A 72,089-nucleotide genomic window follows, 5' to 3' on the forward strand; every position below is an offset into this window, starting at 1 on the left:
TCAGGATCACACCTACCCCATTTCTCTTACTATCCATACCATAAAATCCTGCTCCTATACTACGAGCCTTGCTACCCTTCCACCTGGTCTCCTGTACACACAGTATATCCACCTTCCTTCTGTCCATCATATCAGCCAGATCTCTACCTTTCCCTGTCATAGTGCCAACATTCAGAGTTCCTATTCTCAGTCCTACACTCTTACCTTTCCTCTTCTCTCTCTGTCTGCACACTCTCCTCCCTCCTCTACTTCTTCGACCAACAGTAGCCCAATTTCCACCAGCACCCTGTAGGTCAATGGCGCTGATGGCGGTCGTTGTTAACCTGGTTTTACACTAAATCATACTTTGCCTTGTGATTCTCCAGCTAGAGCGCTAACAGACTTTAGCCAATTTTTACCGATTTAAATGACACTGTAATAGTTGGACTAATCATATCTACAGTTTATCATATTCTCAAGCTCTAGAGAACCTGCCTATTTGTTGTAATTATTACAAAATTAATTGGTAAATATAATATAAATATAATGTTTAGCCTAATGTTAGTTAAGCTGCTAGCGAACTTGGCTGTTGGTTTAAATGACACTAAAATCCTGAACCAAGTTGATGAGCTTGAACAAGGAGAATTTCATTTATTTCTACAATATAATATTCATTATTAAAAAGTGAAAAATTAAAAAGTGACTTTTAACAACCCTGACTACTGGTTTTACACTAAATCATGTTTAGACTACTGATTAATCAGCTCTCCTAAAGAGCTTGGTTACAGGTGTATGTTATCTACCTAGAGAACTTCACTAATCATTTTATTTACACAATATCATAGTGAGTATAAAGCTAGTTAGCTTGATGAACTCAGTTTTAATAATTACACAGTATAATATTTGTATAGATTTGGGTGGTGGACAGGGGCAGGAGGTTTTAGAGAGTTACATCTCTTCTTTCTTAGCTGCCATCTTTCAGAAAGAGGGGTGACTGACATCGGCCTGAAGGTGCCCGCTCTCCGTGAGGCATTCGCTGTGAGTAAAACCTTTCTTCAGCTGCTGTTATTGCGCAGGTAAAGTCCACTCTTCTTTAATGTATATTGTGTGCTGTCTTATATTCAGACTCTGCTTGCCAGCATCCACAACCAGGACTTCTTGTTCGTGGTGGGAAAAAGGATTGTCATGCGACTGGCAGCAGCTAACAACCAGGTGACTTCAGAATGATGAAAGACTGTTTGATTTTTGTGATGAAAATCCTTTCAGTTACTCAGTCATAGCCAAAGTTAGTTACAGAGATTTTTTTGTTTGTTTGAACAGGATGTAGTTGGTGTGCTGTTGGCCTACGAGGCCCTGATTCGATTCCTGAGGACGTCTTCCAATCAGGAATCGATTAAAGCAGAGCTCAGCTCCTGTGTAAGCTAACAAACGCCTGTGTGAAATGGCAGATGTTTAAACATAACCAATTTTGCTAATAAAGAAAACAGGAGTCCAATATGTAAAGCTAATTTATTTTTGTAATTTTTCTGCTCTGTGCAGGATCACCACTACAACTTCCTGGATGTTTTTTATGAGCTGATTCTCTTCGGCTGCTTTATAAATGGCTCAAAACCTCAGCCAGTAAGTGTCTTATCAGGAGATTTCTAAGCAATGTTTGAGTTTCAGAACATGGTCTATTTGATCCCCTTTTCCTTTTTTCCATATTTTTAAAACCTGATAAGACATGGCATTAATGAAGCTTGTCTTTCTTTCCAAAAGTTCAAGGGAGGATTCTTGGAGCGCCTGCTTGCGCTCTTCAGCATGTGGGACGTGGACGTGTGGGAGCCTGCAGCAGAGCTGTACTTCACAGTGCTTATTGTAAGTGTTGAATATCTTCTGATGCCACGATACACAAATTCTCGGGATTGTATCTTAAACTCAGTGACACTATGTTGGATGTGTGTGTCATTTGTCAATAAGATTACCTTACAGAGCTTGTTGAAGTACTGTTCACTCAGCCTCTGGAGCTGACCAGTGACCCAGCAGCCTTAGCCACCACAGTTCAGCGACTCCTCAAGCTGCACGTCCAGCTGATGATGGACATTTTGGAGGAGCTCTGAGCAATGTCTTTCCCCTTACCCACTTCATCTTTTCTTCCACTTCATTTCATGTTCTTTTCTCTCACTTCTTTTTCCTACATTGCTCAGACTCCACATGTAAGTATGAATTAATTTTATTTCTATTTTTGATTAAATTAATATTTTAAAAATCTCTTCTCCTTTTTTACAGGGTTTGTACAGTGAACCCCAGGACCTGAAGAAGGGCTTAGCCCTTAAGATCATTCTTCCCTTATTAATCTATCCCTTTTTAATCAGTCCCTCTGTTCCTATCCCTCTCCCCCTATTCCCATAAGTTATTATTATAGATAATATATAGATAAATAGAATTGTTTATGAATAAACTTATTTGTATAATGATTATATACTTTACCATTTTATGATATTACCTTCATCTCGATTTATCACTTCAATGTGGAGATCCTTTCTTTTCTGCCATTGTGTTTCTGTCTTTCTGTTATATACGTAATGTCATATACACATATGCTATAATGTTATTTGTTATTTTTCCACGTTTTAGTAAACCATTTAAAAGTTGTGAAATTCTTTAAAAATGATCTGTATATGAGTGAAACATTCTGTTTGTGTTTAAAGGAAAATTTTATACATATACTGATGACTAAAAATAATCAGAATGAGGCTCTAATAGGAACAAATATAAATATTTATTTAAGTAATCATAGTCATGTAAATAATAGGATAAAGCCTTCAACCCTCCCTCTGCTTAGTGCCAAGCTGTTCCCCACCCCTTCTACATGAGGTATCATGCTGACCAGAGTAGGGGTCAGTCTACTGATCATGATTTTTGACTCAGTGGTAAACACAAGTCTCTTTCTGTTCCCATCCTTTCCTGTCTTCTCCACAGCCATGTAAGTTAAATGCTCTATCTCTCTCTCACTCTCCCTCATTGCCAAAGCAGAAAAATATATACTACAAAGTATAATTCATCACCTGCTACATTAATCACACAAAATACATTGAAATGTGAATTAAATTAAATTAAATTATAGGTTTGTGTGATTTTGTGTTCAAAATGTTTGACATTGATTTTCACAGATCTAATTGGTACTGCAGCCGCACCCTCATTGCCTGACACCCCAACTTCCTGGCCTGCCCTTTAGATACACCTCTACTGTTTAGTTTGTGTAATACTTTATAATCTGTGTAATACTCTGTAATCTGTGCAGATTGATTAGTTGGCATGTCATGCTAAGGAGGAGTCTTCATCTTACAGTGCAGTCCAAACCCTGAATAAATAAAACCAGGGGCAACAATCACTTCTGTATTATGTGGAAGAAACTCTTACTCAGATCATGAAAAGGAAATGTTTGTGACATGTAATCCATGTAAGTATCCATGTTTAACGTAATAGATATTCTCCAGCCAGCAGTTACTGCTCATTGAAATTAAAACAGAATCCGGAGTGGGTGGAATAATCAACCCATTTGCTCATATTTCTTAAACCACATCCATAACCAAACCAATAATTCCATCTAAAACTCTATCTATCCATCTATCTATCCATCCATCCATCTATCTATCCATCTATCCATCCATCTATCTATCCATCTATCTATCTTATTCCTTAGAATTCACCTCATCTAAAGGCAAAAGAAAAGTAATTCCCAAATGAATTGTGTATCTGTAAAAAGGTATAAGTCTTTCCTTTCCCTTTCTATACATCTTATACTAAATTAACTCAAAAGCTCTCAGATAAACACTTTTTCACTTTCTGCAATTTTCATTACAGCAGGTCTGAGGTCTTGAGGAACCATCCCACCCCCGTACCACAGTGTTGCTGTAATTATAAAAAATCTAATAATGTTTTCTATTACATTTTCTTCACTTTCAAGGGCATTTGCTCACAGCAAATGTATCCCCAAATCAAACTTAAATATAGTGCTTGGCTTCAACAGCTTTACTTTTGGCAGCAGAACGTCCAGCTGAACGATGATGGTCCATTTAACAAGCATACCTGAATGCAACATGTCTTCTAGTCTTTCAGCAGGAACTGAATTGTTAACTTTAGTAGTTGTGAATGTTGCAACCTTAAAATATACAAGCCTGACATTAAAATAAATAATGAGTTCATTAAAATAAAAGTAAAAAATGATCAGGCAGTTACAGAACCATATGTGTTTAACCCTCAGACAGATATAATGGACTCATTACATTGAGAAGGATACCAAAGAGCTGTACCACTCCCTCACTCATGCTGTTTAGGAGCCAAGGGAAGCACCAATTCTGTTTTTGGTGCTAGCCATGGACCTGATGCAGCAAACCCTTTTTGCTTTAGAAAGAGCTGAGTCCGGACTAAAATATGTTGCAGAGCTCCAAATCATGTCCCTGGTCTCCAGGGTGACACTATATGAGCTGACACAAAGTCATACTTGCAAGACCCAAAGGTTAAGGATGAAGTCCTGTTAGAGAAAGTGACTGAACACAGTAAAACACACAAGCATGATACACTGATGGACAAGGTGGACCAAGGCATCAAAGCTATATCTATCTATCTATCTCTCTCTCTCTCTCTCTCTCTCTCTCTCTCATTATATATATATATATATATGATATGCTATGGTGCTATGTGGTATAGAAGTGTACTATAGTGTTATATAGTATAGTGTAGTATAGTGTGGTAAAGTATAGCATAGAATATTATATCGTAATATAGTGCAGTATCTATTTTATTTTATTTTATTCATATTTTATATTTATAAACAAGATCTGCTATGAACCCTCTGGTTTTGGTAGAAGTAAATGTTGCTGAGACAAAAGTGTTCAGCAATGATAGATTAAAATGCTTAAAAAAACGATTAAAAAAGTTTTCATCATTATTATTTAAGTATAGTTTAGTGTTATATTGTATTGTAGTGTAGCAGTGAAGTATAGTATACTTTAATACAGTATAATAGTGGGTGTAGTATGGAATAGTGTAGTATGGTATTTTGACATAGTGTTCTAGTATATTTCTGAAATATTTATTATGCGTTAAAAGTCATTGTATATTTCTTTTATTGCTAAATTGATCTTAATTCATTTTATTTCGGCTTTGCGTATATGTTTGATTGGGGGACTACAGTAATGCTGATAAAGAAACCGCCTGCTGTAACACAAAAATTCCCTTATGGGATCAATAAAGTCCGTCCGTCCGTCTATCCATCCATCCATCTATACTCACACGAGTATCTGTCTGTCTATCCATCTATCCTCACTAGTATCTGTCCGTCTATCCGTTATTTTATTTTTATTAGATTATAAGATTTATTAGATGATTATAGTAGTAGATTTAAATGTTCTTGGAAATAAATAAACATACACAAAGTTGATTTTGAAAATTTAATGAAAATACAAATGAGGTAAAATAAAATCAGGTCTAATATTATTTACAATAATGTCAGTGTAAGTGATTATTATTTACAATAATGTCAGTGAATAATGAAGTGAATTATAATAAAGGTTTAATATTAATAATAAGAATAAGAATAATACGAATAAGAATTAAAAATATAATAATAACAATAATATAACAATATAAGAATAAGAAGAGGAATAAAAAAATAACAATAATAGTAATAATAAAAAGAAGAAGAAGAAGAAGAAGAATGATGGGGTTTATAAATTCTTCCTCTTATTCTTCTTCTTTCTCTTCTTGTTTCCATCTCTAAAAGTCCTCTTGAGGACAGAAGTCAGAAATTCATTTTATTTCCTGTGTTCACTGTGATGTGATGTAATGATCCATTTAAATATAAATCAATATCAGAAACATAATCATACACTATCTTTAACATGTAATATTTAGCATGCAGAATATTGTTATTGTTGTGTGTTTGCTTTTTGTTGTGTTTCGGACCTGAAGTGGAGCCGGAACTCTGATTTCTGAGACACTTGTGTCAACAGCTGTGTCCTTACGGACAGCTGTCTCCACGGCTTCCAGAGTTTCCTCTGGGGCAGCTGTCTCAGTAGCTTCCACCCTGTCATCTGAGGCCGTTGTCTCCACTGCTTCCACATGTCCCTCTGAGACCGGTGTCTCCACTACTTCCACAGTTTCCACCAAGGAAGCTGTCTCCACAGCTTCCACAGTTCCCTCTGAGGCAGCTGTCTTCACAGCTTCCTCAGAGTCCTCTGGGCCAGCTGTTTGAACAGCTTCCACATTGTCTACTGGGGCAGGGGACTCGGCGGGACGGACATTCTGTGAGGCAGCAGTGTTGACAATGTCCTCTGAAGCAGATGCCTCGGCGGTTTGGACAGTGTCCTTTGCACAAGGTGTCTCAACAGCCGGGGTGCTCCTTTCAAACCAGGGAGGCAGCACTGGTTGGAGCAGTTTTGGTGGTACATTGTGCAGTGTTGCACAATGCTCGGTGCTCTCTGCAGGCACTTTCTGTGGATGGTGTGGCCAATCTTCTTGATAAATTTTCTATTGCCCTGGTGTCGGGAATTGGGGCGTGCCTCCACTTTGGGCTCCTCTGCCTTGCGTGCCTCCACCTTGGGCTCCTCGGCCCTGTGTACCTCCACCTTGGGTTCCTCGGCCCTGCGCACCTCCACCTTGCGCTCCTCCCAAGACCTGAAGTACTCGATGGTGCTGTAACACAACAGAGAAGCTGCACTTAGAATCTAAACCCTGCTGTTAAAAGTTATGTCCTCAGCAGCGGAATTACCACCAGATGTTGACTGAAATACCCTCATAAGACCAAACATATCTCTGTTTCGACAATATAAAGAGTTCAATGCAATTAGTTTAAAAAGGAATGTAAAAAATCCTGATATTTGAACCCTGGCTGGTAAAAAGACACTAATTTACACGTGACTTACACTTGCCGGTCGTTCAGGAGTTTTCCGTTCAGCCGTTCGATGGCCAGCGCCGCCGCCTCCGCTGACTCGTACTGAAAGTACCCATAACCTTTTGATTCCACAACCTTCAGGAGAAACGCAGCGTGTCAACACACAACAACACACTAATCATGAAACTCAGATATTCAGCTATTCAGATATATATATTCATATATAACAGCTCAAAGCTCGAACCTTGCATGACACGATCCTCCTGAACACAGAGAAAGTGTCAAACAGGGAGGTGCAGTCAATGGACCAATCAAGGTTCCTGATGAATATGTTCCCTCCCTTGATGGGCTTGGCGGTGGGTTCCCAGTTAGACCACATGACACGCATGGGTCTCTCCAGGACCAAAATTGAACATATCGATGGCTCTCTCAGCTGAAGGAACAGAAATAAGCCATTCATTTTTAATTAAAGTCTATTATAGTCTATATATAACTCATCCAAATATCTTTTCATATCTTTTTAGTACCATTTAAAACATGACCATATCCATATAGTAAAACTATAAAATACTACAGAAGTTACACATGTAGCCTTAAATCTGCTGCAAAAACAGGTAAGAAACAGTGTAGAAAAAAGAAAAGGTTTGTTTTACCGTCATCTCGATAGCGAAAGTTGATGTACGCGTATCCGAGAAGAGAGCCGGTCTTCCTGTCCCTGCAAATGTGGACAGATTGGACGTGTCCTGCAGGTCTAAATCTATTAGAAAGTATCACCTCTGATACTTCAGGGTGAAGATCTTTCACAAACAGTGCAGCCATTGTATAAAAATGGCCGTTAAAAGTGGTAAAATGCTGCTAAATGGTGTAAAATCGCTGCTACACAAGGGTCACTGTTTCTCTGTCGATAGCTAAAGGTGGTCTGAGGTTGGTTGCTATGTACGTCATCAGGTGATGTTCAGAACAGAATTCGGAATTCTACATGATGCCAGTTGGTCACATGACCTCATGACATCATGTAAGCAGTTAACATTAAACAGTTAAGTTCCAAACCCCAATAATGAATCCAATTCAAAATGGCTTTTAATATTAATATAGAAACACTGTATAGGCCTGGACTGGAAAGAGGCTGAGCTGCAATTAATCCCCAAAAAAAATTCACTGACTACATTTTCAATGCATAGATATTAACCTAACGTAAACACTACTCTTTCAAGCTGCATTTAAACTTTTGCATTTAATATATATATATATATATATAAATAGAGAGACAGAGAGAGAGAGAGAGAGAGGGAGAGATTTATTTTATTTTTTTAAATTCATGATTGGCTATGGAACATGAATGGATATGGAACAGGATAATACATGAGACCATTCAGCAACGAATCTTTATAATCTTTATAATTGCGCTACCACCGTTTTGTCACAGCGGCGAGAGACTGCTGGTTTTGTTCCGGAAATTATTCATTTACTAATTAAGCACTGAGCGGGAACATGCACTAGGAGAATATTTAGAACAAAAGGCCACCCTGGCAGCAGTGGGATTTGAACCCACACCTCCGAAGAGTTGAAATGTGGATTGGCTGTCCATATCCTCCACCTCCTGTTGAGGTGGCTTGTTCATATGAACTTACAGCATGTGTGTCCAACCAGCATGGGAATGCAGCCCAAGGTTGTGAAACACTTATGCCGAGTTCACACTGCACGATTTTCAAAGTAGTCGGATCACTGTTGTTTTCACGCTGCACGACTGTCTGGGGGAGCATTCAGTTGCTGCTGTGTGGCACACAGCGGTAAACGGGAAGCACACGCACGACAAGGGTGGGACTCGACCCCACGCGTGCAGAGCACAACGGATTAGCAGTCCATCGCCTTAACCTCTCAGCCACCTCATCGGGTGGCAGCGCTTCCAAGGAGCCTTGTCAAAAGCAGGGGTTTTCTAATGGCATGCAGGCTAGGAGGCTACCTTGCCAATGATTTGTAGGCAGGTATTGAGGCATGCGGTCACGTAAACTGAAGGGTGCAGGCTAAGTGTTCAACAAGAACCTAAGAGTTCTGTAGCATACTAGTTTTTTGCTCTCGCCTCAGACCAGGGGGCTTTCACATCTTTATCCTGCGCTATTTCCACGTTTTGCCGTTTTCAAGTCTGAGGCATAAGTTGCAGAACTGTGCTGGGGGACTACACTACCTCCAGCTGCCGAAACCCGGGATCGAACCAGGGACCTTTAGATCTTCAGTCTAACACTCTCCCAACTGAGCTATTTCAGCACCTCTGCCAGGGCTCTCCTGTACGTGTGAGTGATCAGGTTTTTGTCGGCACGACTGCACACCACGTCCAGACCGGAGAGGCAAACTTCTTTTGAAAGCGGTAGAAAGCGGTACCCTTTTCCTTAAGGGCATAGACAGAAGGCATGGTTGCCTTACACCACTCAAATCCCACGCTACCCGAGGGCGCCGGTGGGGTTACGCATGCGTGGTAAGAAGATGACCGAGTCATTCGGCCAGACAAGGAGGAAGCCTGGCACGGGCACTACAAATGGTCTGCCGTGCGACTAACACGCCTTCCACTTCACCAGCTCTACAGGAGACATCTAACCATTCCCAAGGAAGGAGGGAGCTCGGCCTTGGCTCGCGGCCGGTCACTGACCTTGAATGGTCTCGGCTTAAGGCCCCGTGGTCAACTGCCACCCCTGTAGCCATGGGCGGAAGGAACGCTTCTGCTTAAAGAAGAATAAGAAATGTGTTTGAATCCACATTTTCTAAAGGTGGCTATATTATTATTACTATTATTTTTTAAATTATTTTTTAACCAGTCTGCTCTGATAAAAATATTCAGCCTGATCTACCTAATAAAAATAATTATGTAGTTCAAGTAAGACTAGTCTTTGTATTTATTACTTAATTTTCTATATGTAAGAAATACTTCTTGCTCTAAATTTCTGCATTTCCTTAGTCATTGTTTTGGGTTTGATCTACTTAACTTTGAAAGTTTTAAAAGTGTATTTTTATTGAAACTTAAAACTAATTTTTTTTAAAGCTTCCATATTACTTAACTTTGAGTGGACCCTACTTTGTTTTTCTAAATGTACTAGTCACATTTGAAAGTTACATTTACTCCCATTTTCTGGTCAGGAACTAGGCATTTCCTATGCATTACAGGTAAAATATGAATTGTGTAATTATGCATTTTGAAATGCAACTTCACCCAGCACAAGAATAAAAGGAAGGAGATTTTTTATTATATGCACACACTCATGAACAGTCAGTTCTTCCAAAATGCACTTGGTCCTGAATTTACACAACATGAAATAAAGTAAATACCAGATTTAACAAAACAACAACAACCACAGAGTAGTGCGACATGCATTGGGAGAACCTGAGAAAATGCTGTTTAACATGAACAACTGTAAAACAGGGAGCTTACTGTGACTACCTTCACTGACATCTGTATGGCTTTTAGGTTTGCAAGCTGACCTTGAGACTATGTACCTTAGAGGAAATGTTTTGTTCACATCCTGATTTTAGCACAGGGTTCTCAATCGTGGAGATCAAGGACCCCTGCCCTGCCCACTACAGATGACATAAACCAGGAGTCTTCAGTGAATCAGAAGCATGAAGACACCATCTGAGTCTCACTTCCACCATGAGAGTGAAGTGGGGAAAGACAACGTGAACAGGTATACAGAGCACTGATTAAATACAGTATATATTTATGACTCAGGTTTAGGATCTAGATGATAATATGTGTGGATGGGAGTATTCTACCTAATCTGGGGCATGAAGAGCTAATTGTGAGTGTTAGAGGAGCTAAACACGCAGCGCTAGCATGAGCATGTGAACTGAGTGCGCCATAGATTGGAAGGAAAACGGAACATCCACCAAAATATCCCCTTCTCAAATTTCAGACTCATCACCTATGTCAACTTACTTCACATCCAGTACAGTAGGTGGCGATAATGATCCTAAGGAGTTATTCGCCATTAAACAAGAAGAAGAAGAAGCAGCTCGACTCTCTGCTTGTCCGTCCATCAGTACCCAAAAGTAATAAAAGAAAAATATATATATTTAGCTGCACCCCGAAACTGGAATGCCCGCAAACCACACATCAAGATAATAATTGAACTAACAAGTCAACACCAACAGAAAGTTTCAGTCAGCAGGACCAAGCTAGCTATTGGCATTAGCGATTAGCATTAGCTGCTAGAGCTAACGCGATTGGCGCGTAGAATATGTCATTTATTCATTAGCAATGTTACAAAAAGGCATCAAAGCGCGTGACATTAGACATCATTCTCACAAACTCCCGACTGGTTTTCATGACAAGTATCTAGACGACAATTTTATAATATATATAATAATTATAATAATATTAATCCTCAATATTCTTGAATGGAGGCTTGTGCTCTAGTCATCTCTTAATTTTGCAAATTTATCAAAATTTGCATTAGTCCACCCTCACAGGTTTTTTTATTAACATTTCACATGCTGAAAGTCTGAATTTGTCAAATGTCAGATTCATTCAATCACCGCAAAACAAAAGACTTGAAGAAACCAACTCGGGTAAAACAACAAATTCTGTGACCACATTAATAATCTGGGATTTTTCTTCAACTGCATTTTTTCCTATTTAAAATATAGAAAGTAAACAGTAGTTAATTTAAGATTCTGTACTCTTTCTAGGTGTCTATTTAAAGGTCAGATTTTCCTCATGTCTGATCTTTTTTACTGAAGCATGTGTTCAAGTGACACACTGATGCATTTGATCTAAAATGACTTGTAAGGTTTTGCATAAACTTGTGGTGTCCATGCAGCTCACATGCACACACTCATTTAAAGCAAAAAAGGCAACATGCTAAATGCTAGAAACTCAGAAAGCATAAATTTCAAAGATTTGACTTCAAGTTGTTGTCAAATAATATAATCTGTAAAACAAATTAATGTATTAAATAAAAAAAATGGCATTTGGACCCCACTATATATATTATGGCTTTAGCAAGGCTATAAAGTGACCACCTTTTATATATTTCTTTTCTGTTTTGTACATCCCTTATTTTGAAGGCTAGTGTATTAATTTAAGTGTGTTCATTTTTGACAGAAATGGCCTCAATGTGTCTTAAAATGTCCTTGTTTTGTCTGTGCAGGCAACATTTATAACTGATTCCAGGTGTTTTGAGGAAATGCATCTCAAGCTCTGACATACTGCTGTGGCTAAAATTGATTTTTAAGACACTAATGTACATGGAAGTTGCTGGACAAAGCTCAGTCTGATGGTGTGCTTTTAGATCATTTGTGGCATATCTTGCTTCTTGTCATAGATAAATGTGAACTGTCTGAAAATGGAAAAATCGTGTTGGCAGTAGGACTAAAAGGCAACTGTAAGCAAACATTTTGATCAGTGGAGTTGAAATAAAGCTTATCTAACAGTTAGAACAGCTGTCCTGTGTTGTAATTATTTTATTGTTCATATTCTTATTATTAACATGAGTTAATCATAGTGGACTTTATACTGGACAATGGCAGCACACAGAGCGCTTACTCTAAATAAATTATGTTTATTAATATTTTTGTATGATATGGTGATGGAGTTCTAATTGAAACACTACAAACTAAAATATTTATGCTGTATTATTGGAGTACATGCTCACAAAATAAACAGCACACAGGTGATATTTCAGGAGTTTGGTGTCTGTAAACAGCTGTCTGTAGTTTTAACTCAGATCAGATCAAATCACTTTATTGTCACATCACAATCCACACATGTAGAAGTGAGTGAAATTCTTGAGTACAGCTCCAGACATTGCAGTAGAATATGTAATGTACAAATTTAAATACTTCTATATATAGTCTGTAATCAGCCTGTACAGTCTAAATTGCAATCTAAACATATACTTGGATAAACAGTATGGTAATGACATATGATACATTATTATAGAGTATACACAGTAGACATGGCACAGTATATTACAGTGTGATCATGTATAACAGTGCAGTGTGTGTTACAGTGTGATCATGTATAACAGTGCAGTGTGTGTTACAGTGTGATCATGTATAACAGTGCAGTGTGTGTTACAGTGTGATCATGTATAACTGTGCAGTGTGTGTTAGTGTGATCATGTATAACAGTGCAGTGTGTGTTACAGTGTGATCATGTATAACAGTGCAGTGTGTGTTACAGTGTGATCATGTATAACAGTGCAGTGTGTGTTACAGTGTGATCATGTATAACAGTGCAGTGTGTGTTACAGTGTGATCATGTATAACAGTGCAGTGTGTGTTACAGTGTGATCATGTATAACAGTGCAGTGTGTGTTACAGTGTGATCATGTATAACAGTGCAGTGTGTGTTACAGTGTGATCATGTATAACAGTGCAGTGTGTTACAGTGTGATCATGTATAACAGTGCAGTGTGTGTTACAGTGTGATCATGTATAACAGTGCAGTGTGTGTTACAGTGTGATCATGTATAACAGTGCAGTGTGTGTTACAGTGTGATCATGTATAACAGTGCAGTGTGTGTTACAGTGTGATCATGTATAACTGTGCAGTGTGTGTTAGTGTGATCATGTATAACAGTGCAGTGTGTGTTACAGTGTGATCATGTATAACAGTGCAGTGTGTGTTACAGTGTGATCATGTATAACAGTGCAGTGTGTTACAGTGTGATCATGTATAACAGTGCAGTGTGTGTTACAGTGTGATCATGTATAACAGTGCAGTGTGTGTTACAGTGTGATCATGTATAACAGTGCAGTGTGTGTTAGTGTGATCATGTATAACAGTGCAGTGTGTGTGTTACAGTGTGATCATGTATAACAGTGCAGTGTGTGTTACAGTGTGATCATGTATAACAGTGCAGTGTGTGTTAGTGTGATCATGTATAACAGTGCAGTGTGTTACAGTGTGATCATGTATAACAGTGCAGTGTGTGTTAGTGTGATCATGTATAACAGTGCAGTGTGTGTTACAGTGTGATCATGTATAACAGTGCAGTGTGTTACAGTGTGATCATGTATAACAGTGCAGTGTGTTACAGTGTGATCATGTATAACAGTGCAGTGTGTGTTACAGTGTGATCATGTATAACAGTGCAGTGTGTGTTACAGTGTGATCATGTATAACAGTGCAGTGTGTGTTACAGTGTGATCATGTATAACAGTGCAGTGTGTGTTACAGTGTGATCATGTATAACAGTGCACAGGTATAAATGTGATTCACAGGATGAATGTCATGTCATATGCACAGACAGTGTACAATGCACAGTGTGTTCACAGCCTGTGCATATGATTGCAACAGAGCATAGAAATAGAAATCACATTCATTTAACTAAGTTTGTGTGTAATAATCGGGAGACTTCACTGGAAGCGGGGACCAAACCCAGATCTCTGTGGTAGTCGTGAACTCCTGCACACAGTGTAACAGACCCACATGCTGAACAATTAAAGCGTTGCTTTATTAACATGAATCAAACGAAACCAACACAAGACACGGGACAAATAGAACATGATTAACAAAATACAAGGAGAACATGGAAACCTAGTTTTAGAATTTTTGTGTTCACTCTGAGAAAATTCCTGAGTCGCGCTAAATTCAGGGAAGAGATGCTAAAGAACTACGCAGAGACAGTGATTAAATAGCAGAACTCTTCGAAATTTAATGAGATGAACAGGGAGTATTTATACAGAAGAAAGGTATAATCTTCATTATTATCTATAGGTAAACAAAAGACGTTAGCAGAATCAGACGTGGTGGTTGACGTGTTCACTGGCAATTTTGCGAGTTTACTACGACAAGGCCTATCTAAGATACAGAAGACTGTCACTGAGTGTCTGTGTTCAGCACATGTTGTCCAAACAGAACAGAAAGAACTTCTAGGACAAAACAAAGAATATCATGGTATTAAGATGAGGTCATGAACAAATGGTGACACACCCTCAGCCAAGGGCCGCAGTCAGCCCAAGACAGAGCGTGCCGAGATACAGAATATATCAATGCCCTCTTAGGTCCAAACAGGACCTGTGCACGTTCCTAGGGAGCATCAAAACAGTCTTACTGCCAACTGGGCCATCCCACAGCCCCAACCTCACACTAATTACCCTTTAAGGCCACGCATGACAGAGGTTAGAGTGTGGTCCTGTCCAGCAGAAAGCAAGATGTACTTCATTGTACTGATTGGAACTGCTACATACGTATCGTGTTAACTAGGGCATCTACAGATTTATTTGACTGCAAACAAACAGTAGCATTTACATTTACAAGATTTATCAGATACTTTTATCCACAGCAACTCACATTTACACAGCTGAGCAGTTAAGGGGTAAAGGGCTTTCAAGTGAGCAAAAGGGTGAAGCAAGTGAGCACAAGGCTGAAGGCAGGAAGTGATGAAGGAGTCTTCTTATAGGTTGCATGGAGTCAGCTGACCAGGCAGGGCGTGGCACCAAGTAGACTGGGGGAACCGATTAGGCTTCTTCCTAGACAGAAGACACAAACATCTCCCTAAACAAAAGAAAACACAGACGTAATACCAAGAGTAGGGAGGAAACCAGAGTAAACCCACACAAGCACAGGGAGAACATGCAAACTCCACACAGAATGACCCCTGCCTGTTTAAACCCAGGATGTGAATCCAGGATCTTCTTGTTGTGAGGTAACAGTGCTAACCACTAGGCCACCGTACTGCCCCCAGCTTTCACCTTTGCTTTTTGCATTGGTAATTGAACCCTTAGCAATTGCCATTCATACTGAACAATTGGGAGAGCTGGTACAGTTCACAAAATCTCAGAATGATTTTGCTCGCTGGTCAGCTCTCCCCATTTCTCTGGCTGGTCGTTTAAACTCAGTAAAGATGAACATTTTGCCTAGATTTCTGTATTTATTTCAGTGTGTTCCAATTTTTATATCTAAAACTTTCTTTAAGACTTCAAACCAACACATCTCATCTTTTATTTGGAACAAATGACCAGCCCAGAATCAGAAACTGGGCGACAAATATACAATCTACACTGTTCTGGTTTCAGAGTCATTTCGGACTCTGTGATTGGGTCCCAGATTGAGTCAGTGTTGAAGAGGGTTCTTGCTCCCCTGTCTCACCATCCTGACCAGCTGCACTACTGTGTGGTCCTCTTACTGCCATCTCACGTTTTCCTAACAGTAATTCCATTGTCCAGCAATTATTTCTACAGTTGTCAATGATATCTACATTGATAATATTTTTCCTAGCTTTTCTAACACAAAAATTCCCCCTTCCATTCATGTTTTTAGATATTTTCAGTTCCAAAACTTTGTTAAAAACTCATTTCCCAACTTTTCGGATCTTCCACAAAAATCCCATCTAGATCAAATTCTTGAAGTACTTTCAGATAAAGGTTGTTTCCAACACATTAACATATATTTTGCACTTTTTTTTAATATTTGGTATTATAAATCTCATTTATATAAAATTATACCTCATTTTTGAGTACTTTTTACAGCGGGTCAAATTGACCCAAAGATAACAGGAGGGTTAAATGATTGGAGTTTGCCAAATACTTTGATTTAACTGTTTTTAGAGAAACAATAATCAGAAAGAAGACATTCTTAAAAAAGAGAGATTTGATTTGAAACCTGAACTGCTATCAGGACCATGCTGAACACCTTCTGACCAATCCAAATCAAGTATAAATTTTAATGTCAATACTGCACATAATTATCAAATAAAAGTCTATCCAGCTGTTATGCAAAAATCTGTAATAATGTTTCTCTTAAGCGTTTTAATTAAAATCCATATTGTGGTGTAATTTATACACATTGATTTGTCCATCATGACTTTTGGACGCTTTATTATGTCCATTTTATGATGAAAAATGAATATAAACTGATATCTACTGGTTTCCTGTCAGGGTTGTGGACTGCTTTCTGGCCACTAGAGACCCCCACTGCCTTTTTGTTGGTGTCCAGTCTGTCATTATGTCTAATAGGTGTCCCCTGTGCTTTGTTTAGGTTTGTGTATTTAAGTCACAGGGACCTTCAAAGATGATGAAAATACTCAGATCTGTGCCTCAGCAGAATCTTGCCTCTTAGGTCTACAAGCTATGACGTGTTTTTGCTATGACTGTTAATGATGTTTTAGAAAAATCTCAAGTGTGATCAGTGGAAATCACATGTACCTAAGCTATATTTTTAGCACCACATGTTTAGCTTGGTTTATCACCAGTCTTCTATCATGTCTTCTTTTACATTTAGTTCAATCTACAAGCAACAACAACACTTTATTCACCTTCAGAGTTTAAGATACTGGGAACAGGAAAGTCACTCACACAATACATCATTTCACACCTCATATCAACCATATAGCTTGTAGGCAACCAGTTTAAAAAAATAGTAAACATTTTGCATTTAGGTCTATAAAAATTAAAATGGATCAGTTGGTCATAACCCTATTTGTCTTTATATACAATTCTCCTGATGTGAAGGAAAACTCACACGAACCAGTGAGTTAAATGCTTAGCTAGCCAGGCTGCAAATATAAACATGCAAAATAATAAGACACAGACCGCACAACATTTCAGTCACAACCTTACAAGGAGCATATTCTCAGCAGCTACTAATGAACTAATAGAGGTGTAGATGACATTTATAGGTACTGATATTCATACCTCTGGAGGAAACAAGGCACTGCTCATCATCTGGCCGGTTGTAACCCCTAATAACACAGTGGGATGTTTGTACATAGCAGGGACTGGGAGGAGGAATGAAGAGAAACGTGAAACAGTTACAAAACATATACTTATAAGTTACACTCATACAGTATGTGAAAAACTATACTTTTTTGTTATGGTGTTTTTTGGAGAATTTATTTAATTTCAGAATAAGGGAGTAACCTATTAAAAAACAAGGAAACGAACGGTTTTGAATACTTTCTACAATATATCAATGTCCCATTTTATATACATATTACAGATGCAGCTCCACAATACATGTTTTTGCCCATTCAAGATCGGATGCTTCCCAGATGGGGAGAGTAAGCATGAGATTTGTGTGGAGTTCTTTTCACATTTCTCCTCTCTCTCTTCTGTCTTCACAGTAACCTTTGTACTCATTCACTCTAACACTAATTTAGGGACACAAATAGCAGAGACCATGGATATGACTAAGCAAGCCTATTATGTCAAACCATAATAAAACAACTCACCTTGAAGAAGCCTGTTTGAAGTTACATTACCCTCCATTAGAATTTAGCTTGCATTTAGAAGGATGTACTGTTATGGCTAGCTCAGCAGTGAGAGACCTGGGTGTAATATTAGACAGTTAGACAGCAACTTGTCCTTTGAAAATCATATTTCCACTATTACTAAAACAGCCTTCCACCTTAGAAATATTGTCAAGCTTAGGAACATTTTGTCTGTATCTGATGCAGAAAAGCTAGTTCATGCATTCATGACCTCCAGACTGGACTATTGTAATGCATTACTAGGTGGTTGTCCTGCATCTTCAATAAACAAGTTTGAAGAATGCAGCTGCCAGAGTTCTTACCAGATCAAGAAAATATGATCATAAAACCCCAATATTATTATCCCTGCACTGGCTACCTGTTAAGTCTAGAATTGATTACAAACTAGCACTACTTACATACAAGGCTCTAAATGGTTTAGCTCCCACGTATCTAACCAGTCTTCTGACATGCTACAATCCACCACGCTCTTCAAGATCACAAAACTCTGGACTTCTGGTAGTTCCCAGAATATTAAAGTCTACAAAAGAAGGTAGAGCGTTTTCGTATTCAGCTCCCAAATTTTGGAGTAGTCTTCCTGACAGTGTTTGGGGCTCAGACACATTCTCCCAATTTAAAAGTAGATTAAAGACATATCTCTTTAGCCTGGCATACACATAACACACCCAATAACCTTGTACTCCAGTACATCTGATCAAATGCACATTATCATCTAGTCCTGCTAATATTACGAATGCTAATTCCTTTCCACCTGTTCCTTTTTTTACCCATCCCGAGGCATCTGGAGATTGTGCCAGCTCCAGTAGACAGAGGCCAACCCTGCGAGGATCCTGAGGCATCCAGAGATGGACCAACCTCAGCTGGATTCTGCTTCGTGAGGATTTGGGTATATCAAAGCAATGCTGCCAGCCCTATGTGGACTTTGAGGACGACAACAACCTCCTAATTAATACACACACTAACATTCTACATCACACTGTAGACTGTACATAACTGCAGAAAGGACATTGTTCATATCACACTCTTCGGTGATTAGAATAATTTATAATCACACTCTCCGGTGTCACCCAAATGAGGATGGGTTCCCTTTAGATTCTGGTTCCTCCCAAGGTTTCTTCCTCATACCATCTAAGGGAGTTTTTCCTTGCCACATGTCTCCACAGTCTTACTCACTAGGGATGATTTTGTCTAACATCTAGGACTTTTTACACTATGTTTTTTGTTTCTTATGTTCTATAAATCTGCTTTGAGACAATGTTCATTGTTAAAAGTGCTATACAAAAAAAATGAATTGAATTGAACTGAATAGAATATGAACACAGCCAGTCCATGATTTGTACCACTCAAAGGACACATTCATGAAGATTATGAAGAAGGGAAGCATCTTCCCTTCTAGCTGGTCACCAGATTTCCATGTAAGCCAGTCCTTTGCATGCAATGTTTTGACTTTGGCTCTCAGACAGTGTGGTGTAAATATATAATGGCCTTTTTTCTTGTCAAATAAGGATGTGGAGACACACTGGTGGATCAGAGAAATATAATATCTGCATTGTATTATTTATTTATTTATTTGATCTGTTTTGAAGTAGTATTATAACAAGCGATAAATTATAGAGCCATTAATTGAAATAATTATTCATCCCTTACTTGTGAATCAAGCACGTGACTTAAATACACAAACCTAAACAAAGCACAGGTGACACCTATTAGACATAATGACAGACTGGAAACCAACAAAAAGGCAGTGGGGGTCTCTAGTGGCCAGAAAACAGTCCACAACCCTGACAGGAAACTAGTAGATATTTTTCCTGTATATTTCAGTCTAGTTGTGTTGATATTTAACATGATCAGAAAATGACAGATGATTTTCAAAGTCTTTTGCTGTTTCATTATAAAATGGACATAATAAAGCCTCCAAAAGTCATGATGGACAAATCAATGTGTATAAATTACACCAAAATATGGATTTTAATTAAAACGCTTAAGAGAAACATTATTACAGACTTTTGCATAACAGCTGGATAGACTTTTATTTGATAATTATATGCAGTATTGACATTAAAATTTATACTTGATTTGGATTGGTCAGAAGGTGTTCAGCATGGTCCTGATAACAGTTCAGGTTTCAAATCAAATCTCTCTTTTTTAAGAATGACCTCTGTCTGATTATTGTTTCTCCAATCTCCAAAAACTCCAATCATTTAACCCTCCTGTTATCTTCGGGTCAATTTGATCCACTGTAAAAAGTACTCAAGTACTTTTTTTTTAAGTGCAAAATATATGTTAATGTGTTGGAAACAACCTTTATCTAAAGGTACTTCAAGAATTTGATCTAGATGGGATTTTTTGTGGAAGATTCGAAAAGTTGGGAAATTAGTTTTTAACAAAGTTTTGGAACTGAAAATATCTAAAAGCATGAACGGAAAGGGGAATTTTTGTGTTAGAAAAGCTAGGAAAAATATTATCAATGTAGATATAATGAACAACTGTACAAATAATTGCCGGACAATGGAATTACTGTTAGGAAAACATGAGATGGCAATTTGGTTTTAAAAGTATTTCCCCGCAGATTCTGGCTGGTCATTTGTTCCAAATATAAGATGAGATGTGTTGTTTTAAAGTCTTAAAGAAAGTTTTAGATATAAAAATCGGAACACACTAAAATAAATACAGAAATCTAGGCAAAATGTTCATCTTTACTGAGTTTAAACGATCAGCCAGAGAAATGGGGAGAGCTGACCAGCGAGCAAAATCATTCTGAGATTTTGTGAACTGTACCAGCTCTCCCAATTGTTCAGTATGAATGGCAATTGCTAAGGGTTCAATTACCAATGCAAAAAGCAAAGGTGAAAGTGGGCAGCCCTGTCTTGTGCCACGTTTCAAGGGGAAATAAGAGGAAGATACTCCATTTGTCCAAACTGAGGAGACTGGGAAGGAATATAAAATTTTAATCCAGGAAATGAATGTGTTGCCAAAACCAAATTTCTGTAGCACATAAAAAAATGTAATCCCATTCTACATGATCTACATGATCATGTTTGTGTCAGTTTCTTCCTCCTCCCTGCTCTCCAAAACATGCAATCAGGTGAACTGGCTACATGCAATCATGTTCACTTCAAGAGAGAGAAAAGAGAGGTTTAAAATCATTTCTATAATCTACTATTTAAAACAGTCCAGGCTGGTGGAGGTGGTGCAACGGTGTGGGAAATGTTTTTATGGCACATTGGGCCTGCTGGGCTGCTTAAATGCCACAGCCTCAGAAAGTTATTAGTGTATTAGTGCCGATCTTTAAGAATAAGGGTGACGTGCAGAGTTGCAGCAACTATAGGGGGATAAAGTTGATGAGCCATACAATGAAGCTATGGGAAAGAGTAGTGGAAGCTAGGTTAAGGAAGGTAGTGGAAATTTGTGAGCAGCAGTATGGCTTCATGCCCAGAAAGAGCACAACAGATGCAATTTTTGCTCTGAGAATGTTGATGGAGAAGTATAGGGATGGTCAGAGAGAGTTGCACTGTGTGTTTGTAGACTTGGAGAAAGCGTATGACAGGGTGCCAAGAGAAGAGCTGTGGTACTGTATGAGGAAGTCAGGAGTAGCAGAGAAGTATGTCAGAGTGGTGCAGGACATGTATGAGAGGAGCAGGACAGTGGTGAGGTGTGCTGTAGGGCAGACAGAGGATTTCAAAGTGGAGGTGGGACTGCATCAGGGATCGGCTCTGAGCCCCTTCCTGTTTGCTATGGTGATGGACCAGTTATCAGAGGAGGTCAGACGGAGTCTCCTTGGACAATGATGTTTGCAGATGACATTGTGATCTCTAGTGAGAGCAGGGAGCAGGTGGAGGAAAACCTGGAGAGGTGGAGGTTTGCGCTGGAGAGAAGAGGAATGAAACTTGGTCGTAGTAAGACTGAGTACATGTGTGTGAATGAAAGGGAGGGAAGTGGAACAGTAAGATTACAGGGTGAAGAGGTGAAGAAGGTACAGGAGTTTAGGTACTTGGGGTCAACAGTCCAGAGTAATGGAGAGTGTGGGATAGAGGTAAAGAAGCGAGTGCAGGCAGGTTGGAATGGGTGGAGAAAGGTGTCGGGAGTTCTGTGTGATAGAAAAATTTCAGCAAGAATCAAGGGGAAGGTGTAGAGGACAGTGGTGAGACCGGCCATGCTGTACGGTTTAGAGACAGTATCACTGAGACAGAGACAGGAGTCAGAGCTGGAGGTAGCAGAGCTGAAGATGTTGAGGTTCTCTTTGGGAGTGACAAAGTTGGACAGGATTAGGAATGAGTACATCAGAGGGACAGCTCATGTTGGAGGTTTGGGGGACAAAGTTAGTGAGGACAGATTAAGATGGTTTGGACATGTTCAGAGGAGGGAGAGTGAGTATATTGGTAGGAGAATGTTGGACATGGAGCTGCCAGGCAGGAGGAAAAGAGGAAGGCCAAAGAGGAGGTATATGGATGTAATAAATGAGGATATGAAGCTAGTGGGTGCAAGTGTTGGGGATGCAGAAGATAGGGATAGGTGGAGAGAGATGATTGGCTGTGGCGACCCCTGAAGGGAAAAGCCTGTCATCATAATACACACAAATAATCTAATCTCATCTCATCTCATCTCATCTCATCTGTTGTGCATTAATCACTAAAGTTAAAAGTAAAAGGTAATGTAAGAATGGAGTATTTAAAACCTTTTATATTCTTATACACAAATGCCTGACAAGATTTCGTATCTTGCAGTGCCTTCTGCTGCCCTCTCCATACCACCTGAGTTCTTTCAGAGAGAACTTGCATCTACCAAGCAACAGGTGGAGGAGAAAAGACTGCAGAAACGTAAGAGGCCTGAAGCTCACCATCAGCTGAGAAGATCATCAGCGTCTCTCTTCCCTCTATTATGGACATGTACTCCACATGCTGCATCCGTAAAGCAAACAGCATTGTGGACGACCCCACACACCCCTCACACACACTCTTCACCCTTCTGCCATCCGGAAAGAGGTACTGAAGCATTCAGACCCACACAACCAGACTGTTGAACAACACACACACACACATATTTCTTGTTCACATGTACACGTCACTTTAATATTTGTATCTCTTTGCACTCACGGTCAAACACTATTCTTTTGCGTCAGCGTTATGTGTCTTGTTTGTCTGCACTGTCTTGTCTTGTCATCCTGTGCACTTATGTTGTATGTTTAGTTTCTAAAGAATGCATCTTGTAGTATAGTTGTATACTTGTAGTGTAGGACCTCTGGTTCAGGAGGAACGTTGTTTCATTTCACCGTGTACTGCATCAGCTATATATGGTAATAAAGCTTCTTTGACTTTTGACCATGTCGGACGCCCGTGTAGGTTTTGTAAGATGGAACTAAAGCAGGGTCCGAACAGTCCACATATACACTACCAGTCAAAAGTTTGGACACTCCTTCTAATTCCATGGTCTTTCCTGATGTTTATTTCTTTCTACATTGTAAAACAATGCTGAAGGTGGCCGAAATCCACAATAATGTCCTTTGAACAGTTGCTATTGAGATATGTCTGCTACTGATGCTCTGTAAAGCCTTCATAACGGCTCTAATCTGAGGTGCTGTTAATTGGTGATTTCTGAGGCTGGTAACTCTAAATGAACTTCTCCTCTGCAGCAGAGGTAAGTTTTGGTCTTGCTTTACTGGGATGGTCTTCATGTAAGCCAGTTTCATCATGGTGCTTGATGGGTTTTGCAAATGCACTTGACAATACTGTTCTTGCAAGAACTATTCCAGAACACCTGACCTTCGTGTCTTAAAATAACAACTGACTGTTTTTTGTTGTCGTTACATATGGATTACTTAAGTCCATGTGTGTTATTTCATAGTTTTGAAATCTCCAGTATTGTTCTAGAATGTAGAAAATAAATCCCTAAACAAAAAACATTGAATTAAAAGGTGTGTCCAAACTTTTGACTGGTAGTGTACACAGACTTTTCTATATATTTTCAGATAGAATTTGTATTTATTTTTAGATATATTTTGTATATATTTTGTCTTTATTTTAATGTGTATAAAATTAATTAGTGTTTAAAGTTTGCAATAATATGTATATATGTGTGTGCAGTCTCTGGTGTGTGTTTTTTCACATTTTTTGTGACTTTTGTTTCGATTGCTCTTTAGTGTTAAAAATGTCAAATAAATAAATTGATTGATAAACACTGATTTCTTTGTTGTTGTGTCTCTATTTACAGAATTCATTATATATTATTCATAAATGTGTGTTTACATAAACTCTTTCATGAACTGCATGCTGTCTTTGTGCTTATAGTTCACAAAGCCGTATGCAGCATTTTTTTGTAGCATTGCAGCAATTTTCACTCAGTTAAAAAATTTCATTCATTTGCACTGAGTGGGATTCGAACCCCGTTCCTGACAAACGTTTTAATAAATTTAAATTGGCTGTGACATGAATTTACCACCTGGGACAGCAGCAGAAAAGCTTCAATTTCCAGTTTTCCAAGCTTCCAGTTTTGTAATAATTCAAGAGTGTGTATGTTACACAGACAATCTCTAAATAATTTAAAAGCCCAATTTGTTGTTCAATATTGTTTTAGGCTTTATATTGCAAAAGTTAAATGGTAATGACTATTAGGCTCTGTGGCGTTATAGTTTGCTTGAGTTTTCACTGATTTTATTTAAATTCATTTTGGGATAGTTATTTCCTTTGCTATAAATCTTTATGAATAAAAATAAACAATAAACAACAATTCAAGAGTCTGTACATTGTTATAATATGCTATGTTACAAAGGTGTAGGTTACACAGGCAATCTATATTATTAAATAACTGCATATGGATTAAAAACAACACTCAGATTTATGCATGAATTTATACATTTCTATTTTCTACACTGCAGGGTTAGCTGATGTTTATTCAGATAAATAATACAAAGAATAAATAAACAGTAAGTTGATGAATAAAATAAAATAAAAAGTAAGTAGATAAACAAGAGAAAGAAAGAAAGAAAGAAAGAAAGAAAGAAAGAAAGAAAGAAAGAAAGAAAGAAAGAAAGAAAGAAAGAAAGAATGATTTTCCCTAATGAAGTTTAAAGCATTAACCAACTCTTTATTAAAACATTTAGTGTTATGGAAAAGAACCATAATGACAGATATTCACACATTTATAGTCTGTAGGAAATAAAAAGCTATAATGCATCACATGAAAGTAAAAGTAAAAAAACTGTAAGGACGGTTGAGAATGAACTCATTTCTGTATCCAATAAAGCGGTCATGTCACGGTACAAAAACGAAAGACTCGAACCCGAAGACTCGAAAGGTGAACTAATCTTTTCTGTTTACTGATCTTATGCGATGTTGCGCATGCGCGGTGAACACAAAATGAACAAATCACTCCCCGAGACGACTCGATGTTCTCGAGTCATGGGAAAGATTCGTTCAAAATGAACGACACATCGCTAGTCTTAAGCAAGTGAGAAGATGGGCGATTCCACACAGCTACATGTAATCCATATCAATGTATACGTTAGTTAGATGCCCTTATTGTCCAAGGAATCAGGTATAATATGTCTAAAATGGTTGTTAAATGACCCCAGATGTTTTGTGTAGGTGTGGAGGACATGGTGCTTTCTAGAGGAGCAGAGTGCTGGGGTTGTGCTTACAGAGACTGAGTGGATGCTGTGACCACAGGCACAGTTTAGGACACACACTGACCCAAACTCCCCATCCTGAGACTTTGGAAGAGATCTGTATTTATTAGTTTTAAACTATGTGCAGCAAATTGTGGAAAAAATGTGTTTTAATTACGTTTATAGCATCATTTTGCAATGCATTTAACCCTAAATCCTTCTGCAGCTTTTATGGTGGCATGCAACTCCATAATGATGTTGATCTGTCTCTAACACACAGACATAAATAAAGAGTCTAGAAATCATTTCTAATTTAAAGAGTTGTTTTGAGCTTGACTCTGACAAGAAGCCATTGTTAATATGAATAAACAGCTCTCTCTCTCTCTCTCTCTCTCTCTCTCTCTCTGGCCTTAATATGAAACAGTAACACTCACCGCTTTAATAAAACTTTATTTTCTTTCTTTCTTTTTTTCAACATAGGACAGAACTAGCAGTAACAGCCCTTGACACAGAATTACAAAAACTTAAAAAAAACTTATTATAAATGATAAAACTACTGCAATGGGCAGAAACAGAAGTGCAGAGTCAAATACTTTAAAAACATTATGCAAAAAAAACAAACCAACAACTGTATTTTATATATCAAACATGTAGATCTTGTATAAGCAAGAACACTGCTGTAATGGCAGCCCTGAACATTCAGACTAAAGCTTTTATCTTTCCTGGTTTCTGGAATGGCCATGTCCTGATTAGTGCATGTGTCCGTCTCTGATCCTGCAGCCCCTGACCCTGTATCTGACTGACCTGACCCTGTATCTGAGCCTGAATCTGACTGACCAGACCCTGTATCTGACTGACCTCAGCCTGTATCTGATCCTGTATCTGACTGACCTGAGCGTGTATCTGACGCTGTATCTGACTGACCTGAGCCTGTATCTGACCCTGTATCTGACTGACCTGAGCCTGTATTTGACCCTGTATCTGGCTGACCTGAACCTGTGGACATGGTGATACAGGACTCTGATTAAGAGTCTGGGTTAATACAGAGATCAGAGTAAACACAAAGTGAATGACATTACTTTAAAGCTCTACATTTCATCATGATGAAACTGAACACATGAGCTTAGTGCTGTTAGCGCACTACTCTACTGTTTGAGCAACAATAATGTTATGCTATGATGCTAATGATTGTACAATGATACACTTGTCCAGTTCATTAAAATACTCTTTAGCATAATAACAGGAAGTTTGACACGATACTACAATAGACACACATTTAAGAAACGGATTAATTAAATCTTCTCACTTGATTAAGACAGGTTCAAACACTAACCGGCAGAGTAGCGCGTCAGCGACGTCACTTTACTGATAGGCTGTGATAGGGCAGTAGGTTGAGCAGTGGACCAATGGGGACTTTTATCCCGCCCCCTAATCTGCATAAAATTCTACGCGTGATTTTTGGAATAACAAACACTAGCATGCTGGAAAGAACAAACTAGCATCCTTGTGATTCACGTGTTTTATTTATTTTTACGAGTACGATATTTATGGTGCGGATTTGACGCTATATAAAACATTCAGGGCTGGATTAAAGTCTTTCCGGTCTCGAGACCTATTGATAAGGATTAGCCCTAGCCACGCCCCTGGTTACCATGGAAATGTTCTGACGTTACAGAATCAGAACAGTGACGTGGGACTGCTGAAGGGTTGATCATTTCTACTTTGGAGACGGTTCACACTTTCAGACTGAGGTAAGAGAGATTTTTTGTGTCTTCAAACTGACAAGTGTTTAAAATTCTAATTTAATGATCTAAATGAAAACATTATCCATTTAGTCAAAGTAGCTCTTAAAGGAAAACAGGTTGGAGAGTCCTGTTCTATAAAGTTCTGCTGTTGTTGTGTAGATTTGTAGCAGTTCAGTGAAGATGATGGCAACAAAGGTGATGAGAAAACACGTTAAGGTTTTTGTTCTAGTTCTCCTTTTTTATTATCGTCCTTTTAACACGTAGTTTCTCCCTAATACTAATTTAGCTAACATTAGCTAGTTCAGGCCAGCTACACACGAGCTAGTAGCAGAGACTGCGCCTTGTGCACTAGAAATGTACAGATTTCTGCTTCCTAAAGATACTGTGACAGACACTAATGTTAGTGGATCGATCCCTGATTCTCGTCCGGCACCAAGACCGTGCTTCTGCTCCCCATGTAGGGTTTTAGTCCTGCATATGCCATGAGAAAGACGGTGTATTTCTGACAGAGGGGTTACTGACCGGACAGCGGCACGAGCGCGAGACCGTGAGCTGCAAAAGCACGTGCCGTGTCCGGTGTGCACATGCATGACATTTAGCAAGAGTTTGTCCAAAAAAGCTGGAGATTAATGATCTGATCAAATCTATTAGTTCAGAAAGCTCCTGTATTGATTGGGTGTACTTCTGTCATGTTGTTGTAGTTTGTACATTTAGACTTCACAACCTTTAGTTCTGATCAGTTTTAATAGCAGCGATTATTAGTTAATAATTAGTTAATTGATTATTAGTGTCTAGTTAGGGGTTTATTCACTGCTATTCAGGTGTTATTTACCAGCTGTGACTGAGGTCATGTGACTGACGGCGTGTGACTGAGGTCATGTGACTGACGGCGTGTGACTGACGTCATGTGACTGAGGGCGTGTTAGGACATGTGACTGAGGGCGTGTTAGGGCATGTTTCTACTTTGGAGACGACCACAGAGATCTGGGTTTGGTCCCTGCTTCCAGCGAAGTCTCCTGATTATTACACACACAATGTTAGTTATATGAATGTGATTTCTATTTCTATGCTCTGTTGCAATCATATGCACAGGCTGTGAACACACTGTGCATTGTACACTGTCTGTGCATATGACATGACATTCATCCTGTGAATCACATTTATACCTGTGCACTGTTATACATGATCACACTGTAACACACATTTTAAGACACATTGAGGCCATTTCTGTCAAAAATGAACACACTTAAATTAATACACTAGCCTTCAAAATAAGGAATGTACAAAACAGAAAAGAAATATATAAAAGGTGGACACTTTATAGCCTTGCTAAGGCCATAATAATATATATAGTGGGGTCCAAATGCCATTTTTTTTAATTTAATACATTAATTTGTTTTACAGATTATATTATTTGACAACAACCTGAAGTCAAATCTTTGAAATTTATGCTTTCTGAGTTTCTAGCATTTAGCATGTTGCCTTTTTTGCTTTAAATGAGTGTGTGCATGTGAGCTGCATGGACACCACAAGTTTATGCAAAACCTTACAAGTCATTTTAGATCAAATGCATCAGTGTGTCACTTGAACACATGCTTCAGTAAAAAAGATCAGACATGAGGAAAATCTGACCTTTTAAATAGACACCTAGAAAGAGTACAGAATCTTAAATTAACTATTGTTTACTTTCTATATTTTAAATAGGAAAAAGTGCAGTTGAAGAAAAATCCCAGATTATTAATGTGGTCACAGAATTTGTTGTTTTACCCGAGTTGGTTTCTTCAAGTCTTTTGTTTTGCGGTGATTGAATGAATCTGACATTTGACAAATTCAGACTTTCAGCATGTGAAATGTTAAAAAAACCTGTGAGGGTGGACTAATGTAAATTTTGTTTGTCCAAAATTAAGAGATGACTAGAGCACAAGCCTCCATTTAAGAATATTGAGGATTAATATTATTATAATTATTATATATATTATAAAATTGTCGTCTAGATACTTGTCATGAAAACCAGTCGGGAGTTTGTGAGAATGATGTCTAATGTCACGCGCTTTGATGCCTTTTTGTAACATTGCTAATGAATAAATGGCATATTTTATACGCCAATCGCATTAGCAGCTAATCGCTAATGCTAATCGCTAGCTTGGTCTGTGCCATTACTAAGCCTGTGATTGGTACAAATAATTGATAAGTGGTATTGGAAAAATAATTGGTTTTGAATTAAAATGAATTAACCACAACTTCTTGGAAGCCGTACGAGATATTGGGCTACTTTTCTTGCCGAAAGCCCGGTGAGTGTATAGCATGTTCACTTTTAGCTCGTAGCTGTGGCTAATATGCTAACAAGAAATGACACCACACTTGATATTGTTGTCTAGATACTTGTCATGAAAACCAGTCGGGAGTTTGTGAGAATGATGTCTAATGTCACGCGCTTTGGTGCCTTTTTGTAATATTGCTAATGAATAAATGACATATTCTATGCGCCAATAGCATTAGCGCTAGCAGCTAATGCTAATCGCTAATGCCAATAGCTAGCTTGGTCCTGTTGACTGAAACTTTCTGTTGGTGTTGACTTGTTAGTTCAATTATTATCTTGATGTGTGGTTTGCGGGCATTCCAGTTTCGGGGTGCAGCTAAATATATATTTTTTTATTTTTTACTTTTGGGTACTGATGGACGGACAAGCAGAGAGTCGAGCTGCTTCTTTTTCTTCTTCTTGTTTAATGGCGAATAACTCCTTAGGATCATTATCGCCACCTACTGTACTGGATGTGAAGTAAGTTGACATAGGTGATGAGTCTGAAATTTGAGAAGGGGATATTTTGGTGGATGTTCCGTTTTCCTTCCAATCTATGGCGCACTCAGTTCACATGCTCATGCTAGCGCTGCGTGTTTAGCTCCTCTAACACTCACAATTAGCTCTTCATGCCCCAGATTAGGTAGAATACTCCCATCCACACATATTATCATCTAGATCCTAAACCTGAGTCATAAATATATACTGTATTTAATCAGTGCTCTGTATACCTGTTCACGTTGTCTTTCCCCACTTCACTCTCATGGTGGAAGTGAGACTCAGATGGTGTCTTCATGCTTCTGATTCACTGAAGACTCCTGGTTTATGTCATCTGTAGTGGGCAGGGCAGGGGTCCTTGATCTCCACGATTGAGAACCCTGTGCTAAAATCAGGATGTGAACAAAACATTTCCTCTAAGGTACATAGTCTCAAGGTCAGCTTGCAAACCTAAAAGCCATACAGATGGCAGTGAAGGTAGTCACAGTAAGCTCCCTGTTTTACAGTTGTTCATGTTAAACAGCATTTTCTCAGGTTCTCCCAATGCATGTCGCACTACTCTGTGGTTGTTGTTTTGTTAAATCTGGTATTTACTTTATTTCATGTTGTGTAAATTCAGGACCAAGTGCATTTTGGAAGAACTGACTGTTCATGAGTGTGTGCATATAATAAAAAATCTCCTTCCTTTTATTCTTGTGCTGGGTGAAGTTGCATTTCAAAATGCATAATTACACAATTCATATTTTACCTGTAATGCATAGGAAATGCCTAGTTCCTGACCAGAAAATGGGAGTAAATGTAACTTTCAAATGTGACTAGTACATTTAGAAAAACAAAGTAGGGTCCACTCAAAGTTAAGTAATATGGAAGCTTTAAAAAAAATTAGGTTTAAGTTTCAATAAAAAAACACTTTTAAAACTCTCAAAGTTAAGTAGAGCAAACCCAAAATAATGACTAAGGAAATGCAGAAATTTAGAGCAAGAAGTATTTCTTACATATAGAAAATTAAGTAATAAATACAAAGACTAGTCTTACTTGAACTACATAATTATTTTTATTAGGTAGATCAGGCTGAATATTTTTATCAGAGCAGACTGGTTAAAAAATAATTTAAAAAATAATAGTAATAATAATATAGCCACCTTCAGAAAATGTGGATTCAAACACATTTCTTATTCTTCTTTAAGCAGAAGCATTCCTTCCGCCCATGGCTACAGGGGTGGCGGTTGACCACGGGGCCTTAAGCCGAGACCATTCAAGGTCAGTGACCGGCCGCGAGCCAAGGCCGAGCTCCCTCCTTCCTTGGGAATGGTTAGATGTCTCCTGTAGAGCTGGTGAAGCGGAAGGCGTGTTAGTCGCACGGCAGACCATTTGTAGTGCCCGTGCCAGGCTTCCTCCTTGTCTGGCCGAATGACTTGGTCATCTTCTTACCACGCATGCGTAACCCCACCGCCGCCCTCAGGTAGCGTGGGATTTGAGTGGTGTAAGGCAACCATGCCTTCTGTCTATGCCCTTAAGGAAAAAGCTCTACCGCTTTCTAAAGAAGTTTGCCTCACCGGTCTGGACGTGGTGCGCAGTCATGCCGACAAAAACCTGCTCACTCACACATACAGGAGAGCCCTGGCAGAGGTGCCGAAATAGCTCAGTTGGGAGAGTGTTAGACTGAAGATCTAAAGGTCCCTGGTTCGATCCCGGGTTTCGGCAGCTGGAGGTAGTGTAGTCCACCAGCACAGTTGCGCAACTTATGCCTCAGACTTGAAAACAGCAAAACGTGGAAATAGTGCAGGATAAAGGTCTGAAAGCCCCTGAAAGGTAAAAGGTCTGAAAGCCCCCTGGTCTGAGACGAGAGCAGAAAAACTCGCATGCTACAGAACTCTTAGGTTCTTGTTGAACGCTTAGCCTGCACCCTTCAGTTTACGTGACCGCATGCCTCAATACCTGCCTACAAATCATTGAAAGGTAGCCTCCTAGCCTGCACGCCATTAGAAAACCCCTGCTTTTGACAAGGCTCCTTGGAAGCGCTGCCACCTGACGAGGTGGCCGAGAGGTTAAGGCGATGGACTGCTAATCCATTGTGCTCTGCACGCGTGGGTTTGAGTCCCACCCTCGTCGTGCGTGTGCTTCGCCTTTACCGCTATGCGCCACACAGCGGCAACTGAATGCTCCCCCAGACAGTCGTGCAGCATGAAAACAACAGTGATCCGACTACTTTGAAAATCGTGCAGTGTGAACTCGGCATAAGTGTTTCACAACCTTGGGCTGCATTCCCATGCTGGTTGGACACACATGCTGTAACATATATGCACACACATATGAGCAAGCCACCTCAACAGGAGGTGGAGGATATGGACCGCCAGTCCACGTTTCAAAATTAAGCTCTACCCCACCCCACAACTTCAGGCCCAGTATAGAACACACACACACACGTATACATAAAATGTTTTTCCCCATGTTATGAGACTAATTTAATGTAATGCTTTCTTTCCGCTTCCAGGAATCAAAAACGAAAACAAACTGGAAAAATAAAGAAAACTGAAGAGCTGACTAAGAAGCAACATGAAAAGAAAAAAAGACAGTGGTCAGTTATTTTTTAGTGCCATGGTAAAATGCTTCATGTTTTTTAGGTAAACGTTGAAATGTTGTCCTGTTTATTCCTGTTTTAATGTTTTTCTTAATTTTTTTTATTTTTGGCTTTTGTATTTTTGAAGCACTGGACAATAAAACTGTTTTGAACTTGAATGCATGATTGTGTAAATATTATCTGTTTCTTTCTGCATTATCTCAGACTAGTATACAAGGCTCAGTATAAATCTCAGACTAGTATACTTATTATCATTACCCAAATAATTAACCTCATTACCGAAACCTATATATCATTACCGAAACTCATGATTATTAGATGTTAATTTAATTAATAGAGATATAGTACTTTGATTTTAAATGCATGTGCAGAATCTTAAAATGATGTTCTCTCAGGTTTGTCACATCATTTTGAAAAAATGTCAGGTGTCTTCAAAATATAAAGAAAAAATATTTGTAAATTGTGGACGGTGTTGCGGTAATGAGAGAAATCAGTTAAAATTTAAAAAACTGTTAAATTAAAAATAAATATTATTTCAGAACTTGAAGTAACTGTGCATGACTATTAATAATCCATTTTTAAAACTGTGAATTTTAAATTTTAAAGAAATTTAAATATTGTGAAAAAGTTCAATATTGGAGACTCATGGTGTCGCACTCTAATCAGCTAATTAACTTAAAATACCTGCAAAGGTTTCCTGAGCCTTTAAATGTCTCTCAGTCTGGTCCAGTAGGCTACACAGTCATGGGGAAGACTGCTGACTTGACAGACATCCAGAAGACGGTCATTGAGACCCTGCACATGGAGGGTAAGACACAAAAGGTCATTGCTGAAGAAGCTGGATGTTCACAGAGTGCTGTGTCCAAGCACGTTAATAAAATTTTAATGGAAAGAAAGTGTGATAGAAAAGGTGCAGAAACAACAGGGATAACCGCAGCCTTGAGAGGATTGTGAAACGAAGCCCCTTCAAGAATCTGGGGGAGATTCACAAGGAGTGGACTGCAGCTGGAGTCAGTCGCATTCCTTGTGTCAAGCCAGTCCTGAACCAGAGACGATATCAGAGGTGTCTTACCTGGGCTAAGGACAAAAAGGACTGGACTGTTGCTCTGTGGGCCAAAGTCCTCTTTTCAGATGAAAATAAATTTTCCATTTCATTTGGAAATCAAGATCCCAGACTTTGAAGGAAGAGAGGAGGGGCAAAAAATCCAAAGTTGCTTGAGGTCCAGTGTAAAGTTTGGGGAGTGGTTTGGGGAGCCGTATCATCTGCTGGTGTTGGTCCACTGTGTTTTATCAGGTCCACAGTCATCTACCAGGAGGTTTTAGAGCACTTCATGCTTCATTCTGCTGACCAGCTTTATGGAGATGCTGATTTCATTTTCCAGCAGGACTTGGCACCTGCCCACACTGCCAAAAGTACTAATATCTGGTTTAAGGACCATGGTGTCCATGTGCTTGATTGGCCAGCAAACCCTGTGAAATCCCATAGAAATCCCATAGAGAATCAATGGGGTACTGTGAAGAGGAAGATGCGAGACACCAGACCCAACAACGCAGAAGAGCTGAAGGACGCTATCAGAGCAACCTGGGCTTCCATAACACCTCAGCAGTGCCACAGACTGACCGTCTCCATGCCACGCCGCATTGCTGCAGTAATTCATGCAAAGGGAACTCCGACCAAGTATTGAGTGCTGTACATGTTCATACTTTTCAGTAGTCCAACATTTCTGTGTTGAAAATCATTTTTTTAATTAGCTTTTTATTGGTGTAATATTCTAGTTTTCTGAATTTTGGGTTTTCATTAGATGCAAGCCATAATCATCAAAATTAAAAAAAATTAAACACTTAAAATATATAAAAAATATATCAGTCTGTGTGTAATGAATCTATATACTATAGAGTTTCACTTGTTGAATTGAATTACTGAAATAAATCAACTTTTCGATGATATTCTAATTTATTCAAATACACCTGTGTATATATGGTGGGGGGGGAACAAAATCTCTGCTGCCCTCTAGTGGACAACTCTGAACATAACCATGACGACCACGATTTGACCAAGCAGGAGTAAAATAAAAATATATAAAGGCTAAAAATATACATTATAGAAATATAACATACATATAATAATAAAAATGCTTTTTATTACAAAAGTACAGCTTTTGTATAAATATATAATCACTGCCCGATGCCTGTGGGTCATTATACACAGAATCGAACTGAGCAATTATTTTCTTTACCCGTGTCACGAAAACTGAAGGACATCATAGTATGGGTTTTTAAACTGTGGTCAGCCCTGAATAGGGGACAATGTCATTTATTTGTTGCTGCTGTTTCTTCTTCTTCTGGTGTCCTTATCCATGAGAGACAGAGAGAGAGAAAGAGAGAGACTTTGACTTTTACAATCCTTTTATTTACACATAAGTCACATAATATGTGGTAAAATCAGGGTGACTCAGTAATTCAATAAATACATTTTAAAATATTTCAATAAATTAAGTTAAGACATCAGCGAATGGTGGATTTAGTTTAGCTCTGGTGCAAAGCAGGGTTTCTCTTCTGCTACAGAGCACAGAGCATTAGCATGACACCACACTGTCTCAAACATCTTCACATCATTCATCTTTCTGTAGAAATTAAAATCAATTAAAATTCTTGATTTAACAAGTCTGAGGAAAATTCTCTTTGCATCAGTCTGTGTTTTGTGCAAACACAGGTATATCGCCATTTTTGCCTGACCAAATATAAAACTGATCAACTGGCATTTGAAACTGTTCCTCCTGACGTACTTAAAACATACTGAGAGAGAGACAGAGAAAAAGATCTTTATGCGGTGGGTATGAGAACCCTGATTTGGCTGATGTGATAATTATAGCATCATTACAGATAATACAGTCTATCTGTGTAAACTGTGTGTGACGGATAAAAAGTGCAGCTTTGTTCCAGAGCTACAGTATCCTATAGTAATGTTGTAAATGCTTGATTCTGATTGGTCAGATTCATTCGTTAATAAAAAGGGTGTGGCTGGTGATATGTTGAAGCTTTTCATGAGGAAATGTGTAATATATTTGGAAGGAGTCTCCAGTTTTAGTGTTTTTCTAATAAGGTTTGTTTGTGTTATTTTCAGTAACAGGATATGTTTTAGATTTTGGTCTAAAACTTTAAGAGCAAAAAATCAAGAGTTTGGTGAGATCATGATCCTTTATAACTGGAATAATGTGGATAATTTGCTTCGGTGATGTTCCACAATATTGGATGCAACTCAACAACAACAACAACAAAAGATGTTCATTAATTAGTAAAAAATTCTACACCAATTAGCCATAACATTATGACCACCTGCCTAATATTGTTTTGGTCATCCTTTTGCTGCCAAAACAGCCCTGACCTGTCAAGGCATGGACTCTACTAGATCCCTGAAGGTGTGCTGTGGTATCTGGCACCAAGATGTTAGCAGCAGATCCTTTAAAGGAGAAGTTCACTTCCAGAACAAAAATCTACTGATAATTTCCTCACCCCCTGGTCATCCAAGATGTTCATGTCTTTCTTTCTTCATTAAAGAAATGATGTTTTTTTAAGAAAACATTTCAGATTTTTCTCCATATAGTGACCTTCAATGGTGTCCTGGAGTTTGACCTTCCAAAATGCAGTTTAAATGCAGCTTGAAAGAGTAGTGTTTACGTTAGGTTAATATCTATGCATTGAAAATATAGTCAGTGAATGTTTTTTGGGGATTATTTGCAGCTCAGCCTCTTTCCTGTCCAGGCCTATACAGTGTTTCTATATTAATATTAAAAGCCATTTTGAATTGGATTCATTATTGGGGTTTGGAACTTAACTGTTTAATGTTAACTGCTTACATGATGTCATGAGGTCATGTGACCAACTGGCATCATGTAGAATTCTGAATTCTGTTCAGAACATCACCTGACGACGTACATAGCAACCATCCTCAGACCACCTTTAGCTATCGACAGAGAAACAGTGCCCCTTGTGTAGCAGCGATTTTACAGCGTTTAGCAGCATTTCACCACTGAACTTCACCCTGAAGTATCAGAGGTGATACTTTCTAATAGATTCAGACCTGCAGGACACGTCCAATCTGTCCACATTTGCAGGGACAGGAAGACCGGCTCTCCTCTCGGATACGCGTACGTCAACTTTCGATAGCGAAAGTTGACGGTAAAACAAACCTTTTCTTTTTTCTACACTGTTTCTTACCTGTTTTTGCAGCAGATTTAAGGCTACATGTGTAACTTCTGTAGTATTTTATAGTTTTACTATATGGATATGGTCATGTTTTAAATGGTACTAAAAAGATATGAAAAGATATTTGGATGAGTTATATATAGACTATAATAGACTTTAATTAAAAATGAATGGTTTATTTCTGTTCCCTCAGCTGAGAGAGCCATTGACATGTTCAATTTTGAAATCCTCCTGGGGAGACCCATGCGTGTCATGTGGTCTAACTGGGAACCCACCGCCAAGCCCATCAAGGGAGGGAACATATTCATCAGGAACCTTGATTGGTCCATTGACTGCACCTCCCTGTTTGACACTTTCTCTGTGTTCGGGAGGATCGTGTCATGCAAGGTTCGAGCTTTGAGCTGTTATATATGAATATATATATATGAATAGCTGAATATCTGTGTTTCATGATTAGTGTGTTGTTGTGTGTTGACACGCTGTGTTTCTCCTGAAGGTTGTGGAATCAAAAGGTTTGGGTACGTTCAGTACGAGTCAGCGGAGGCGGCGGCGCTGGCCATCGAACGGCTGAACGGAAAACTCCTGAACGACCGGCAAGTGTAAGTCACGTGTAAATTAGTGTCTTTTTACCAGCCAGGGTTCAAATGTCAGGATTTCTTACATTCCTTTTTAAACTAATTGCATTCTTTTGCAACTCTTTATATTGTCGAAACAGAGATATGTTTGGTCTTATGAGGGTATTTCAGTCAACATCTGGTGGTAATTTTGCTGTCGAGGACATAACTTTTAACAGCAGGGTTTAGATTCTAAGTGCAGCTTCTCTGTTGTGTTACAGCACCATCGAGTACTTCAGGTCTTGGGAAGAGCGCAAGGTGGAGGTGTGCAGGGCCGAGGAGGCCAAGGTGGAGGTGCGCAGGGCCGAGGAGGCCAAGGTGGAGGCGCGCAAGGCTGAGGAGCCCAAGGTCGAGGCACGCAAATTTATCAAGAAGATTGACCTCACCATCCACAGAAAGTGCCTGCGTAGAGCCCCACCATTACTGTACAATGTACCACCAAAACTGTGCCAACCAGTGCTGCCTCCCTGTTTGAAAGGAGCACCCTTGAGACACCTTGCACAAAGGACACTGTCCAAAGCACCAAGGCATCTGCCTCAGAGGACATCAGCCAGATTGTCTACACTGCTGCCTCACAGATGGTCCAAGCCGCCGGGTCTCCTGCCCCAGTAAACAATGTGGAAGCTGTTGAAACTGCTGGCCCAGAGAACTCTGAGGAATCTGTTGAGACAGCTGCCTCAGAGGGATCTGTGGAAGCAGTGAAGACAGTGGCCTCAGATGACAGGGTGGAAGCAGTAGAGGCAACTGCACCAGTGGAAGCTACTGAGACAGCTGCCCCAGAGGAAACTCTGGAAGCTGTCTCAGAAATCAGAGTTCCGGCTCCACTTCAGGTCCAAAACACAACAAAAAGCACACACACACACAACAATAACAATATTCTGCATGCTTAATATTACATGCTAAAGATAGTGTATGATGGATTATGGTACTAATCTAATTGTGTGATAATTATATTGTGTAGTAATAATAATAATAATAATAATAATAATATCCTGTGTTCCCAGGATGTACCTAAATTTCCACCACCCCAGAAGAGGCTGACGATCTATATGTTAGAGTTAGCAGATTTAGATGACCAGATCATGATGGCCTGTGAATTTCACACACACACACACACACACACACACACTCATCCGGCTCGTATACACTCCTGCTCTCCAGCTTAGCATTTTATTCCACTTTTATCATCACATGTCCACTGAAAACATCTACAAACTCCTGCTTTCAACTGCATTTGTTTTTAGTACTTGATATCAGTTCATAGAGAGTCTGAGCCCCACCACCCATGCTACCTGATCAGATGCCTCTGTTTCTGTTCTCTCTCGCTCTTTCACACACCTCACACACTTTCTCTCTCTCTTTGCAGATGATTACTTGCTTCCACTGGTAGCAGAAATCCATTTCTAGATTTCTAAAATTTCAAGATCATGAACATGATTAGTGATCCCGAGCATTTGCAAGCCAAGGTAAGTGTACACACACACACACACACACACAGTCAAGAAATATACATTCACGCAACATGGCAAGTGTTTCATATCAGATTCATAAATATCTTTAACATGTTAGCTTTGGTCATTTGGAAAACAAAGCCCCACCTATCAGGAACAGCTGGACAGTTCCCTGCCAGGCCCAGAGAGGGCGCTGGCAGGTGAACCTTGGAAGCCTGCTTCTTTTGTGTGTCTTTTGTTATGCCCTTCCTATTGTTCCTATCCTGATTGTGTCACCTGTATCCCATTAGCCCTAATGTCTACCCCTATAAATAGGGATCCTTGTGTTTGTGTCCTTGTCCATGATTGTTATCTGTACCGTGGTTTCTGTTGGGGTTTTGTTTGCTAGGTTCCATGTCCAAGCTAAGGTCTAGGTTTTGTTTTTGTTTTTGTTTTGTTTAGTTAACCATGCCATGTCTAGTATTAATATTATCTAATATTAATACCTTTATTGTAATTCACTTCATTATTCACTAACATTGTTGTGTCACTTATACTGTCATTATTGTAAATATTAGACCTGATTGTCATTTTTATTTTCATTAAATTTTCAAAATCAACTTTGTGTATGTTTGTTTATTTCCAAGAACATTTAAATCTACTACTATAACCATCTAATAAATCTTATAATCTAATAAAAATAAAATAAAAATATACTAGTGAGGATAGATGGAAAGGCGGACAGACAGACAGATACTAGTGAGTATAGATGGAAAGGCGGACAGACAGACAGATACTAGTGAGTATAGATGGTGACATAATGAACTTAGTGCCTCCACAGGAGCAGTCTGACACTTTCACGGTTGGCAAAAGGCAAGCTGTCAAGAACAAAGACAACAAATCGCCTAAATTTATTGTAACTGCAGGTATAAATGAACTGCAACACTCAGGGTTTCATAAGATCATACCTTGTTCATGGGTACTATAGCCATCCTCACTTCTGATGCTGTGAGTGGATGGAGAAATGGCTTTGAAAAACCCATCAATCTCACTATTCCTATTGTGACTGTGACTATCCCCATGACTGTGTAGCCTACTGGACCAGACTGAGAGACATTTAAAGGCTCAGGAAACCTTTGCAGGTATTTTAAGTTAATTAGCTGATTAGAGTGCGACACCATGAGTCTCCAATATTGAACTTTTTCACAATATTTAAATTTTCTGAGATACTGAAGTTTGGGTTTTCATTAGCTGTAAGCCATAATCGTCCAAATTAAAAGAAATAAACACTTGAGATATATCAGTCTGTGTGTAATGGCTCTATATAATACAGCAGTTTCACTTGTTGAATTGAATTACTGAAATAAATCAACTTTGCACCTGTATATATATATATATATATATATATATATTAAGCCATTAGATATTTTTATTTTACTCTAATTGGTCATGCTTGGTCAAATCATGGTTGTCATGGTTAGAATTGGATCATTATAATTACTCCCTCATCATCATCATCATCATCAGTGGTGAGGAAGACGAGGAGAGAGAACACGTGCTATGTACAATCGAGGAAAACACGTGAGCTTCCTCCAGCAGTGTGTATGTTCACATGTGAGCAGTGTAACACTTCAGTTCAGGTTCGTGATGCGGTGTGTCGTACCGAGACGCAGAGGTTCCACTCTTGAGAGAACTTGCTGTCGGGGAAGTCATCCTGCAGCGTGAGCTCGGACCGAAAGGCGTCTCGATACTGACGGAAAGCCAGAGAACTCAACAGGTGACTCTGTCTGTGGGAAAAACGAGACTTCTCACACTTTTCCAAGAGCTCAAGAACGTCCTGGAATAAACAAACAGGAAAAAAATACAGAGATTTTATAAACATGCGGCGTTTTTTGGTGACAGGTATATTAAGTGTGTGTGTGTGTGTGTGTGTGTGTGTGTGTGTGTGTGTGTGTACATACTAGTCTGCAGGTGAGTCCCACCACAGCTACAGGAGCCTGAGCAGACTGAGAAACATCCAGCAGGTTGTACAGCAGCGTCTGGTTCTTATGATGAGCAAACAGATCAAACTCTTCCAGGATGAAGAACACTGGCTGACTGCTGCTTTTATCACCTGCAGACAGACAGACAGGGAGGAAGACAGACAGGTAGACAGGCAGATAGACGGGCAGTCAGATAGGCAGGCATGTGGGCAGGCAGGTAGGCAGAGAGGTAGGCAGGCAGACAAACAGAGAAACAGACAGATAGGTAGGCATACAGACAGCCAGGTAGTCAGACAGACAGGCAGACAGGTAGGAAGACAGACAGACAGACAGGTAGGCAAACAGGAAGACAGGCAGGCAAGAAGGCAGACAGGAGGGAAGATAGACAGACAGGTGGGCAGACAGACAGGCAGGCAGGCAGGAAGACAGACAGAAAAACAGTTAGACAGGCAGGTGCACAGACAGGCAGACAGACAGACAAACAGGTAGGCAGGCAGGAAGACAGACAGAAAGGAAGACAGCCAAGAAGGAAGACAGACAGACAGACAGACAGGTAGGCAGGCAGGCAGGCAGACAGACAGGTGCACAGACAGGCAGGCAGGCAAGAAGACAGACAAACAGGTAGGTAGGTAGGCAGGCAGACAGACAGGTGCACAGACAGGCAGGCAGGGAAGAAGACAGACAGGCAGGTAGGCAGGCAGGAAGACAGGCAGGCAAGAAGGCAGACAGGCAGGAAGAAAGAAAGGAAGGAAGACAGGCAAACAGGTAATGGCAGACAGACAGACAGACAGGCAGGAAGATAGACAGACAGGTGGGCAGACAGACAGAAAGACAGACAGGTAGGCAGACAGGCAGACAGACAAGAAGACAGGCAGGCAGACAGACAGGAAGGCAGGCAGGAAGACAGACAGAAAGACAGACAGGCAGGTGCACAGACAGGCAGACAGGAAGACAGACAGACAAACAGGTAGGCAGGCAGGAAGACAGACAGGAAGAAAGACAGGTAGGTAGGTAGGTAGGCAGACAGACAGACAGACAGACAGGTGCACAGACAGACAGGCAGGCAAGAAGACAGACAGACAGGTAGGTAGGCAGGCAGGCTGACAGACAGACAGACTGGGTTATCAGTTACAGTAATATCACTCCCAAGTTTCTCTCACATTCACTTCTTTTGAATCATGTGATGTTGCCGCTCCTGTAACGTCCCAGCTGTATACACGACTCGAGAATTCCAGGAATACTGGAACACACTCACCAACACTTTGTCTCCTACGACGTTCTCCAGTTGAAGCTGGCGTGTGATCTCTCTCAGAGCGATCCGGTCGTCCATCTGCAGCAGACCTGCACGAGACACGCGGCCATGAACGGAGCCGTGACTTAAACCAGCAGCCTCTTTTAAACACACGCTCTTTTACACAACACTCACTGCTCAGGTGAACCTGCAGGACATTCATCTTCACCTCCTGCAAGTCCAGCAGCTCTCTCAGAGCACAACGTAGCAGCTACACACACACACACACACACACACACACACACACAACAGCTTAGTGTAAAGTACATGTGTGTATCCTAACCTAACAGAAGTAGCACACAGACATCTTCGTACCATGGTTTTAACAGATCCACATGGACCGATGATATGCAAAGAGTTACTCTCACCGTGAACCGCTGTCCTCCTTAACAGCTCCAACAGGTGCCTAACACACACACACACACAGAATACATCATACACACACACACACACACACACACACACACAGAATACATCATACACCTTTACAAAATATAGGTCTTAGCAGACACCTCATATAAAGAGTGCATTCTGTTCTAAAAACCCACTTGTACTTCGATTCCAAGCCCATGGGTTTACCCTCAGCACTCTCTGGACCTTCAGACATCAGAAGAACAATTTTAAAACAAAGATTAGCATGCAGAGTGCAGACGACAGCGGATAGTACTTTAAAATCGATGTTTTTACAGCATACTCCAGCACTTCCTCTACAAACATTTACACACATATCTGGGTGATTCTCACGAAATCTTGGTTTTAAAAATTTCAAACATGAAAATTTTAAAAATGCTTAAATTAACGTTTTTTTTTAGACATTAGCAACAAAGTCTGGAGTGTTTGTGAACATTAATTTAAAAACTTTTACTTACCATTTAACACCTTTTTGAACATAATTTCCAAAAGTCCTAAAAAATCTCATTACTGCAACACTGTGAAAACATTAACACTGATAGAAAAGCAAATACATTTTCACAGTTTTAAAAATGGATTATTAATAGTCATGCACAGTTACTTCAAGTTCTGAAATAATATTTATTTTTAATTTAACAGTTTTTTAAATTTTGACTGATTTCTCTCATTACCGCAACACCGTCCACAATTTACAAACATTTTTTCTTTATATTTTGAAGAAACCTGACATTTTTTCAAAATGACGTGACAAACCTGAGAGAACATCATTTTAAGATTCTGCACATGCATTTAAAATCAAAGTACTATATCTCTATTAATTAAATTAACATCTAATAATCATGAGTTTCAGTAATGATATATAGGTTTCAGTAATGAGGTTAATTATTTGGGTAATGATAATAAGTATACTAGTCTGAGATTTATACTGAGCCTTGTATACTTTTTCTTATACCTTGTATAAGAAAAACATTAAAACAGGAATAAACAGGACAACATTTCAACGTTTACCTAAAAAACATGAAGCATTTTACCATGGCACTAAAAAATAACTGACCACTGTCTTTTTTTCTTTTCATGTTGCTTCTTAGTCAGCTCTTCAGTTTTCTTTATTTTTCCAGTTTGTTTTCGTTTTTGATTCCTGGAAGCGGAAAGAAAGCATTACATTAAATTAGTCTCATAACATGGGGAAAAACATTTTATGTATACATCATCATATAGTATAGAATTGATGCTTACTCTGTGTGTGTGTGTGTGTGTGTGTGTGTGTGTGTGTGTGTGTGTGTGAGAGTGTGTGTGTGTGTGTGTGTGTTCTATACTGGGCCTGAAGTTGTGGGGTGGGGTAGAGCTTAATTTTAGTCTTTGAAATGAATTGAAAAGTAAAGTAAAAAAGAAAATAAAAAAAACAAACAAATTACTAACAGAAGAACAAATAACTGTTTATTTATTATGTAATTAAATTACTAAATTATAACAAAATTGTGCAGCAAATTTATTAGGCTGCTGTCACTTTAAGAATCACACGACCTCCATGCCTTAGTGTGGCGGGAATTTCCCCCAGTATGAACAGTCCACTCAGTCCAGCACCAAAGTCCTGTTATAGTAGTGGCTAAAGGGTTGTGTGTGTGTGTGTGTGTACTCTCATGTACATTTCCTAACACTGTAGGGTGTTTATTGCTAATTACACCTGCTGTAACATCTCCAAACCTAACCTCTCTCTCTCTCTCCTAACCTCCCTCTTCTGTACTCCTCCAGCAGTTCTGGGTTTCTGTAGAATTTTTCCCTGAACTTTGTCACCCTAACCTTTGCTAAAGCTTTTTTTCACACTTGCTGATTGTCTACAATGAAACAAATCATAAAGCAAAATATCAACATTTAGGAAATTTGAAATTAATATTAAATTCATAAGAGATATTTAAAGTTCTCTTTACCACAACTGCCCTTAAATGGTTGCGGCGTATGAGAATGGTGTGTTGCGGAGGATGAGGTGCCTCAAGATGTTTTGCTAACAATAGAGAAGCCATGATGGTTTTACTCATTATATATATATATAGAGAGAGAGAGAGAGAGAGAGAGAGAGAATTTATTTTTTTAAATTCATGATTGGCATGGATATGGAACAGAATAATATAATACATGAGACCATTCAGCAACGAATCTTTATAATCTTTATAATTGCGCTACCACCGTTTTGTCACAGCGGCGAGAGACTGCTAGTTTTGTTCCGGAAATTATTCATTTACTAATTAAGCACTGAGCGGGAACATGCACTAGGAGAATATTTAGAACAAAAGGCCACCCTGGCAGCGGTGGGATTTGAACCCACACCTCCAAAGAGTTGAAATGTGGATTGGCTGTCCATATCCTCCACCTCCTGTTGAGGTGGCTTGTTCATATGAACTTACAGCATGTGTGTCCAACCAGCATGGGAATGCAGCCCAAGGTTGTGAAACACTTATGCCGAGTTCACACTGCACGATTTTCAAAGTAGTCGGATCACTGTTGTTTTCACGCTGCACGACTGTCTGGGGGAGCATTCAGTTGCTGCTGTGTGGCGCATAGCGGTAAAGAGGAAGCACACGCACGACAAGGGTGGGACTGGAACCTATGCGTGCAGAGCACAAAGGATTAGCAGTCCATCGCCTTAACCTCTCAGCCACCTCGTCAGGGGGCAACGCTTCCAAGGAGCCTTGTCAAAAGCAGGGGTTTTCTAATGGCGTGCGGGCTAGGAGGCTACCTTTCAATGATTTGTAGGCAGGTATTGAGGCATGCGGTCACGTAAACTGAAGGGTGCAGGCTAAGCATTCAACGAGAACCTAAGAGTTCTGTAGCATCCTAGTTTTTTTGCTCTCGTCTCAGACCAGGGGGCTTTCAGATCTTTATCCTGCACCATTTCCACGTTTTGCTGTTTTCAAGTCTGAGGCATAAGTTGCAGAACTGCGCAGGTTGACTACACTGCCTCCAGCTGCCGAAACCCGGGATTAAACCAGGGACCTTTAGATCTTCAGTCTAACGCTCTCCCAACTGAGCTATTTCGGCACCTCTACCAGGCCTCTCCCGTATGTGTGAGTGATCAGGTTTTTGTCGGCACGACTGCGCACCACGTCCAGACCGGCGAGGCAAACTTCTTCAGAAAGCGGTAGAGCTTTTTCCTTAAGGGCATAGACAGAAGGTCCTGTCCAGCAGAAAGCAAGATGTACTTCATTGTACTGATTGGAACTGCTACATAAGTATCGTGTTAACTAGGGCATCTACAGATTTATTTGACTGCAAACAAACAGTAGCATTTACATTTACAAGATTTATCAGATACTTTTATCCAGAGCAACTCACATTTACACAGCTGAGCAGTTAAGGGGTAAAGGGCTTTCAAGTGAGCAAAAGGGTGAAGCAAGTGAGCACAAGGCTGAAGGCAGGAAGTGATGAAGGAGTCTTCTTATAGGTTGCATGGAGTCAGCTGACCAGGCAGGGCATGGCACCAAGTAGACTGGGGGAACCAATTAGGCTTCTTCCTAGACAGAAGACACAAACATCTCCCTAAACAAAAGAAAACACAGAAGTAATACCAAGAGTAGGGAGGAAACCAGAGTAAACCCACACTAGCACAGGGAGAACATGCAAACTCCACACAGAATGACCCCTGCCTGTTTAAACCCAGGATGTGAATCCAGGATCTTCTTGTAGTGAGGTAACAGTGCTAACCACTAGGCCACCGTACTGCCCCCAGCTTTCACCTTTGCTTTTTGCATTGGTAATTGAACCCTTAGCAATTGCCATTCATACTGAACAATTGGGAGAGCTGGTACAGTTCACAAAATCTCAGAATGATTTTGCTCGCTGGTCAGCTCTCCCCATTTCTCTGGCTGGTTGTTTAAACTCAGTAAAGATGAACATTTTGCCTAGATTTCTGTATTTATTTCAGTGTGTTCCAATTTTTATATCTAAAACTTTCTATCTAAGACTTCAAACCAACACATCTCATCTTTTATTTGGAACAAATGACCAGCCAGAATCCCCAGGGAAATACTTTAAAAACCAAACTGCCCTTCAAAATTTCTTATTTTACAACTGGGCGACAAATATACAATCTACACTGTTCTGGTTTCAGAGTCATTTCGGACTCTGTGATTGGGTCCCAGATTGAGTCAGTGTTGAAGAGGGTTCTTGCTCCCCAGTCTCACCATCCTGACCAGCTGCACTACTGTGTGGTCCTCTTACTGCCATCTCACGTTTTCCTAACAGTAATTCCATTGTCCGGCAATTATTTGTACAATTGTCAATGATATCTACATTGATATTATTTTTCCTAGCTTTTCTAACACAAAAATTCCCCCTTCCGTTCATGTTTTTAGATATTTTCAGTTCCAAAACTTTGTTAAAAACTCATTTCCCAACTTTTCAAATCTTCCACAAAAATCCCATCTAGATCAAATTCTTGAAGTACCTTCAGATAAAGGTTGTTTCCAACACATTAACATATATTTTGCACTTTTTTTTAAATATTTGGTATTATAAATCTCATTTATATAAAATTATACCTCATTTTTGAGTACTTTTTACAGCGGGTCAAATTGACCTGAAGATAACAGGAGGGTTAAATGATTGGAGTTTGCCAAATACTTTGATTTAACTGTTTTTAGAGAAACAATAATCAGAAAGAGGACATTCTTAAAAAAGAGAGATTTGATTTGAAACCTGATCTGTTATCAGGACCATGCTGAACACCTTCTGACCAATCCAAATCAAGTATAAATTTTAATGTCAATACTGCACATAATTATCAAATAAAAGTCTATCCAGCTGTTATGCAAAAGTCTGTAATAATGTTTCTCTTAAGCGTTTTAATTAAAATCCATATTGTGGTGTAATTTATACACATTGATTTGTCCATTATGACTTTTGGACGCTTTATTATGTCCATTTTATGATGAAAAAGGAATATAAACTGATATCTACTGGTTTCCTGTCAGGGTTGTGGACTGTTTTCTGGCCACTAGAGACCCCCACTGCCTTTTTGTTGGTGTCCAGTCTCTGTCATTATGTCTAACAGGTGTCCCCTGTGCTTTGTTTAGGTTTGTGTATTTAAGTCACAGGGACCTTCAAAGATGATGAAAATACTCAGATCTGTGTCTCAGCAGATCAGAGAAAATCAGTGAGATCAGTGGAAATCACATGTACCTAAGCTATATTTTTAACACCACATGTTTAGCTTGGTTTATCACCAGTCTTCTATCATGTCTTCTTTTACATTTAGTTCAATCTACAAGCAACAACAACACTCTATTCACCTTTAGAGTTTAAGATACTGGGAACTCTTTATATACAATTGTCCTGATGTGAAGGAAAACTCACACGAACCAGTGAGTTAAATGCTTAGCTAGCCAGGCTGCAAATATAAACATGCAAAATAATAAGACACAGACCGCACAACATTTCAGTCACAACCTTACAAGCAGCATATTCTCAGCAGCTACTAATGAACTAATAGAGGTGTAGATGACATTTATAGGTACTGATATTCATACCTCTGGAGGAAACAAGGCACTGCTCATCATCTGGCCGGTTGTAACCCCTAATAACACAGTGGGATGTTTGTACATAGCAGGGACTGGGAGGAGGAATGAAGAGAAATGTGAAACAGTTACAAAACATGTACTTATAAGTTACACTCATACAGTATGTGAAAAACTATACTTTTTGTTATGGTGTTTTTTGGAGAATTTATTTAATTTCAGAATAAGGGAGTAACCTATTAAAAAACAAGGAAACGAACGGTTTTGAATACTTTCTACAATATATCAATGTCCCATTTTATATACATATTACAGATGCAGCTCCACAATACATGTTTTTTCCCATTCAAGATCGGATGCTTCCCAGATGGGGAGAGTAAGCATGAGATTTGTGTGGAGTTCTTTTCACATTTCTCCTCTCTCTCTTCTGTCTTCACAGTAACCTTTGTACTCATTCACTCTAACACTAATTTAGGGACACAAATAGCAGAGACCATGGATATGACTAAGCAAGCCTATTATGTCAAACCATAATAAAACAACTCACCTTGAAGAAGCCTGTTTGAAGTTACATTACCCTCCATTAGAATTTAGCTTGCATTTAGAAGGATGTACTGTTATGGCTAGCTCAGCAGTGAGAGACCTGGGCGTAATATTAGACAGCAACTTGTCCTTTGAAATCATATTTCCACTATTACTAAAACAGCCTTCCACCTTAGAAATATTGTCACGCTTAGGAACATTTTGTCTGTATCTGATGCAGAAAAGCTAGTTCATGCATTCATGACCTCCAGACTGGACTATTGTAATGCATTACTAGGTGGTTGTCCTGCATCTTCAATAAACAAGTTTGAAGAATGCAGCTGCCAGAGTTCTTACCAGATCAAGAAAATATGATCATAAAACCCCAATATTATTATCCCTGCACTGGCTACCTGTTAAGTCTAGAATTGATTACAAACTAGCACTACTTACATACAAGGCTCTAAATGGTTTAGCTCCCACGTATCTAACCAGTCTTCTGACATGCTACAATCCACCACGCTCTTCAAGATCACAAAACTCTGGACTTCTGGTAGTTCCCAGAATATTAAAATCTACAAAAGAAGGTAGAGCGTTTTCGTATTCAGCTCCCAAATTTTGGAGTAGTCTTCCTGACAGTGTTTGGGGCTCAGACACATTCTCCCAATTTAAAAGTAGATTAAAGACATATCTCTTTAGCCTGGCATACACATAACACACCCAATAACCTTGTACTCCAGTACATCTGATCAAATGCACATTATCATCTAGTCCTGCTAATATTACGAATGCTAATTCCTTTCCACATGTTCCTTTTTTTACCCATCCCGAGGCATCTGGAGATTGTGCCAGCTCCAGTAGACAGAGGCCAACCCTGCGAGGATCCTGAGGCATCCAGAGATGGACCAACCTCAGCTGGATTCTGCTTCGTGAGGATTTGGGTATATCAAAGCAACGCTGCCAGCCCTATGTGGACTTTGAGGACGACAACAACCTCCTAATTAATACACACACTAACATTCTACATCACACTGTAGACTGTACATAACTGCAGAAAGGACATTGTTCATATCACACTCTTCGGTGATTAGAATAATTTATAATCACACTCTCCGGTGTCACCCAAATGAAGATGGGTTCCCTTTAGAGTCTGGTTCCTCCCAAGGTTTCTTCCTCATACCATCTAAGGGAGTTTTTCCTTGCCACATGTCTCCACAGGCTTACTCACTAGGGATGATTTTGTCTAACATCTAGGACTTTTTACACTATGTTTTTTGTTTCTTATGTTCTGTAAATCTGCTTTGAGACAATGTTCATTGTTAAAAGTGCTATACAAAAAAAAATTTAATTGAATTGAACTGAATAGAATATGAACGCAGCCAGTCCATGATTTGTACCACTCAAAGGACACATTCATGAAGATTATGAAGAAGGGAAGCATCTTCCCTTCTAACTGGTCACCAGATTTCCATGTAAGCCAGTCCTTTGCATGCAATGTTTTGACTTTGGCTCCCAGACAGTGTGGTGTAAATATATAATGGCCTTTTTTCTTGTCAAATAAGGATGTGGAGACACACTGGTGGATCAGAGAAATATAATATCTGCATTGTATTATTTATTTATTTATTTGATCTGTTTTGAAGTAGTATTATAACAAGCGATAAATTATAGAGCCATTATTTGAAATAATTATTCATCCCTTACTTGTAAATCAAGCACGTGACTTAAATACACAAACCTAAACAAAGCACAAGTGACACCTATTAGACATAATGACAGACTGGAAACCAACAAAAAGGCAGTGGGGGTCTCTAGTGGCCAGAAAACAGTCCACAACCCTGACAGGAAACCAGTAGATACACTATATTGCCAAAAGTATTTGCTCACCTGCCTTGACTCGCATATGAACTTAAGTGACATCCCATTCCTAATCCATAGGGTTCAATATGACGTCGGTCCACCCTTTGCAGCTATAACAGCTTCAGCTCTTCTGGGAAGGCTGTCCACAAGGTTTAGGAGTGTGTTCATGGGAATTTTTGACCATTCTTCCAGAAGCGCATTTGTGAGGTCACACACTGATGTTGGACAAGAAGGCCTGGCTCTCAGTCTCTGCTCTAATTCATCCCAAAGGTGTTCTATCGGGTTGAGGTCAGGACTCTGTGCAGGCCAGTCAAGTTCATCCACACCAGACTCTGTCATCCATGTCTTTATGGACCTTGCTTTGTGCACTGGTGCACAGTCATGTTGGAAGAGGAAGGGGCCAGCTCCAAACTGTTCCCACAAAGTTGGGAGCATGGAATTGTCCAAAATGTCTTGGTATGCTGAAGCATTCAGAGTTCCTTTCACTGGAACTAAGGGGCCAAGCCCAGCTCCTGAAAAACAACCCCACACCATAATCCCCCCTCCACCAAACTTTACACTTGGCATAATGCAGTCAGACAAGTACCGTTCTCCTGGCAACCGCCAAACCCAGACTCGTCCATCAGATTGCCAGATGGAGAAGCGCGATTCGTCACTCCAGAGAACGTGTCTCCACTGCTCTAGAGTCCAGTGGCGGCATGCTTTACACCACCGCATCCGACGCTTTGCATTGCACTAGGTGATGCATGGCTTGGATGCAGCTGCTCGGCCATGGAAACCCATTCCATGAAGCTCTCTGTGCACTGTTCTTGAGCTAATCTGAAGGCCACATGAAGTTTGGAGGTCTGTAGCGATTGACTCTGCAGAAAGTTGGCAACCTCTTTGCACTATGTGCCTCAGCATCTGCTGACCCCGCTCCGTCAGTTTACGTGGCCTACCACTTCGTGGCTGAGTTGCTGTCGTTCCCAAACACTTCCACGTTTTTATAATACAGCTGACAGTTGACTGTGGAATATTTAGGAGCGAGGAAATTTCACGACTGGATTTGTTGCACAGGTGGCATCCTATCACAGTTCCACGCTGGAATTCACTGAGCTCCTGAGAGCGACCCATTCTTTCACAAATGGTTATAAAAACAGTCTGCATGCCTAGGTGCTTGACTTTATACACCTGTGGCCATGGAAGTGACTGGAACACCTGATTCTGATTATTTGGATGGGTGAGCGAATACTTTTGGCAATATAGTGTATATATACATACATACAGTATCTCACAGTACACCCCTCACATTGTTGTAAATATTTTATTATATCTTTTCATGTGACAACACTGAAGTAATGCCACTCTGCTACAGTGTAAAGTAGTGAGTGTACAGCCTGTATAACAGTGTAAATTTGCTGTCCCCTCAAAATAACTCAACACACAGCCATTAATGTCTAAACTGCTGGCAACAAATGTGAGTACACCCCTAAGTGGTGTAAGAAAAATAAAATGATGAGGGCATTGAAGATCTTAACGTAGAATTTTATTGCAGCGTCGCAGTGACAAAATACATAAGGTACTTTGGGTTCATCGGAGTCAAAAAGAACGCAGGACAAATCCTGCTATAACCTTTTATACAGTGTTTCCCGTGTGTAATTTAAATGAGTTTCACTTTAAATGTAAATTAGTGTAAGAACTGAGTATTCCCCAAATGGCTGGATGATACTGTCGTCTAGCCGGATGTCCTTATATGGTCATCAAGGTCACGTATACCTTGGCTAGGTATTGTTCTAAGTGTCCCAAATGTCCCAAATGGTCGGGTGATACTAAATGGTAATCACAGTCACGTATACCCTTTGTTCAGGGACTGTTCTTGATATCTTGCTGCCGCTCCCAGACTAATAATTGATTGGATTAAGTGTTCTAAATGTTTGGTAACGCTGCTTTAAGATAATGTAAAGATACCAAATAGATAAACTGATTTGAATCAAAGATATTTCTATATGATATGTAAGCCTTTTTGGGAATGAGCTCTTTCAGATGTGTACTGTGGAGTGGAATCTGGGTTGAGGCAGTCTGTAGTTTCTTACAGTCCCCCCTTTGATGCTTTTGGCCCTGAAGCATCACAACACTTCCTTTACACAGATTACACCTCCCATTTCGGGCAGGTGCCCAGTGGCGGTGAAGCCCTGCAGTGGGTTATCCTCCTTCGGCCCTCAGAGAATCTTACCCGTCATCGAAACTTCACCTCATGCACACTGGTTATGGCTCCATTCCACTAGGCAAACTTATCATAATGTTTCTTTTTAAGAACCAAACATTTAGAACACTTAATCCAATCAATTATTAGTCTGGGAGCGGCAGCAAGACATCAAGAACCGTCCCTGAACAAAGGGTATACGTGACCGTGATTACCATTTAGTATCGCCCGACCATTTGGGACATTTGGGACACTTAGAACAATACCTAGCCAAGGTATACGTGACCGTGATTTAATATAACATTTACATCTTAGAATAAAAAAAAACACAAAAAGAACAGGAGCAAGGCTCCATAGTCCTTATGGATGGCCATACAGCAGATATTATGTTTAAAAAACAAATGATTATAAAATAATAATAATAATAATAATACAGTGGAACCTCGATATAAAAATCCCGTCTTCAAATTTTCTCCTTAAGAATTGAAATTTTGGAAGAAATTAGCATCGGCATATGAAGCATTTTCAACATACGAACGAACCGAACGCCGGCTAAGTTGTAGATTTTTGGGAGGCTGGAACGGATTATCTACATTTACATTATTTCTGAATTAAATTTGTATGCCGAGGTTCCACTGTTGTAGTAATAATAATAAAAATGAATGAAAAAACAAAACTGGCAAGTCCCTTAAAGGTTAAAGGTTGTCCCACTTTAGACCTGGGTGTCTGACCCATGGTGGGATTGACCACTCGTCACAGAATGGACTGTGCAAAAGAATCTGTTTCTTTTTAAACAATTTGGTGCCTTTCGTGGTTGAAAGGAGGTTCATCAAAACTACCTACCTTCCTTCTTACCCACCTAACTGCATACTGACCACCACATTCTGCCACACCCACCTGCACCACCAGGCCTCATACACCCACCGGCCCCAGTCAGCCCAGCCCACGCAGCTACCCCAATAGGCTTCCCCTCCCGCCCACCCCGTCAGCCTGTAACACGCAGCCCTGCCCTACCCCACCCGCTCCGAAACACAGCCCACTCCATCGCCCGCCTCCTGGCCACTGTACGACACCACCGCCCACCCTCTCCAGACCGATCAAGCGTGCCCGCCCTCCGGTGGGCCCCGCCTGTCACGCACACTACGTTCCCTGCCCCTCCACCTACCTAAACATGACCACCCCCTCCCGGCCTACCCAGTCCCGCCCAGTCTACTGCACCCTCTCACCCCGCTGAATCCACCGACCTGAACACACACCTAACTAGGAACTAGAGCTGCACGATTACTCCTTAACAAACGGCCATCACGATTCCACACCATCTTAATCCTACTTTACTACAGTTCAGCTAAATCTATTTTCATGGAAATGAGAGAAGTGTAACGAGGAGAGAGGAGCGTTCCCAAGTATCGTCTATTTTTTCGGTTTTAAACTAGATTACGCTGCATTACAAGCAATGTTTAGTCACGGTTTCTACACTAAAGGGTAACACCACCAACCTGTTTAATCACCTGAAACATTACAGACCACACTAACGTTAATAAAAGCGACGTTATTCAGCGCAGGGGAGCGTCAATAAATGACTAACTGAATGACACTAAACCGATGCTATTACAAACACCTTCACACTGTCTTTCACATGTGAGTAAAAATTATGATTTAAAATCTATTTTGATTAAAATAATGTCTAATTTAATTTACTAAAAGGCTTAAAAATAAGATAAAATAATACAATAAACATAAAATGATTAAAACTAATAAGATAAAAATAAGATTATTATTTTATTATTCTTATTACAGATTATTAAGATGATTTTACTTTTTATAAGTAATAAATTCTATTTAAATAATTAAAATAAATTCATTAATATTAATTATTTGTGTTTTTTTAATAAATTCTATTCATTACTACAAAAGTGAAATAAGAAGCGCCTCTTCATATTACATTTTGAGGGCTTCTTCTATTTTATATGAATATCTTTATGACAAAATTGAGATTTTTATTTATTTCTCATGAAAAACCTGGTAGTCATTTGTTTATATTTGTTTAAATTTAATTAAAGCCAAGAGCATTTTTTCTGTTTTGTTTACGTTTGGTAATTTAAGGTGCAGGGTTTCTAAACCACTAAAAGTTCAAAGAAATAGAAAAGCGTGATTTATATTCTAAAAAAACGTTTTATTTATTCATAAAAATATTTTTAAAATTACGATGTATTTCTCATTTGGTCCAGAATCGTGCAGCTCTACTTCACACCTAAACACCTGAAACTCAACCTACTGACCTGAACAACTGTCCACCAACCTGCTCACTGACAGACCACCTACACACACCTACTGACCTGAACAACTGTCCACCAACCTGCTCACTGACAGACCACCTACACACACATACTGACCTGCACAACTGTCCACCTACCTGCTCACTGACAGACCACCTACACACACATACTGACCTGCACGGCTGTCCACCTACCTGCTCACTGACAGACCACCTACACACACATACTGACCTACACAACTGTCCACCTACCTGCTCACTGACAGACCACCTACACACACATACTGACCTGCACAAGTGTCCACCTACCTGCTCACTGACAGACCACCTACACACACCTACTAACCTGAACAACTGTCCACCTACCTGCTCACTGACAGACCACCTACACACACCTACTGACCTACACGACTGTCCACCTACCTACTCACTGACAGACCACCTACACACACCTACTAACCTGAACAACTGTCCACCTACCTGCTCACTGACAGACCACCTACACACACATACTAACCTGAACAACTGTCCACCTACCTGCTCACTGACAGACCACCTACACACACCTACTAACCTGAACAACTGTCCACCTACCTGCTCACTGACAGACCACCTACACACACCTACTAACCTGAACAACTGTCCACCTACCTGCTCACTGACAGACCACCTACACACACATACTGACCTGCACAACTGTCCACCTACCTGCTCACTAACAGACCACTTACACACACATACTGACCTGCACAACTGTCCACCTACCTGCTCACTAACAGACCACTTACACACACATACTAACCTACACACCTGCTCATCTACACACAAATACCCCACCTACACAAATATCTACCAATCTACACCCCACCTAATCATGCCTACACAGTTGTGTATGCACGCACCCACCTACACACCCCACCTACACAAATATCTACCTATCTACACCCCACTTACACAAATATCTACCTATCTACACCCCACTTACACAAATATCTACCTATCTACACCCCACCTACACAAATATCTACCTATCTACACCCCACCTAATCATGCCTACACAGTTGTGTATGCACGCACCCACCTACACACCCCACCTACAGAAATATCTACCTATCTACACCCCAACTACACAAATATCTACCTATCTACACACCACATATACATGAATATCTATCTACCTACACCCAAACTACACAAATATCTACCTATCTACACCCCACCTTCACAAATATCTACCTATCTACACCCCACCTACACAAATCTCTACCCATCTACACCCCACCTACACAAATCTCTATCCATCTACACCCCACCTACACAAATCTCTACCCATCTACACCCCACCTACACAAATCTCTACCCATCTACACCCCACCTACACAAATCTCTACCCATCTACACCCCACCCACACAAATCTCTACCCATCTACACCCCACCCACACAAATCTCTACCCATCTACACCCCACCTACACAAATCTCTACCCATCTACACCCCACCTACACAAATCTCTACCCATCTACACCCCACCTACACAAATCTCTACCCATCTACACCCCACCTACACAAATCTCTACCCATCTACACCCAACCTACACAAATCTCTACCCATCTACACCCAACCTACACAAATCTCTACCCATCTACACCCAACCTACACAAATCTCTACCCATCTACACCCAACCTACACAAATCTCTACCCATCTACACCCAACCTACACAAATCTCTACCCATCTACACCCAACCTACACAAATCTCTACCTATCTACACCCCACCTGTACAAATATCTCCCTAGCAGGGATAACTAGCATGCACAGGTCTGGTGAGCGGTGAGCAGAGGCCGCCGGGCTAGGTAGGCAGGCGGGGCGGGCCGGACGGGCCAGGCAGGGCCAGGGCAGACTACGTGGACAGGCAGAGCAGGGCAGGTCGGGGGGGGGTTAGCCATATGGGGCAAGCTGTGTGAGCTGGGCTGAGTGGGGCAGGCTGGGTGATGCAGGCCGGGTGATGCAAGTAAGGTGAGGCAGAATAAGTGATGTGAAGTACGCTAGCTGAGGCGTGATAGGATAGGAACGGTAGGAATAAACTTACATATTAGAATTGTTTTGATTATTCTCAACAATTTTGATCTGAACTTCAGTTCTCAGTTCAAAGAACTCAATATCCAATGTCAGGTGATGTACACGTGATGTCGGGTGTAATAATAATAATGTAAATATTATAGACATCACTTTTCATAATACATAATGTTTAGTCTGTGTACTTGCCAGTGATGTTTTATAGTAAAAAAAAAAAAAAACCTTAACATTTATGACTGCATTAATAACTATAGCACTGATAACAAAATCTTATCAAATAAAATCTAAATGTAAAGGTGATGAGGAGAGTTTACAAACTATACTGAAACTCTAATATCACAAAATCTCCTCAGATAAAATCTAAATGAACAGTCTGTACAGGTGATGAGGAGAGTAATGGGCTTTGGTTTTGCCTGAGTGATGAACTTCATCCATCTACATCTGGAGAGCAGACCATCACGCTCACCAGGACAGAACCACAGGCCAATGGTGATTCAACATCTGGAGGACAGACCATCAGGTTCCCCAGGACAGAACCACAGGCCACTGGACATTGATGAATCATCATCTGGAGGGCTGACCATCAGGTTCCCCAGAACAGAACCACTGGCCACTGGTGAATCATCATTCATTCGTTTATCTGCCTTACGGACTCCAGTGTAGACCGACACACACACATACAGTAATTCAGTTAGTAATCCATCCTGTCTCAATGTTGCTCTGAATATGAACATCTGGAGTAAATATAAGAGTCTGAATAGAAAATGATACGAATCCTTCACTAGCTACTCGGCAGTGTAGATACCTTGCTAAGTGATTTAGAAATGTTAACAATAGTCTGTGAGGATTGTAACGTACTGTGAACTGAAGGGTCGAACTCCAGATGTTGCTCAGATTTAAAGCTGGACTCTTTCTGTTCATCAGAAGGGCTACAATGTTCTGTATTGTCTGGCAGCAGCTGGCGAAGTTTCATCAACCACTTGGGTTCTTCTGCTTTCTGCCTTCGCAGCACCTTCTCAGAGAGCTAACAAGACACAAGACATCCCCTGGAGTCAAAGTGAGCGAGAAGAAGAGGAAGATATGTTGTGATCATGGCTGGAAGGAGCTAAAAGGACAGTGAGGTTGTGGAGCTCAGGATGTTCAGTGTGTTTTAGCTTCACTGCATGAATAACGTTCATCTTCTTCTTCTACAGTATGAGGCACAAAAAACTCAACGTGTTTTCTCATCACCTTCGTTGCAATAATCTTCACTGAACTTCTACAAATCTGCACAACAGCAGAATTTTATAGAACAGGACTCTCCAACCTGTTTTCCTTTAAGACCTACTTTGACTAAATGGATAATGTTTTCATTTAGATCATTAAATTAGAGTTTTAAACACTTGTCAGTTTGAAGACACAAAAAAAATCTCTCTTAACTCAGTCTGAAAGTGTGAACCGTCTCCAAAGTAGAAACATGTCCTAACACGCCCTCAGTCACATGTCCTAACACGCCCTCAGTCACATGACGTCAGTCACACGCCCTCAGTCACATGTCCTAACACGCCCTCAGTCACATGTCCTAACACGCCCTCAGTCACATGTCCTAACACGCCCTCAGTCACATGTCCTAACACGCCCTCAGTCACATGTCCTAACACGCCCTCAGTCACATGACGTCAGTCACACGCCCTCAGTCACATGCCCTAACACGCCCTCAGTCACATGCCCTAACACGCCCTCAGTCACATGACGTCAGTCACACGCAGTCAGTCACATGACCTCAGTCACAGCTGGTAAATAACACCTGAATAGCAGTGAATAAACCCCTAACTAGACACTAATAATCAATTAACTAATTATTAACTAATAATCGCTGCTATTAAAACTGATCAGAACTAAAGGTTGTGAAGTCTAAATGTACAACCTACAACAACATGACAGAAGTACACCCAATCAATACAGGAGCTTTCTGAACTAATAAATTTGATCAGATCATTAATCTCCAGCTTTTTTGGACAAACTCTTGCTAAATGTCATGCATGTGCACACCGGACACGGCACGTGCTTTTGCAGCTCACGGTCTCGTGCTCGTGCCACTGTCCGGTCAGTAACCCCTCTGTCAGAAATACACCGTCTTTCTCATGGCATATGCAGGACTAAAACCCTACATGGGGAGCAGAAGCACGGTCTTGGTGCCGGACGAGAATCAGGGATCGATCCACTAACATTAGTGTCTGTCACAGTATCTTTAGGAAGCAGAAATCTGTACATTTCTAGTGCACAAGGCGCAGTCTCTGCTACTAGCTCGTGTGTAGCTAGCCTGAACTAGCTAATGTTAGCTAAATTAGTATTAGGGAGAAACTACGTGTTAAAAGGACGATAATAAAAAAGGAGAACTAGAACAAAAACCTTAACGTGTTTTCTCATCACCTTTGTTGCCATCATCTTCACTGAACTGCTACAAATCTACACAACAACAGCAGAACTTTATAGAACAGGACTCTCCAACCTGTTTTCCTTTAAGAGCTACTTTGACTAAATGGATAATGTTTTCGTTTAGATCATTAAATTAGAGTTTTAAACACTTGTCAGTTTGAAGACACAAAAAATCTCTCTTACCTCAGTCTGAAAGTGTGAACCGTCTCCAAAGTAGAAATGATCAACCCTTCAGCAGTCCCACGTCACTGTTCTGATTCTGTAACTTCAGAACATTTCCATGGTAACCAGGGGCGTGGCTAGGGCTAATCCTTATCAATAGGGCTCGAGACCGGAAAGAGTTTAATCCAGCCCTGAATGTTTTATATAGCGTCAAATCCACGCCATAAATATCGTACTCGTAAAAATAAATAAAACGCGTGAATCACAAGGATGCTAGTTTGTTCTTTCCAGCATGCTAGTGTTTGTTATTCCAAAAATCACGCGTAGAGTTTTATGCAGATTAGGGGGCGGGATAAAAGTCCCCATTGGTCCACTGCTCAACCTACTGCCCTATCACAGCCTATCAGTAAAGGGACGTCACTGACGCGCTACTCTGCCGGTTAGTGTTTGAACCTGTCTTAATCAAGTGAGAAGATTTAATTAATCCGTTTCTTAAATGTGTGTCTATTGTAGTATCGTGTCAAACTTCCTGTTATTATGCTAAAGAGTATTTTAATGAACTGGACAAGTGTATCATTGTACAATCATTAGCATCATAGCATAACATTATTGTTGCTCAAACAGTAGAGTAGTGCGCTAACAGCACTAAGCTCATGTGTTCAGTTTCATCATGATGAAATGTAGAGCTTTAAAGTAATGTCATTCACTTTGTGTTTACTCTGATCTCTGTATTAACCCAGACTCTTAATCAGAGTCCTGTATCACCATGTCCACAGGTTCAGGTCAGCCAGATACAGGGTCAGATACAGGCTCAGGTCAGTCAGATACAGGGTCAGATACAGCCTCAGGTCAGTCAGATACAGGGTCAGATACAGGCTCAGGTCAGTCAGATACAGGGTCAGATACAGGCTCAGATCAGACAGATACAAGGTCAGATACAGGTTCAGGTCAGTCAGATACAGGGTCAGATACAGGCTCAGGTCAGTCAGATACAGGGTCAGATACAGGCTCAGATCAGTCAGATACAGGGTCAGATATAGGCTCAGGTCAATCAGATACAGGGTCAGATACAGGCTCAGGTCAATCAGATACAGGCTCAGATACAGGCTCAGGTCAGTCAGATACAGACTCAGATCAGTCAGATATAGGGTCAGGTCAATCAGATACAGGCTCAGGTCAGTCAGATATAGGGTCAGATACAGGCTCAGGTCAGTCAGATACAGCGTCAGATACAGGCTCAGGTCAGTCAGATACAGCGTCAGATACACGCTCAGGTCAGTCAGATACAGCGTCAGATACAGGCTCAGGTCAGTCAGATACAGCGTCAGATACACGCTCAGGTCAGTCAGATACAGCGTCAGATACACGCTCAGGTCAGTCAGATACAGGGTCTGGTCAGTCAGATACAGGCTCTGATACAGGGTCAGGTCAGTCAGATACAGGGTCAGGGGCTGCAGGATCAGAGACGGACACATGCACTAATCAGGACATGGCCATTACAGAAACCAGGAAAGATAAAAGCTTTAGTCTGAATGTTCAGGGCTGCCATTACAGCAGTGTTCTTGCTTATACAAGATCTACATGTTTGATATATAAAATACAGTTGTTGGTTTGTTTTTTTTGCATAATGTTTTTAAAGTATTTGACTCTGCACTTCTGTTTCTGCCCATTGCAGTAGTTTTATCATTTATAATAAGTTTTTTTTAAGTTTTTGTAATTCTGTGTCAAGGGCTGTTACTGCTAGTTCTGTCCTATGTTGAAAAAAAGAAAGAAATAAAATAAAGTTTTATTAAAGCGGCGAGTGTGATCATGTATAACAGTGCAGTGTGTGTCACAGTGTGATCATGTATAACAGTGCAGTGTGCGTCACAGTGTGATCATGTATAACAGTGCAGTGTGCGTCACAGTGTGATCATGTATAACAGTGCAGTGTGTGTTACAGTGTGATCATGTATAACAGTGCAGTGTGTGTCACAGTGTGATCATGTATAACAGTGCAGTGTGCGTCACAGTGTGATCATGTATAACAGTGCAGTGTGTGTTACAGTGTGATCATGTATAACAGTGCAGTGTGTGTTACAGTGTGATCATGTATAACAGTGCAGTGTGTGTTACAGTGTGATCATGTATAACAGTGCAGTGTGTGTTACAGTGTGATCATGTATAACAGTGCAGTGTGTGTTACAGTGTGATCATGTATAACAGTGCAGTGTGTGTTACAGTGTGATCATGTATAACAGTGCAGTGTGTGTTACAGTGTGATCATGTATAACAGTGCAGTGTGTGTTACAGTGTGATCATGTATAACAGTGCAGTGTGTTACAGTGTGATCATGTATAACAGTGCAGTGTGTGTTACAGTGTGATCATGTATAACAGTGCAGTGTGTGTCACAGTGTGATCATGTATAACAGTGCAGTGTGTGTTACAGTGTGATCATGTATAACAGTGCAGTGTGTTACAGTGTGATCATGTATAACAGTGCAGTGTGTTACAGTGTGATCATGTATAACAGTGCAGTGTGTGTTACAGTGTGATCATGTATAACAGTGCAGTGTGTTACAGTGTGATCATGTATAACAGTGCAGTGTGTGTTACAGTGTGATCATGTATAACAGTGCAGTGTGTGTTACAGTGTGATCATGTATAACAGTGCAGTGTGTGTTAGTGTGATCATGTATAACAGTGCAGTGTGTGTTACAGTGTGATCATGTATAACAGTGCAGTGTGTGTTACAGTGTGATCATGTATAACAGTGCAGTGTGTGTTACAGTGTGATCATGTATAACAGTGCAGTGTGTGTTACAGTGTGATCATGTATAACAGTGCAGTGTGTGTTACAGTGTGATCATGTATAACAGTGCAGTGTGTGTTACAGTGTGATCATGTATAACAGTGCAGTGTGTGTTAGTGTGATCATGTATAACAGTGCAGTGTGTGTTACAGTGTGATCATGTATAACAGTGCAGTGTGTGTTAGTGTGATCATGTATAACAGTGCAGTGTGTGTTACAGTGTGATCATGTATAACAGTGCAGTGTGTGTTACAGTGTGATCATGTATAACAGTGCACAGGTATAAATGTGATTCACAGGATGAATGTCATGTCATATTCACAGACAGTGTACAATGCACAGTGTGTTCACAGCCTGTGCATATGATTGCAACAGAGCATAGAAATAGAAATCACATTCATTTAACTAACATTGTGTGTGTAATAATCGGGAGACTTCGCTGGAAGCAGGGACCAAACCCAGATCTCTGTGGTCCTCTCCAAAGTAGAAACATGCCCTAACACGCCCTCAGTCACATGTCCTAACACGCCCTCAGTCACATGACGTCAGTCACACGCCCTCAGTCACATGACGTCAGTCACACGCCCTCAGTCACATGACGTCAGTCACACGCCCTCAGTCACATGTCCTAACACGCCCTCAGTCACATGACGTCAGTCACACGCCGTCAGTCACATGACCTCAGTCACAGCTGGTAAATAACACCTGAATAGCAGTGAATAAACCCCTAACTAGAGACTAATAATCAATTAAGTAATTATTAACTAATAATCGCTGCTATTAAAACTGATCAGAACTAAAGGTTGTGAAGTCTAAATGTACAAACTACAACAACATGACAGAAGTACACCCAATCAATACAGGAGCTTTCTGAACTAATAGATTTGATCAGATCATTAATCTCCAGCTTTTTTGGACAAACTCTTGCTAAATGTCATGCATGTGCACACCGGACACGGCACGTACTTTTGCAGCTCACGGTCTCGTGCTCGTGCCGCTGTCCGGTCAGTAACCCCTCTGTCAGAAATACACCGTCTTTCTCATGGCATATGCAGGACTAAAACCCTACATGGGGAGCAGAAGCACGGTCTTGGTGCCGGACGAGAATCAGGGATCGATCCACTAACATTAGTGTCTGTCACAGTATCTTTAGGAAGCAGAAATCTGTACATTTCTAGTGCACAAGGCGCAGTCTCTGCTACTAGCTCGTGTGTAGCTAGCCTGAACTAGCTAATGTTAGCTAAATTAGTATTAGGGAGAAACTACGTGTTAAAAGGACGATAATAAAAAAGGAGAACTAGAACAAAAACCTTAACGTGTTTTCTCATCACCTTTGTTGCCATCATCTTCACTGAACTGCTACAAATCTACACAACAACAGCAGAACTTTATAGAACAGGACTCTCCAACCTGTTTTCCTTTAAGAGCTACTTTGACTAAATGGATAATGTTTTCATTTAGATCATTAAATTGGAATTTTAAACACTTGTCAGTTTGAAGACACAAAAAATCTCTCTTACCTCAGTCTGAAAGTGTGAACCGTCTCCAAAGTAGAAATGATCAACCCTTCAGCAGTCCCACGTCACTGTTCTGATTCTGTAATGTCAGAATATTTTCCATGGTAACCAGGGGCGTGGCTAGGGCTAATCCTTATCAATAGCTCTCGAGACCGGAAAGAGTTTAATCCAGCCCTGAATGTTTTATATAGCGTCAAATCCGCACCATAAATATCGTACTCGTAAAAATAAATAAAACACGTGAATCACAAGGATGCTAGTTTGTTCTTTCCAGCATGCTAGTGTTTGTTATTCCAAAAATCACGCGTAGAATTTTATGCAGATTAGGGGGCGGGATAAAAGTCCCCATTGGTCCACTGCTCAACCTACTGCCCTATCACAGCCTATCAGTAAAGGGACGTCACTGACGCGCTACTCTGCCGGTTAGTGTTTGAACCTGTCTTAATCAAGTGAGAAGATTTAATTAATCCGTTTCTTAAATGTGTGTCTATTGTAGTATCGTGTCAAACTTCCTGTTATTATGCTAAAGAGTATTTTAATGAACTGGACAAGTGTATCATTGTACAATCATTAGCATCATAGCATAACATTATTGTTGCTCAAACAGTAGAGTAGTGCGCTAACAGCACTAAGCTCATGTGTTCAGTTTCATCATGATGAAATGTAGAGCTTTAAAGTAATGTCATTCACTTTGTGTTTACTCTGATCTCTGTATTAACCCAGACTCTTAATCAGAGTCCTGTATCACCATGTCCACAGGTTCAGGTCAGCCAGATACAGGGTCAGATACAGGCTCAGGTCAGTCAGATACAGGGTCAGATACAGGCTCAGGTCAGTCAGATACAGGGTCAGATACAGGCTCAGGTCAGTCAGATACAGGCTCAGATCAGACAGATACAGTGTCAGATACAGGTTCAGGTCAGTCAGATACAGGGTCAGATACAGGCTCAGGTCAGTCAGATACAGGGTCAGATACAGGCTCAGATCAGTCAGATACAGGTTCAGGTCAGTCAGATACAGGGTCAGATACAGGCTCAGGTCAGTCGGATACAGGGTCAGATACAGGCTCAGATCAGTCAGATACAGGGTCAGATACAGGTTCAGGTCAGTCAGATACAGGGTCAGATACAGGCTCAGGTCAGTCAGATACAGGGTCAGATACAGGCTCAGGTCAGTCAGATACAGGGTCAGATATAGGCTCAGGTCAATCAGATACAGGCTCAGATACAGGCTCAGGTCAGTCAGATACAGGCTCAGATCAGTCAGATATAGGCTCAGGTCAATCAGATACAGGCTCAGGTCAATCAGATACAGGCTCAGATACAGGTTCAGGTCAGTCAGATACAGGGTCAGATACAGGCTCAGGTCAGTCAGATACAGGGTCAGATATAGGCTCAGGTCAATCAGATACAGGGTCAGATACAGGCTCAGGTCAATCAGATACAGGCTCAGATACAGGTTCAGGTCAGTCAGATACAGGCTCAGATCAGTCAGATATAGGCTCAGGTCAATCAGATACAGGCTCAGGTCAATCAGATACAGGCTCAGATACAGGTTCAGGTCAGTCAGATATAGGGTCAGGTCAATCAGATACAGGCTCAGGTCAGTCAGATACAGCGTCAGATACAGGCTCAGGTCAGTCAGATACAGGGTCAGATACAGGCTCAGGTCAGTCAGATACAGCGTCAGATACACGCTCAGGTCAGTCAGATACAGCGTCAGATACACGCTCACGTCAGTCAGATACAGGATCAGATACAGGCTGAGGTCAGTCAGATACAGGGTCTGGTCAGTCAGATTCAGGCTCAGATACAGGGTCAGGTCAGTCAGATACAGGGTCAGGTCAGTCAGATTCAGGGTCAGGGGCTGCAGGATCAGAGACGGACACATGCACTAATCAGGACATGGCCATTCCAGAAACCAGGAAAGATAAAAGCTTTAGTCTGAATGTTCAGGGCTGCCATTACAGCAGTGTTCTTGCTTATACAAGATCTACATGTTTGATATATAAAATACAGTTGTTGGTTTGTTTTTTTTGCATAATGTTTTTAAAGTATTTGACTCTGCACTTCTGTTTCTGCCCATTGCAGTAGTTTTATCATTTATAATAAGTTTTTTTAAGTTTTTGTAATTCTGTGTCAAGGGCTGTTACTGCTAGTTCTGTCCTATGTTGAAAAAAAGAAAGAAAGAAAATAAAGTTTTATTAAAGCGGTGAGTGTTACTGTTTCATATTAAGGCCAGAGAGAGAGAGAGAGAGAGAGAGAGAGCTGTTTATTCATATTAACAATGGCTTCTTGTCAGAGTCAAGCTCAAAACAACTCTTTAAATTAGAAATGATTTCTAGACTCTTTATTTATGTCTGTGTGTTAGAGACAGATCAACATCATTATGGAGTTGCATGCCACCATAAAAGCTGCAGAAGGATTTAGGGTTAAATGCATTGCAAAATGATGCTATAAACGTAATTAAAACACATTTTTTCCACAATTTGCTGCACATAGTTTAAAACTAATAAATACAGATCTCTTCCAAAGTCTCAGGATGGGGAGTTTGGGTCAGTGTGTGTCCTAAACTGTGCCTGTGGTCACAGCATCCACTCAGTCTCTGTAAGCACAACCCCAGCACTCTGCTCCTCTAGAAAGCACCATGTCCTCCACACCTACACAAAACAACTGGGGTCATTTAACAACCATTTTAGACATATTATACCTGATTCCTTGGACAATAAGGGCATCTAACTAACGTATACATTGATATGGATTACATGTAGCTGTGTGGAATCGCCCATCTTCTCACTTGCTTAAGACTAGCGATGTGTCGTTCATTTTGAACGAATCTTTCCCATGACTCGAGAACATCGAGTCGTCTCGGGGATTGATTTGTTCATTTTGTGTTCACCGCGCATGCGCAACATCGCATAAGATCAGTAAACAGAAAAGATTAGTTCACCTTTCGAGTCTTCGGGTTCGAGTCTTTCGTTTTTGTACCGTGACATGACCGCTTTATTGGATACAGAAATGAGTTCATTCTCAACCGTCCTTACAGTTTTTTTACTTTTACTTTCATGTGATGCATTATAGCTTTTTATTTCCTACAGACTATAAATGTGTGAATATCTGTCATTATGGTTCTTTTCCATAACACTAAATGTTTTAATAAAGAGTTGGTTAATGCTTTAAACTTCATTAGGGAAAATCATTCTTTCTTTCTTTCTTTCTTTCTTTCTTTCTTTCTTTCTTTCTTTCTTTCTTTCTTTCTTTCTTTCTTTCTTTCTTTCTCTTGTTTATCTACTTACTTTTTATTTTATTTTATTTATCAACTTACTGTTTATTTATTCTTTGTATTATTTATCTGAATAAACATCAGCTAACCCTGCAGTGTAGAAAATAGAAATGTATAAATTCATGCATAAATCTGAGTGTTGTTTTTAATCCATATGCAGTTATTTAATAATATAGATTGCCTGTGTAACCTACACCTTTGTAACATAGCATATTATAACAATGTACAGACTCTTGAATTGTTGTTTATTGTTTATTTTTATTCATAAAGATTTATAGCAAAGGAAATAACTATCCCAAAATGAATTTAAATAAAATCAGTGAAAACTCAAGCAAACTATAACGCCACAGAGCCTAATAGTCATTACCATTTAACTTTTGCAATATAAAGCCTAAAACAATATTGAACAACAAATTGGGCTTTTAAATTATTTAGAGATTGTCTGTGTAACATACACACTCTTGAATTATTACAAAACTGGAAGCTTGGAAAACTGGAAATTGAAGCTTTTCTGCTGCTGTCCCAGGTGGTAAATTCATGTCACAGCCAATTTAAATTTATTAAAACGTTTGTCAGGAACGGGGTTCGAATCCCACTCAGTGCAAATGAATGAAATTTTTTAACTGAGTGAAAATTGCTGCAATGCTACAAAAAAATGCTGCATACGGCTTTGTGAACTATAAGCACAAAGACAGCATGCAGTTCATGAAAGAGTTTATGTAAACACACATTTATGAATAATATATAATGAATTCTGTAAATAGAGACACAACAACAAAGAAATCAGTGTTTATCAATCAATTTATTTATTTGACATTTTTAACACTAAAGAGCAATCGAAACAAAAGACACAAAAAATGTGAAAAAACACACACCAGAGACTGCACACACACATATATACATATTATTGCAAACTTTAAACACTAATTAATTTAATACACATTAAAATAAAGACAAAATATATACAAAATATATCTAAAAATAAATACAAATTCTATCTGAAAATCTATAGAAAAGTCTGGGTACACTACCAGTCAAAAGTTTGGACACACCTTTTAATTCAATGTTTTTTGTTTAGGGATTTATTTTCTACATCCTAGAACAATACTGGAGATTTCAAAACTATGAAATAACACACATGGACTTAAGTAATCCATATGTAACGACAACAAAAAACAGTCAGTTGTTATTTTAAGACACGAAGGTCAGGTGTTCTGGAATAGTTCTTGCAAGAACAGTATTGTCAAGTGCATTTGCAAAACCCGTCAAGCACCATGATGAAACTGGCTCACATGAAGACCATCCCAGTAAAGCAAGACCAAAACTTACCTCTGCTGCAGAGGAGAAGTTCATTTAGAGTTACCAGCCTCAGAAATCACCAATTAACAGCACCTCAGATTAGAGCCGTTATGAAGGCTTTACAGAGCATCAGTAGCAGACATGTCTCAATAGCAACTGTTCAAAGGACATTATTGTGGATTTCGGCCACCTTCAGCATTGTTTTACAATGTAGAAAGAAATAAACATCAGGAAAGACCATGGAATTAGAAGGAGTGTCCAAACTTTTGACTGGTAGTGTATATGTGGACTGTTCGGACCCTGCTTTAGTTCCATCTTACAAAACCTACACGGGCGTCCGACATGGTCAAAAGTCAAAGAAGCTTTATTACCATATATAGCTGATGCAGTACACGGTGAAATGAAACAACGTTCCTCCTGAACCAGAGGTCCTATACTACAAGTATACAACTATACTACAAGGTGCATTCTTTAGAAACTAAACATACAACATAAGTGCACAGGATGACAAGACAAGACAGTGCAGACAAACAAGACACATAACGCTGACGCAAAAGAATAGTGTTTGACCGTGAGTGCAAAGAGATACAAATATTAAAGTGACGTGTACATGTGAACAAGAAATATGTGTGTGTGTGTGTTGTTCAACAGTCTGGTTGTGTGGGTCTGAATGCTTCAGTACCTCTTTCCGGATGGCAGAAGGGTGAAGAGTGTGTGTGAGGGGTGTGTGGGGTCGTCCACAATGCTGTTTGCTTTACGGATGCAGCATGTGGAATACATGTCCATAATAGAGGGAAGAGAGACGCTGATGATCTTCTCAGCTGATGGTGAGCTTCAGGCCTCTTACGTTTCTGCAGTCTTTTCTCCTCCACCTGTTGCTTGGTAGATGCAAGTTCTCTCTGAAAGAACTCAGGTGGTATGGAGAGGGCAGCAGAAGGCACTGCAAGATACGAAATCTTGTCAGGCATTTGTGTATAAGAATATAAAAGGTTTTAAATACTCCATTCTTACATTACCTTTTACTTTTAACTTTAGTGATTAATGCACAACAGATGAGATGAGATGAGATGAGATGAGATGAGATGAGATGAGATGAGATGAGATGAGATGAGATGAGATTATTTGTGTGTATTATGATGACAGGCTTTTCCCTTCAGGGGTCGCCACAGCCAATCATCTCTCTCCACCTATCCCTATCTTCTGCATCTCCAACACTTGCACCCACTAGCTTCATATCCTCATTTATTACATCCATATACCTCCTCTTTGGCCTTCCTCTTTTCCTCCTGCCTGGCAGCTCCATGTCCAACATTCTCCTACCAATATACTCACTCTCCCTCCTCTGAACATGTCCAAACCATCTTAATCTGTCCTCACTAACTTTGTCCCCCAAACCTCCAACATGAGCTGTCCCTCTGATGTACTCATTCCTAATCCTGTCCAACCTTGTCACTCCCAAAGAGAACCTCAACATCTTCAGCTCTGCTACCTCCAGCTCTGACTCCTGTCTCTGTCTCAGTGATACTGTCTCTAAACCGTACAGCATGGCCGGTCTCACCACTGTCCTCTACACCTTCCCCTTGATTCTTGCTGAAATTTTTCTATCACACAGAACTCCCGACACCTTTCTCCACCCATTCCAACCTGCCTGCACTCGCTTCTTTACCTCTATCCCACACTCTCCATTACTCTGGACTGTTGACCCCAAGTACCTAAACTCCTGTACCTTCTTCACCTCTTCACCCTGTAATCTTACTGTTCCACTTCCCTCCCTTTCATTCACACACATGTACTCAGTCTTACTACGACCAAGTTTCATTCCTCTTCTCTCCAGCGCAAACCTCCACCTCTCCAGGTTTTCCTCCACCTGCTCCCTGCTCTCACTAGAGATCACAATGTCATCTGCAAACATCATTGTCCAAGGAGACTCCCGTCTGACCTCCTCTGATAACTGGTCCATCACCATAGCAAACAGGAAGGGGCTCAGAGCCGATCCCTGATGCAGTCCCACCTCCACTTTGAAATCCTCTGTCTGCCCTACAGCACACCTCACCACTGTCCTGCTCCTCTCATACATGTCCTGCACCACTCTGACATACTTTTCTGCTACTCCTGACTTCCTCATACAGTACCACAGCTCTTCTCTTGGCACCCTGTCATACGCTTTCTCCAAGTCTACAAACACACAGTGCAACTCTCTCTGACCATCCCTATACTTCTCCATCAACATTCTCAGAGCAAAAATTGCATCTGTTGTGCTCTTTCTGGGCATGAAGCCATACTGCTGCTCACAAATTTCCACTACCTTCCTTAACCTAGCTTCCACTACTCTTTCCCATAGCTTCATTGTATGGCTCATCAACTTTATCCCCCTATAGTTGCTGCAACTCTGCACGTCACCCTTAATCTTAAAGATCGGCACTAATACACTAATAACTTTCTGAGGCTGTGGCATTTAAGCAGCCCAGCAGGCCCAATGTGCCATAAAAACATTTCCCACACCGTTGCACCACCTCCACCAGCCTGGACTGTTTTAAATAGTAGATTATAGAAATGATTTTAAACCTCTCTTTTCTCTCTCTTGAAGTGAACATGATTGCATGTAGCCAGTTCACCTGATTGCATGTTTTGGGGAGCAGGGAGGAGGAAGAAACTGACACAAACATGATCATGTAGATCATGTAGAATGGGATTACATTTTTTTATGTGCTACAGAAATTTGGTTTTGGCAACACATTCATTTCCTGGATTAAAATTTTATATTCCTTCCCAGTCTCCTCAGTTTGGACAAATGGAGTATCTTCCTCTTATTTCCCCTTGAAACGTGGCACAAGACAGGGCTGCCCACTTTCACCTTTGCTTTTTGCATTGGTAATTGAACCCTTAGCAATTGCCATTCATACTGAACAATTGGGAGAGCTGGTACAGTTCACAAAATCTCAGAATGATTTTGCTCGCTGGTCAGCTCTCCCCATTTCTCTGGCTGATCGTTTAAACTCAGTAAAGATGAACATTTTGCCTAGATTTCTGTATTTATTTTAGTGTGTTCCAATTTTTATATCTAAAACTTTCTTTAAGACTTTAAAACAACACATCTCATCTTTTATTTGGAACAAATGACCAGCCAGAATCTGCGGGGAAATACTTTTAAAACCAAATTGCCATCTCATGTTTTCCTAACAGTAATTCCATTGTCCGGCAATTATTTGTACAGTTGTTAATTATATCTACATTGATAATATTTTTCCTAGCTTTTCTAACACAAAAATTCCCCTTTCCGTTCATGTTTTTAGATATTTTCAGTTCCAAAACTTTGTTAAAAACTAATTTCCCAACTTTTCGAATCTTCCACAAAAAATCCCATCTAGATCAAATTCTTGAAGTACCTTTAGATAAAGTTTGTTTCCAACACATTAACATATATTTTGCATTTAAAAAAAAAAAAGTACTTGAGTACTTTTTACAGTGGGTCAA

General features: G+C 40.0%; 1 protein-coding gene and 4 non-coding genes across 5 annotated transcripts; 2 read left to right on the forward strand and 3 right to left on the reverse strand.

Moving 5' to 3' along the window:
* Window positions 1-9,048: 9,048 nt before the first annotated feature.
* trnaf-gaa (transfer RNA phenylalanine (anticodon GAA)) lies at window positions 9,049-9,121 on the reverse strand. Its single transcript has one exon. It is a non-coding gene; the product is annotated as a tRNA-Phe (tRNA).
* A 22,712-nt stretch (window positions 9,122-31,833) lies between these two features.
* trnaf-gaa (transfer RNA phenylalanine (anticodon GAA)) lies at window positions 31,834-31,906 on the forward strand. The gene has a single exon. It is a non-coding gene; the product is annotated as a tRNA-Phe (tRNA).
* Window positions 31,907-32,232: 326 nt separating this feature from the next.
* On the forward strand, window positions 32,233-32,314 carry trnas-gcu (transfer RNA serine (anticodon GCU)). Its single transcript has one exon. It is a non-coding gene; the product is annotated as a tRNA-Ser (tRNA).
* An 8,176-nt stretch (window positions 32,315-40,490) lies between these two features.
* On the reverse strand, window positions 40,491-43,089 carry LOC131350134 (origin recognition complex subunit 4-like). The gene is made up of 6 exons (XM_058385393.1): window positions 42,855-43,089; window positions 42,622-42,712; window positions 42,442-42,517; window positions 42,253-42,356; window positions 40,995-41,177; window positions 40,491-40,870 (listed from the first exon to the last, which is right to left on the reverse strand). The coding sequence occupies exons 1-6, from the start codon at window positions 43,031-43,033 to the stop codon at window positions 40,670-40,672; spliced, it is 834 nt and encodes a 277-aa protein (XP_058241376.1). The 5' UTR covers window positions 43,034-43,089; the 3' UTR covers window positions 40,491-40,669.
* Window positions 43,090-45,680: 2,591 nt separating this feature from the next.
* trnaf-gaa (transfer RNA phenylalanine (anticodon GAA)) lies at window positions 45,681-45,753 on the reverse strand. Its single transcript has one exon. It is a non-coding gene; the product is annotated as a tRNA-Phe (tRNA).
* Between the last annotated feature and the right edge of the window lie 26,336 nt (window positions 45,754-72,089).

This window comes from Hemibagrus wyckioides, unplaced genomic scaffold (genome assembly GCF_019097595.1).
Source record: "Hemibagrus wyckioides isolate EC202008001 unplaced genomic scaffold, SWU_Hwy_1.0 Contig23, whole genome shotgun sequence".
Lineage (NCBI taxonomy): Eukaryota > Metazoa > Chordata > Actinopteri > Siluriformes > Bagridae > Hemibagrus > Hemibagrus wyckioides.

Excerpts from the sequence above, each read along its gene's own strand:
- LOC131350134 (XM_058385393.1), bottom strand. The coding sequence starts at position 43,033 with ATGTGTGTAAATGTTTGTAGAGGAAGTGCTGGAGTATGCTGTAAAAAC. Across the intron at positions 42,518-42,621 it reads GTGGATCTGTTAAAACCATG|CTGCTACGTTGTGCTCTGAG; the intron begins GTACGAAGATGT and ends GTGTGTGTGTAG. Across the intron at positions 42,357-42,441 it reads CCTGCAGGTTCACCTGAGCA|GTCTGCTGCAGATGGACGAC; the intron begins GTGAGTGTTGTG and ends TGTCTCGTGCAG.